This window comes from Carex rostrata, chromosome 14 (genome assembly GCF_964058835.1).
Source record: "Carex rostrata chromosome 14, lpCarRost1.2, whole genome shotgun sequence".
Lineage (NCBI taxonomy): Eukaryota > Viridiplantae > Streptophyta > Magnoliopsida > Poales > Cyperaceae > Carex > Carex rostrata.
The window spans coordinates 9,640,369-9,712,457 of record NC_135931.1 but is presented as its reverse complement, the minus strand read 5'-3'; the positions used below and the strand labels follow the sequence as shown (position 1 = coordinate 9,712,457).

The 72,089-nt window shown below is 33.1% G+C and overlaps 2 protein-coding genes and 1 non-coding gene across 4 annotated transcripts; 2 read left to right on the top strand and 1 right to left on the bottom strand.

Annotated features, from left to right (window-relative positions):
* The first annotated feature begins 41,231 nt into the window (after positions 1-41,231).
* Positions 41,232-45,257, top strand: LOC144565191 (putative xyloglucan glycosyltransferase 5). Its single transcript, XM_078314870.1, has 5 exons — positions 41,232-42,337; positions 42,876-43,184; positions 43,317-43,607; positions 43,883-43,996; positions 44,207-45,257. The coding sequence occupies exons 1-5, from the start codon at positions 41,573-41,575 to the stop codon at positions 44,900-44,902; spliced, it is 2,175 nt and encodes a 724-aa protein (XP_078170996.1). The 5' UTR covers positions 41,232-41,572; the 3' UTR covers positions 44,903-45,257.
* Positions 45,258-49,921: 4,664 nt separating this feature from the next.
* Positions 49,922-55,830, top strand: SCY1 (SECY homolog 1). 2 transcript variants are annotated; one of them, XM_078314704.1, is made up of 8 exons: positions 49,922-50,254; positions 50,340-50,506; positions 51,636-52,021; positions 52,807-53,106; positions 54,067-54,162; positions 54,275-54,398; positions 54,672-54,835; positions 55,425-55,830. In XM_078314704.1, the coding sequence occupies exons 1-8, from the start codon at positions 50,067-50,069 to the stop codon at positions 55,653-55,655; spliced, it is 1,656 nt and encodes a 551-aa protein (XP_078170830.1). In that variant the 5' UTR covers positions 49,922-50,066; the 3' UTR covers positions 55,656-55,830. The 2 variants fall into 2 exon arrangements, with proteins under 2 accessions (XP_078170830.1, XP_078170831.1); XM_078314705.1 differs by lacking the exon at positions 49,922-50,254 and having other exon boundaries at positions 50,378-50,519.
* Positions 55,831-57,000: 1,170 nt separating this feature from the next.
* LOC144565882 (U2 spliceosomal RNA) lies at positions 57,001-57,200 on the bottom strand. Its single transcript, XR_013515058.1, has one exon. It is a non-coding gene; the product is annotated as a U2 spliceosomal RNA (small nuclear RNA).
* Positions 57,201-72,089: the final 14,889 nt, after the last annotated feature.

The following is a 72,089-nucleotide window of genomic DNA, read 5'->3' as shown; positions in this document are numbered from 1 at the left end:
AAAGTGCTTCTGAAGTGGTGCAAATCAATAGGTGCGATTAGTGGATGCGATAGAAAGAGGAGGCTATCCGTTTGGTGCTAGAACATCAATTGACGCTAATTTGTCAATGTATATATTGTAAGAAGTGTTTTACAGGTCAAATAATATGAGCTGAATTAATATATTAAGTCTTATTGGGCTAGGCCCAAATTCTTGATCTGATCTCAGATCAGATCACGTTTTCTGAAGAGATGCAACCAGATGGTGCGAATGAATGGATGCATAAGTATTATAAATATACATGCAGCAGTTCGATTTTTGGTTGTTCCAGAAATTATGTTCCACAGATATCAGAAAACTGAAGAGAGAAAGAAAGTGAAAAAGACGGGGATTTCAGATCGATACTAGCATATCGACTGATTGTTGATTCTGGCTCTGTTCATGTGGATACTGATAGAGGCATGACTGCTGGGCTGTTACATGAATCTGACACGGAACGAAAGGAGAGGAAGGAAAGGAGAAGAAGGCTACCGCTAGACTAGACTTGAAGTTTCTGCTGCGCGTCTAGTGGTAAAATCTGTTTTAATCCTAGAATTAGTTTTATACTTGGATTCTGATTTTTCAGGTAATGAACAAATTTTGAACTGTTTCAAATTATTACACTATAATCTATCCGAAATCCCTACATATATATGGGTACTAGTAGAGACGTGACTGTTGTTGTTGTTGCGTACATCTAGTACGTTAAAGGAGAGAAGAAGGTGATTGCTACTATAACTAGACAAAAAACTCTGCTGCATGTCTAGTGGTACTGGTAAACTCTATATTTCTTGAAATTAATTCTATATATGAATTCTGATTTGGATAGTTATTAATTAACTGAATTGCAATTGAACTGTACATCTATGCCCTACCCGAATCCCAAATATGTTGCAATCAAGTAATCAGCTCATTAAAAAGTTAATTAAATCTTGTTATCGATCATTATTATCTTATAAAAGCAATGCAGCTTAATTTAAGAGGAGCAAAGCAGATTTTTAATCATTTTTGAAGCCACATAACTCTAAATTCTACCACCTTTTTCATCAATCAAAATCCTTTAAACCTGTCCAAAACCACCACAAACCCATATCTCATCTCGTGCTATTTAAGAATTATCCTTCCAAAATCTCAAAATACAATCAAATATTGTTCTGTTGTGCAGCATAGAGTCACTGAGTCATAAAAATTGTTATCAAAATAAATTTTCCAATTGTAAGACTATTTTGACTTAGTCAAATGCACAGCTCATTCTTTTGATCCAGTAAAAGAATCAATACAAATTGAATGTTAATATTATAGTAATCATTAAGCACAACATACTAAATTACAGTACGTGTACATAATTAGTCACCCTTTTCATGTCATTTGGACAATATATAAAAACTAACGATATGCATGAAAATTTCTTTCCCTCTCATATCTCCACAATTAAAGAAAACTACATTATTAATTTTCTATATTATACACGGGATATTGAAGAAGCTCTCCGCGCGTCATCTTTTCTCATAGATGTGCCCCGGCTTATAGATGAGCATATCTCGCTAATATCTTAGAATGATTCCACCTCCTTCGCACGTGAGGGAAATACACCTCATGAAATAGTTCACTTGTGACACTTATGAATTTAAGAAATATTTTTCAAAATAAGAATTACCTAGCTATAGTTGTCCGCTCAGAATAAATGAGGAATATATAAATGATTTAGTAGCTAGGGCTAAGGAGCTTCAAAATTTAATCTGTTTTTATGTTTCTATAATTGTAAAAAAAATGAATCTAGCTAAAAGCTTGTGAGAAATGGTCGATGTAGTGGCAAATACAATACCATCCGTGTGAGAGGTCGCAGATTCGAAACTTAAATGAAAAAAAAATCTCTTGTGAATATTAAATAATTGAATGATTTGATATCTCACATTTAAAAAAAAAAAACCTATTGTCAAAAGAGAAAAGGTTCTTGTCCACTCACATTTGTCCACCATTTGTCCACAGCCCCTTATCCAACTCCCGTTAACTGTCTTCCGGTCCTACTTCGTAACCGTCTCTCGTCTTCGTATTTAAAAAGGTCGGCGGGCGAGCGTATCCTTCCTTTTTTGAATTTCAATATTTCCAAAACCGATCAGATTAGCTCCGCATTTGGCGATTTCTTTCTTCTTTTTTTGCGACGCAATATTCAACCGTGAATTTCATTCAAACCATTGACGAGTTCTCATTCCTAGTTCGAAACTAATTTCAGGCGTGATTCTCATCCCTATTTCTCCGCGAGTTCAGTCAAGCAGGTCGTGATTTGATCGGTACGGACTTTTATTCAAACGAAATTGTAATTTATGCGTTTTTTGTTGTATTTTGCTTCTGTCTTTCGTTCGCAATGAGGAATTTTCTTTTTTTTAGCTTACTGGCTAGATATCGCGACGGAAGAGTGTATTTCGACCGGCTAGAAGACGATATTTTCAGATCTAGTAAGTTTCTCTGTTTGAATTTGTTATTTTCATTGTTATTTTCATTGATTTGTCATTTTGAGCGAATAATGCTATGATTTCGTTGATTTTGGATGTTTGAAATTGGGAAGTATGTTTTTCATAAGATTTGTTAATTAAGTTAAAGCATTGAATGATGAATTATATAGTATTGGTGTAGATTGAAATTTTTTCATATTGCACTGTTAATTTTGCGAATTTGTGCATTTTGCAATCTGTTATGAAAATTTCTGGGATTTGAAACTTTTTATGACGTTTTTTATAATATTTGTTATTTGAGTTACAGCATTGATTGATGACTTTTACAGGATTGGTGCAAGTCAAACGAAACTTTTTCTTTGTTTGTGAAGATTGTCGTTAGTTTTTTATGAGATTTTTTCACATAAGTTACAGTTTTAAATCAGACATTTTACATTATTGGCACAAGTCAGTGTTACTTGATATATGTTGTTATTTTTAGAATGTTATGTATATCATTTTATATTATATATGTGTTTTGGTTACGGTATAGGTGACAGCTTTTACAGTATATATGTAATGATCATATGCAGTTTGTATTTTTTTTATGAGATGTATATGTTACATTTTATATTAAGTAATGTGCAGTATATAAGTTATAATAATACAGTTTATGAATATATTTTGGTGTACATTATTATATATTTTTTTTGTTTGTGACTAACATTTTATATTTTTTTTTTTTACAGTTATGCCCTAATGGATTTTAATTTAAATGAAGATTTGGCAGAAATTAGGGTTGTAGAATTCGATTTAAATGCAGAACCTGATGTTGTGGGAGATGTAGGAATTCAGGAATCAGCAATAGATGAAGTTCTTGATTTTGTAGAATTCGATTTAAATGCAGAGTCAGAGATTGGTGTACTGGATTTGAATGCACCAATAGATGAAGTTCTTGATTTTGTAGATAATGTATCAGGAGTATCTGATTTGTCAGACAGTTCTGTAGTAAGCCCTCCTACACTTGGTGACGATTTTTATTCCATTGAAGAGGCACACACTTTTTTTAAACTGTACGGTTTCCAAAGTGGGTTCGGTGTGTGCAAGAAAACCACTTACAAAAATGGGGGTGGTGTTGTAGGGTGTCGATTTCAGTGTGTTAAATTCAGAGGAAAGCACGAAAAGGTTAAAGAGGGTGAACGTTTTCCAGAGAGGCGGAGACCTTCTGGGTATTCAAACTGCAAGGTTTTTATGACAGTGAAATATTCTGATCTCACTGGATCATGGCGAGTGATTAGCTTGCACTTGGAGCATAGCCATGAGCTCACTCCAGGGTCTGCTTTTTTAATACCAGCCTATCGTTACATTCCTAAGAGGTTCAAGGATATGCTAGAATTCAATTCAGACCAAGGGTTGCCTACAGCTGATAATATTGAACTTGTTTTAAAAATGGCTGGTGGTTATTATAAGGGTACCTTTACTCGGAAGGATGCTCGAAACCATATTGATAAGTATAAGAGGGGAAAACTGAGGGCTCTTGGTGGTGATGATGCGAAGCTACTAGCTGATTATTTCGAGAGGAAGCAACTATGTGATACAAATTTCTGGTATACATACAAGCATACGAATGATGCGCATTTGTGGAATATATTCTGGGCAGATGGTCGTGGGCGTGCAGCATACAAGTATTATCATGATGTCGTTGTCATGGATGCCACCTACCTTACAAATAGGTAATATTTAATTCAGATTTTTTTGTATGGTATGTATGTTATTTTATTGTTTTTGTCAGTTATTTTGCAGGATATATTTGATTATTTACAGTATAGAATTATCCATGCTGCTTGAACATGTGACATTTAATAGTTTGGATTATGTAGTTTGCATTATGTAGTCAATTTTTTACAGGATATAAAGTAGCATTTAACATTATATATGAGTTTACAAAAGTTTTTGTATTTTACATGATATGTTGAACCTTTTGCATCTCATAGCCATTATTTTACAGTATATAATGTACACATTTATAATATCTATTTCATTGTTTTTTTCCAGGTATGACATGGCACTTGTTTTATTTGTGGGTGTTAACCATCATTGGCAGACAACAATTTTCGCATGTGCCCTTCTTGGAAGGGAAACCGAGGAGGAGTACAAGTGGTGCATGGAGAAATTTCTTGCTTGCATGAATGGTGTCAAACCGGGTGGTATCTTGACAGATCAATGCCCCAGTATTGAGAAAGGTATCAGGTACGTATTGGGTGCTGATTGTGTGCATAGATATTGTGCTTGGCACATACTTCATAAGCTTCCAGCAAAGTTTGGGGGTCAAGACGATAAAGACGCCTTGACATATTTGGTGAAGGCAACTGTCTATGAAGCAAGAACTGAATCAGAGTTTGAACAAAGTTGGAGGGCCTTGATGGTTGAGATTGGTTATGAAGATTCTCCATGGTTTAAGAGCATTTTTAAACAGAGGCGGAAATGGGTGCCGGTTTACCTGAATGACAGATTTTGGGCCGGTATGAATACCACACAAAGAGTTGAGAGTATGAATGCTTTTTTTGACAACTATCTGAGATCTAAATCAACGCTTTGTGAGTTTGTAGTGAACTTTGAATCTGGACTTAGTAGAATTTGGCAGAGAGAACACTATTTGGATCATAAAGATAAGAGCACAACACCTGTTCTAATTTCTGATTTAGAGTTTGAAAAACAGTTTTGTCGTGTATACACGAATGAAATTTTTTATAAGTTTCAACATGAAATCAGACAGGCTTTGAATCTTACATGTGTTTTTCGGGTGCAACCAAATGACAACACCAAGGTTTATGAGGTCCAGGATATCTCTGGGAATAGTTTTGCTGTCCAGTACAAGGTTAATTTGAAAGAGGTTTTCTGTATTTGTAAGAAGTTTGAGGCATCTGGTATTTTGTGTTCCCACTCCATCATGGTTTTAAAACATGAGAAGCAACTGTATGTTAATGAGAAATACATACTTGACCGATGGAGAAAGGACAGGTTTCGGTTTGATTTGATTCCTGCCGGTTGTCCTGATGGGAGCACTGTTGAAATGAACAGGTAATGTATTAATTTATACTGTTTTGACTTATTAATTTTACAGTTTTTGGTGTTGATTTTGTTATTTTTAAAATGTGAATTTTTCTTTTTTGTAGGAGGTATGATCTGACAAGGAAGATGAACCCAATAATTGAAGATTTTCTTAATTTTGGATGTGTTAGTGATGAGAAGGAGAATGAAGTTCTTAATGGTTTAGAACATCTTCTAAACATGTTAAAAGGTTAATTTATAAATAATTTGTTTATTATTTTTTGTTTTTATTGTAATTGGGGAATAGGTTCCTTATTTCAAAAAAAAAAATTTCATTTAGGGGATGTTGTTTCTGGATCTGTAGTTGAACATGGTTTAGATGGTACTCATACAAATGAAAATGTTGGTTCTGGAGGAAGTGCTTCTAGAGGTAGGGGAAGTGGTTTGTCAAGAGGACAAGTACACACTGGTTCTGCAGCCCCCAGAAAACGAGCCAGAGGTATTGTTTAACACTTTAATGTATTGGATTGAACTCATTATAGTATTAGTAGAACAAATTTACAGTATTAAAGTCGGTCTAAATGTAGTTGTCAGGTTAGAGAGTGATATATTTATTACACTTTAATGTATTGGATTGAACTCATTATAGTATTAGTAGAACAAATTTACAGTATTAAAAATGTTGGTTTAGATGGTACTCATTACAGTATTCAAAAAAAAAATTTCATTTAGGGGATGTTGTTTCTGGATCTGTAGTTGAACATGGTTTAGATGGTACTCATACAAATGAAAATGTTGGTTCTGGAGGAAGTGCTTCTAGAGGTAGGGGAAGTGGTTTGTCAAGAGGACAAGTACACACTGGTTCTGCAGCCCCCAGAAAACGAGCCAGAGGTATTGTGTAACACTTTAATAGTATTGGATTGAACTCATTATGGTATTAGTAGAAGTAATTTACAGTATTAAAGTCGGTTTAAATGTACTTGTCAGGTTAGAGAGTGATATATTTATTACACTATGTTCTTGTAATTTTTATATTTTTTGTATATTAATTATACAGTATTGAAACAGTTATATATTTGTGAACAGGCCAACCAGTGACTGTCCAAAACAATGCTGATGTAAATGTAATTTCAAGTGGCACAACTGAAGGAAGAGGTAATGCTGTAATTGTTATTATTTTTTTTGATAGTATTAAATGTAAGATTTTATTGGATTTGTCATATATTTTTACAGGATTCAAACATCTTACATTTTATTGGATTTGTGACATTTTTAATGAATTGCAATTTTTTTTACAGGGCAAACTTTGACTGGGCAAAGAAATGGTGATGTAAATTATACTTCAAGTTCCACAGATAGAGTAGGAGGTAATAATAATATATTTTTTTTGTGTTTCATGTCTTTTATTATAAATGTTTACTTTATATATTTAAGTAATTCACAGCATTGATAACCATTCAGTTGTTGAAATTCTTTTAATTATAAATAATTGTTTCTTTCTTGTTTTTAAAGGTCAGTCATTGACTTGTCAAATAAATGGTGTACAAAATTTGACTTCAGGTGCCCCAACTAGAGGAAGAGGTGATAATTATTGTTTCAAAGTAATTTACACTTTTATGAAGCATTTTTATATTTTCTAATCTTTGATAATAAATCCCTTTTTATAGTTGGGTATCCAGTTCCTCAGGATTGGCATGGACTCATTGGATATCTTGAATCTATTGCCAGGGGTAATATGGATTCAATATCTGCTGCTCTCGTTGGAGGTAATACGGACTCAATCTCCTTTATTTTTTTTCTATGTATTTCATACATTTGAATTTATAAGTTGGTTTGTGAAATAATTTATGTTATTCAACCTTGAATTTTACTTTTTACAGGTGATGAAAATTTGGCAAGACATCAAGAAGAATTGAATAGTACTACGAATGAAGTTTTAAATGCTGCACCTTCTATTAATATATTACCTCCGCAAAATTCAAAAAGGAAGGGACGACCACGTAAGCATGCTTATAAGAACCCGATGGATGTTAATGTGAAGAAGAATCGCACACACTAGTTAGATGATAATTTTTTTTTTGTTAAAAATATAGAAAAAGTATTATAGTTTTTTTTTTTTTGTTTGCTTAAAGTTTCAAGCCTCTGATTGAATTGTTTGTTTGAATAGAGTATATTGTTTGTAAGTACATTTCATTTGATTAATATAAAATTTTGTTCATTTTTCATAATAGTTGTTTACTTTATTTTTTATTAAGACAAGAAATTTAATTGTTGATAAAAATAATAATTACGATTTGTTTTTGAAGATTTATATACATTATTTGGAAGAATATACTATACAAAATTAATTAGATTATATAATTTGTTTATTAATAGTTTTGTTTGTATAAAATTACATTATTGTAGTTCAATATTTAGCCCTTACATATTATTTATTGTACAACTTTATTATTAGTAATATTGTTTTATATACTTTATAAAGATTTAAATTACAGTATACAAAATTATTTTTGTACTGTTATACAAAATCCAGTGGACAGAAACGTTTTTTCTTTTACAATTAAGTTAGTACAGTTGTCTCAAGTAGATTTTGAACTGGAGATGATGTTTCAGTTTAGTGGTCCCCAAATTACAAAATTGAAAAATTAACGGTTGATAGACTATACTTTGCGCCATTTTGTTGGCACTATATCATATGGTCTAACTATATAACTTTGGAATATTATACATACATAACCATCCGAAGCGTCGTTTCATTCTTTCCGACTCGATTCAAATCGGACCCGACAAACTCCGACGGTATTTACTCGACTACCCTCGTCACACTCTCACTCCATCACTCTCTCAGTAGAACACTCCGTATCGTTTCGTCTTCTCCAAAAACCTTGTTCGCGAGCAAAAACAGTGATTGCGAGCAGAAATTCGCTTAAAACTTTGCACGGGAGCACAAATACTCTCCAATTCTGTTAAGCTACTTCGATTTTACCTTATTATCCCCGTCGTTAGAAGATTCAATCGATTTTTCTTGCATATTTGGACAGAATGAAGAAAAGTACGCAAGGTTAAATTATTTTCTCTATTTCTATCAGATTTGTTGTTTTTTGCTGTTTTTGATTAGTTTTTTTGCTTCATTCAGTAAATATTTTTACCTATTGAAGAAGAAATTGAAATTTTTTTTAATTTGAAGGTTCGATTTGGTATGTTGAAACATTTATCATTCCGATTTACAGTATTTTTGTTAATAGATTACATTTTCTTTGTAATAATGTTAGGGTTTACTTTTCTCTTTAGTATAATCAAATCTGTCATATTTTACTTGTAATATCTGAACATGTCAGTAATGTAATTGAAGTTTTTTTTTAATTTTAAGTTTCCAGTTGTTATTTTTCAACATTAATGGCTCCGATTTACACTATTGTTCTTAATAAGTTGCATTTTGTGTTTAATAATATTAGGATTTGTTATTTTGAAGCATTTGATCTGTTATGTTTCAATAGATCTGTCTGATTTTTCTTTAGTATAATGAAATCTGTCATATTTTACTTGTAATATCTGAACATGTCAGTACAGCAATTGAAGTTTTTTTTAATTTTAAGTTTCCAGTTGTTATTTTCCAACATTAATGGCTCCGATTTACACTATTGTTCTTAATAAGTTGCATTTTGTGTTTAATAATATTAGGATTTGTTATTTTGAAGCATTTGATCTGTTATGTTTCAAAAGATCTGTCTGATTTTTCTTATTATAATTGTTAATTAAATGTCTTAACATATTTTATTCTTTATATATTTTTTTTGCAGAACAAGTGAATAGAAGGACTAAAGGGAAAGCTAAAGTTGAAGGAAATCTAAGTCAGGATTCTGAAGATGGAAAAGGTTTTCTTTATTCTAAATTATTTGATAGGATTAGTTTACTGTATTGAATAATAATTAGTTTGTATTCTATATTATTGGATATTATTGTAAATTTATATCTTGTATTGTATAGTATTCCATATTTATAGCTTGTGTGTTATATTTTTACAGTTGACATGTACTAATGTTGAAGTATTGTAAAATTATACTTTTTATACCTTTTATTTTATTGTTTTTATCTGCTAATATTATATTATTGCAAATTTATACCTTGTATGGTATATTTTTACAGTTTACATGTACTAGTGTTTAAGTATTGTAAATTTATACTTTTTGTAACTTTTATTTTACTCTTCTTATCTGCTAATTTTGTATTATTGCAAATTTATATCTTGTATGTTATATTTTTACAGTTTACATGTACTAGTGTTGAAGTATTGTAGATTAATACTTTTTGTACCTTTTATTTTTACCTTTTATTTTGTACTTTTTATACCTTTTATTTTGTAATTTTTATACCTTTTATTTTTATTGTTTTTATCTGCTAATATTATATTATTGGAAATTTATACCTTGTATGTTATATTTTTACAGTTTACATGTACTAGTGTTGAAGTATTGTACATTAATACTTTTTGTACCTTTTATTTTACTCTTTTTATCTGTTAATTTTATATTATTGCAAATTTATATCTTGTATGTTATATTTTTACAGTTTACATGTACTAGTATTCAAGTATTTTGTACTTTTATACCTTTTATACGTTTTACATGTACTTTTTATCTACTAAATTTATATTATTGCAAATTTATATCTTGTATGTAATTTTTTTACAGTTTACATGTACTAGTGTTCAAGTATTGTACATTAATATTTTTTGTACCTTTTATTTTTATTGTTTTTATCTGCTAATATTATATCATTGGAAATTTATAGCTTGTATGTTATATTTTTACAGTTTACATGTACTAGTGTTCAAGTATTGTACATTAATATTTTTTGTACCTTTTATTTTACTGTTTTTTCTGCTAATTTTATATTATTGCAAATTTATATCTTGTATGTTATTTTTTTACAGTTTTAAGGCGATAATTTTGAAGTATTTCGAAGTATTTGAATTATTTCTCATCAGTACTTTCATTTTTTTAGGAGGCTATGATAAATTTGGGCTTGTGACGAGCAAATGTGTGATCGATCGTGCAATGACGTTCATTCACACACATGTCTTTCACCTTTTGAATGTCGAGCATAGGAAGCTTTTATTTTTAACCCCTTTCCTCCATCTCTTTGTCTTTCCCAAGAAAATGCAAGTATCGAATGGGATATTGCATACTATTTTGTCTCTGTACGACAATAGGAAAGGGTGTTTCAATATACTGGGGAAGGAAATATATTTCACGTCTGATTGTGTGGCCAACTTCTTATGCTTTCAATGTTTTGGAAGTTATTATTGATGAAGCAATAAAAGAATATGATGAAGAACAATTACAGAAGGGGAAAGATGCTGAGATAGGAACCACTTCGAAAGAAGTTGATGCAGGTACTCAAACCACTAGAGAAGCAATTGTAGAAAGTAGAGTTTCGAGAAGGGGTAGAAAACCAGGGGCAGTAAGAAAGGCGTGTAAACCACCTCCAAAGAAGAAGATTAAAGTTGAAAAGGGGAAAAAGATTGGTACAGGCTCACCAAGGGTGATTCTACCCAAGAAAAAATCTGAAGATGAAATTAGAGCAGAGTATCATGATGTTGTTCTGGATGCTTCATATAAACCCTACCTTGAAGCAGGTCAAGATTGGGCAGAGTGGCTAACCTTAATGCCCCATATATTCGAAAAGCACATGCCTCCTAAACCCATCGAATTTAAGGAAGATGTTAACGAATGGAATTTTCAGAGTAGTTTGTTCTATGATGGGGGTGACCAAGAAGTTGAGAAGCCTCCTATTGTTAAGAGATTTGGGTACAAACATCGAGAAAAATTGTCTAGTGATGCAATCCAAATTCTCGATCAGTGGTGGAGCAATGTGAAGAACAAAAAATTGATCAACGTTGAGACAGCTTTCCTTCACACGCATGGAGGCTTCTGGTGCAGGTTGATGGTGTTGAAAGACCTGATGAATCCTGAGGAACCTGTAAGCAGTGAGGTATGATTATACTTTTACATTATGTACTTTATATTTTTATTGTACATTAGTTAGTATAATTAAGTTATTTGCATGGTTTTGATATGTTATTTCTAATAAATGAAAATTCCATGTTCAGAGATCACATTAAATAACATTACTAGATATATGAAGTCATTTTACAGTATATGATAAGATTTTTTTTTTTTAATTTTGCAGTTGGTTGAAACAGTTTTGAGTGTCATGCAATTTGAGACGCCTGTCACGGATAAATGGTTCTTCATTAATCCTTATTTGTCTGTAAGTTTTTTTTTTCTTTTTTATGCAAACATTTAATATTTTTTTTTCTGTTGAAATAATTGAGTACTCTTTTAATGCGTTTTATTGGTATGCATACAGGTTTGTATGCATGATTACACTGCGTATGCCGCATTTGAGTCCCTCCCTCAGTTGTTTGGAGCTCAGTTTGATACAATAAGATGGCTTTTTGTTCCTATTTGCAAGAAAAATCACTGGGTTCTTTATGCAGTGGATGTTCCTGCCATGGAAATCCACTATTACACTTCTGCTGGTGAGGATGGGGCTTATATGGAATTTCATTGGCATACGATCAGTTGGCTCAAGACTTTTCTTGCATGGAGAACTTGTGAGTGTTTTTTATTTTATTATACTTTATTCTTCTTAAATTTTACAGTATTGCTGTATTAGTTTTCCTTTATTGTGATATACTTTATTCTTCTTAAATTTTACAGTATTGCTGTACTAGTTTTCCTTTATTGTGACAATTAACTGCAGTTTTAATAATTGAACTTTTTATTAATTGCTGATATTAATTTATCTTTCAGCCAAACCTGACTGGGTAGATGTTCGTGTGGATTGTAAGGAGTGCCCTAAACAGGGAGAAAATTCAAAGGATTGTGCTATCTTCGTGTTGCGTTTTGTGTACAACATTATCACAAACACTCCTATGTTTTTTACCCAGGTAAATAACTTGTAATATTACTTTCTAATTCTTAGTTGATGACAAATGCAATTTCTTTTTGTTTAATTGTTTATTTTATTTTATTGTTATGCAGGATGATATATCAAAAGAGCGTGTGGTTCTTGTGATGAGGCTTCTTACTCATCCCAACAATGCACACCGAAAGTTTTTAGTTTGAATGTTGGATCATATATTTTTGTATTTTGTGGTGAATATTGGGGTTTGTGTTGGATGATTTTGAGGTTGATATTATTGTTTGTTTCGAACAGTTCTCATGTGTGGTGATTGTTGAACAAATGAGATGATGAATGGATGTATAATTTTAGACGTTTTACAACATATATGGTATTATCTTATGGCTTAGAAGTAGAAAGTTTACAGTATTCAGCATTCACAAAAGGTTGTTTAAGCTGAATTGTTGCAGTATTTTGTTTACATTTTTGTTTTATCATTTTTTGTAGTATACAATATGCAATTTTACAGTTGAAGTAATTAAATTTTACAGTATACAAGTTTTAGTGTTAAATTTTACTGGTTAGAAGATAAAATTTTACAGTATACAATATTCATTTTTACATTACACAAAGATACAATTGAATATTAGTTGATAGATACAAGTTTCAATTGAAAATTTTACTGTATACAAAATGCAATTTTACAGTATACAAGATTCAATTTTACAGTATACAAAATTCAATTTTTACAGTATACAAGATTCAATTTTGCAGTATACAAGGTTCAATTTTACAGTATACAAGATTCAACTCAGTGAGTTAACTGATAATAACCGCTAATAACTAACTCTAACTGCTCATAACTACCTATAACTGTAATTTCCGAAAGTACAATTTGAAAGTACATTTAATTTGTCATGTTGTGCAAGTTGCAATCTTTTTCTAACTATCATGGGACCACTTCAAATAGTTGTTGGATGTTTTGTGATTAACATATATATTTTATGTGATATATTGTATAATTATACTGCATGTAGAACTAATTTTACAGTATTCGCGCAAGTCAAAGCTGTGGACAAATGGTGGACAAAAGGCTGTGGACAATTAGACGCTTCCTTGTCAAAACTACCATGGATATATAGTCACCGCACACGTCATCAACTTAACGATCCATTTTTAGAGAAGAAAAAAAATGAGATCTAGTCGGTCTGAGTCAATAACAATCATCAACCATTTTTTTAAACGAATCTAGCACTGTAAAAAGACAGGAATAGCACACAAGACAAAAATTTCCTTATAGCAAGAGCGGAAAGATACAGGTTCTGGAGAGGTAACTAGTGATGATTAAAAATTTAAAATATATACCTTGTCATAGAGTCATAGACTCATATTACTTTTCATTTTTTTATAATTCATTTCGCATCATATTGAGAATCATAATATAGGCATTCTATTAGTGAAAAAGTACGGTAACACAAAATTAAAGGAAATTAATGTCTATACATAAGATGATCATTACACACTAGTACTGTTGGTTTATTGAAAAATGGGAAGCCTCACAGTCACAGATAGTTTGGCACTGGCAGTACTTCATTAATCCTAGTCAAACAAGGGAAGATGCGCATTTTCGTTATTCACATGCAAATATTTATGCTTCTCCTTTACGTTGGGGAATCCAATATGCCGATGCATATATTAATTAATTCGGTGGTCAATTTGCATCTTAATTAATCTCTATCGAACATGAAACCATGTAGCCTTACCGTTTGTAAGGATCCCTAGGAGATAGAACACGGTACCAATTTCGACAATTAATAAATTATATGTTTCACTTTTTGAGTTTCGAATGATGTTTATTCCGTAAAATACAAACTTACTGTTTTTACTATTTTAAGTTACTGTTCTTACTAAGTGGTTTTAAGAAGCAGAGTTTGGGAAACCACAATCTTAATTTGTTTATGTATAATCCTTTTTTGCACTCGTAGATAATGTCTGTGCTTTTACGAATTAATACTAGTACTGTTGTGTTGCATTTGAAAATGCAAATAATTATTTTGGATTCTGTTCTGGTACTTGTTATTTTTCATACAATCAAATAAACAAAATCTGCTTTTCTTCTAATTAGATTTAATACTAGTTCTTTGGACAATTTTACTGCAACGAATGCATGGAATTTAAACTTTAAAATTGTGAAAAATTAATTAATTAAAGTTCGGTATTTGTACTGTACTCAACAAGCAACCTTCTTCGATCTTATAGTCGTTATAATTAAACATGTTAATTCACTTTTTATCTTAAAGAACCACAATTTGCAATTTGGCTTGAACCTTATTCCTTACTAAAAAAATTAAAAAAGAAGAAGAAGAAAAACAAAGATGTTTACTATTTACTATCAGAAACCCTCTCCGGTTTGACCGCAGAATGGAAGGTAATTCCCTAAGCAATGCATGTTAGCTGGAGTTATTTTAATAGTTTGATTAATTGACTATTAAGAAGGGTTTAATTGACAGACAAAAGCCAACTGTAATTCAGTGGCTATGGAGAAACTCACTTGGGTAAATTTAGTAGAGAGGTTGCTTATGGTTGACAAAAACCCTAGTCAACAGTCAACACGCATGTATACTACCGTCAATACCCTTATTGTATTATTTTAAAGATTTTCAATTCACCCCTTACATTCTCAGCAATTTTCTTAACAAGTTTGTAGTGGTCCAGTGGCGGAATCAGTCAAGCTTTAGTATATATATATAGGGTTAATTAATTTTACTGAATTTTCACAAATTCTTATATTATATGAAATTCTAAAATAGTATTATTAATCAAAATTCTTGTCTCCACAACGGTCTAATTTAATAGCTAGGATCATTACATACGTACTGCGTCAATTCAACTGTGACAGTCTGGTGGTGCTTTTTTTTTTTTTTACACCAAAATAATTTTTTTTATGCTCCTTGCATCAGTAAAATTAATAAAGTTACGTAGTAGTTAGTTCTTACAACTTCGCTAGTTTCTCAACATATATATAAAGGACAGTGATAACTATCCCCGTAGGTTTATCTCCGTATTTAACCCTGCAGATACTGCCAAAAAAAACATGGGGGGACCACTAAATCATTAATGAGCGTTTAAAAAACTGCGGGTATTTAACTTGAAGCATTAAAGTATTTACCTTGAATTTGTCAAGTATTAAACCCTATGCAATGATCTCTATTTATGAAAGAATAAATCAATCCATTAATTGTCCCTGCACAAAATTTCCTTTTGTTTTGAATCGTCCCCGCACAACTGGGGACCATTAAACATGGGGGACCGCTCAATCATTAATGAACGTTTAAAAAACTGTTAGTATTTAACTTGAAGCATCAAAGTATTTAACTTGAATTTATCAGGTATTAAACCCTATGCAGTGATCTCTATTTATGAAAGAATAAATCAATCCATTAATTGTTTCCGCACAAAATTTCTTTTTTTTTTGAATCGTCCCCGCACAACTGGAGACCATTAAATAAACAATCCTCTCACCCAATGATAAATACTCTGAGACATAATGATAAATACTTTATGTTACATGGGTAAATACTTGACATTATATGGATAAATACTTTATGTTACACGGATAAATATTTCTCAGACATACTTGCAACTTTCAGTAAAACATCAATGATAAATACTCTCATGCATAATGATAAATACTTTATGTTACATGGATAAATACTTTGTATTGCATAGATAAATACTCCTCAGACATAATTGCAACTTACAGTAAAACATCAATGATAAATACTTTCAGACATAATGATAAATACTCTATGTTACATGGATAAATACTCTATGTTACAAGGGTAAATATTTCTCAGAAATAATGATAAATACTTTTTTGAACATCAATTAACAGATAAGCATTTATTAACAGTGATTGTTATTAGATAACAGTATAATTAATGCGCAGATTGTTTTTAAAGCAATAATTAACGCGGGAATTGTTATTAGAGGAATGCATAATTAATGCGGGGATGAGAGTGGGGGGTTCTTATAATTAGTGGGGGGATAAAAGGAAACTTTTAGAGAAATTAGTGGGGGGATAAAAGGAAACTTTTAGGGAAATTAGTGGGGGATATATGGCAGTTAAGAAAAAGAGAGAGTGCGGGGAAAATGGGGGGATGGGAGTGGGGGGTTTGTTATAATTATTCATATATAAATCCACTCTTTACAAGTAACTTTCACGCAAACTTAGAATTTAGACATATCTGGTAGAGGAAATTCAATATCAATTTGTTGAAGCTGTTTCAGAGTGTATTCTCCAATTAATTTTGCTAGTTTCTACCTCTTAATTATTATATTACAAAAAGAATCATACATTAAATTTATAATTTTTGACAACCGCATCGTTTGGGTACTTAAAGAGTAAGATACTAAGATTAGCAGTTTAAACTTCAGATATTTTGTCTCCTGAAATTCAAATTTTTAACAGAAAATTAGCCTCCTAAACCTGAGGTGGCCAAACTGCATGCAGAGGTAATTGTTACAAATCATAGATTTTCCCCATGGTGCAACTAATAATGAACTGCGGAATATTCCTATTTCATATGGTTCACATTGTTTACTAATTAATATCATGAACACGTATTGCCTGAAAATTTTAAGATGTACATGATTCCAAAATTAGAAAGCAATTCTACGGTATGAATAACTAAAAAAAAAAAAATTAGGGAAAGAACCTTGTTTTAAGGCTGATCAGAGATCCATGTGGTAATTAATAAGGCTGTCTTAATTTTTTCTTTTTTCAATTCTAAGCTATATATCTTAGTTGTCACTGTTAACATATAGCTAGGTTTGCCACCGTCGGTGTCAAAAGTCTTTTAACCTTCAATATTAGTTTCTCATTACTTAAACATTGTTCTCACATTGGAGAACTACAAAGATTCTCATGTCTATCATAAATATAGCTTTAAAAGTTTGAATAATAAACTTATTTATATAGTTTTTAGCGGACAGCCTAATGGGAACGATGTGGTTGACTGTGATTAATTAAGAAATTTATTCATGTCCTTCGCTCTATTCCCTGTTGTCAGGAAAAATAATTTAAATATCAAAGCTATCTCGGACCCTTGATCAATTTTTTTGTTTTATCTGGCTGAACCATATAACTGATTCAGTATACTTCTCCTACACATAAGCATCTTCTTAATTATTCAACTGAGTTTGCACAGTTTTTTTTTTTTGACAGCTTGCTAGTGGCTAGCAGAATTTGCACAGTTTTAGAAGTGATTCTTCAAAAAGCTAACATCAGTTACATTGGAAAATGATATCAGTGTCATACAACATGAACAAGCATAAAAACATAAATTGCAAATTGATGTACTGCTCCATGAAAAAATAAATATGTATACGTTATTTTTTTTGTAAATTCTGATATTGGCCCCAATTATTGCACTTGGTTTTTCGAAGTATTTTTTTTAATATCTTTCTTTAGTCCAATAATAATGTGCATACTGATTGATGCCTGACATAAAATAAGAAGAAGAAGAAAGAAAAATAAGATACCTTTCGAAGCGCAGATCTCTGAATCTCTGAACGGTGTTCGGTTCAGTGGGCACCCTGATGAAATTTTCACATGTTCACATATTCTCGAGTCAGCAAAATTCGTTAATTATAATACTTATTCAATGGAAGAATTTAATTATAAAAATGCTGAGTATATTCGAGTTAGCAAGCTGTAACTTACGGTTTGCATCTTTCAATTAGCAAACACTAAACCAATCAAGGGCTTAAATTTACCAATATCAGTTTGATTCCCCTAAGCAAAAAAGATTCAGTATTCTTACGTGGCTAAACATAGATTTGTGGGGGGGGGTGGGGGGTGGTGGTTTGGATCCCAATGTGATGTGCTTCTAAAAAATTTGTCCCCTGGTCAGTGGCAGAGCTACATGAGACTAGGGAGAGGCACTTGGTCATCTTAATTTGAACAAATTTTGTTTTTCTCTAAAAAAATACATCTTTTGTCATTTTTTTTTTTTAAATTACAAATATATGCTTGATTTTAAAACAATTATCCAATTATGTCCTACTCTGAAAGTTTTGTCCCACACTAATTTATATTCTGATTTTGCCCTTGTTTGCAGTCTTGTGGTAATTTTGCTTTCCTCCCGCACAACAATGTCATTATCACCTCGTTGCAGATAGGTCTTTAAATTAATTAACCATAAAATTGAGCAAAACAAGGTTGTCATAATTTTTTTTTTATATATTTATGTAAAGTTATGTGTATCTCAGGTAGTTTTTGAATCACTCTCTTTCTCCTTGCCATGCATATTTAAATTGAGATGCTTTTGTCGATCGAGGTAAACGCAAGAGGGCTATTTTTTTTTTTTTTTTTTTTCAAGTAGCGAAAACCAATATAATTCCTAGATGATTCTGTAGTTCTTTTCTGCTGGTAATAATGCATGATGAATATATATTTTGTATCAGTAAATACTTGTTACTGACAGATATACTTATTACCGTGGTTAATAGATACGTATCCTAGCTCCTTGAGAAAATGGAATGAAGCACTGTATATGTACCCTAATAAATTTGTACATAATTTATACCTTTGACATGACATATTATATGCAAGTTTTGCATATTTTTGCGTTAACCCTGTATAAATCTTAATATGGAACCTAATAAATTTGAAGTTGATTATACATTTTAACACAGCACATACTTAAAACAATATATTTTATCAATATAAACAACATTTACAATTACATTGCATAAATTGTTAATTAACTAAAAAAATAAAAATACAACATAAAAGATTCTAGATATGAGATTTTATACATTTATATGAACAATGGCTAAGAAAAAGTATGATAAATGAGTACAAAATAAAAAATTGTAAAGGAAAAACTCCATCGGAAAATTCAATTCAAGTTTTGAGGCTTTTCCCTTTGTTTTTTGGCCTTGAAAAATGCAGTTATGCCTCTAAGGATAATTACAATTGTAGATCTGCTCGCAAGATTTCCGAACTGGGGTTGGTTGCTGAAATCAAACACCCGAGCGAAAAGTAGCGTCCATTTGAAGTTTCTTCGTCTCTGATCACCTTCTCAAAAAAAAAAATCGTCTCTCTTGCCTTACCCCTTGTCCTAGCCTCATTTGTTTAGAAGAGATACCTTAGATGAATACATGTACATGGACGAGATGCTTTAGAATGATAAAAATGTCTTAGAAAAGATAGATAAAGATACATATTGATTACGTACAAAATTTTGTGTTTTTTTTCATCACACATGGATCATACAATAAAACTATATATGATTTCAAGCATGCTTTTTTTTTTCGAAAAATTTCTGCGGAGCATCCATACACGTGTATAATTGTTGGAGCACATTCATACATGGTTAATTAAAATAGAATAGTGTACTATTATTACCAACATACATGTTTTTTAGTGATAACCATGTATACCTTGTTCTATTTTAATTAATCATGTATGAATATTGGAGTTCATTGTCAGAAGCACGCTTTTTTGTTTTACACAGATTTAATTGAGATTTCTTTCATCGTGTATAATGTATCGTGTACATTGGCAAATCCACATTCAATGAATAGGAGTCAATTGACTCTCATTTTTTTTCATTTTTTTTTGTATTTATACCCTATTTTTAATATAGTTTAAACTAAAATATCATGAATAATGTGAAATTGATCTCATTCATAGTAGAAATTTTTTATATGCTTGATCCTCATTTACATTTGATCCTATAGTCTGAAAGTCTTAATTACTCCGCTTCTGATCGTGTATGATTAGTGTTTTTGTAGTAGTGCCAGAAAATAAGTGTATTATACGTTGGATATTTATTGCTTATTCTGCTAGGTGAATTTGGAAGTTTTTCTGGCTTATTTTTATTATTATGGTGTATGAATAGTTCATTCAGGATCTCATCTATTTATAAATACATTGGTAGTATACGTATCGTAGTGGACAATTCAGGCGCTAAAATATATAGCATACTCGTGTAGACGTGTAGTATATGATCTTTGTTAGAAATACTGAAAACTTTAATATTAATCCAGAATCCGTAAATTCAAAATAAAATAGCGAACGTATTTAAAACTTACAATTCTGAATTGATGACATTTTGCGGAAGCGTTAATACTGAGATCTTCAATGATTTTCCTGATAACTGATGATGGACACAGCGTTTTCTCTTAATGGCGTTTTTCAGAAATTCTCTCAAAATTCAGTAGAGAGAGACAGAGAGACCTTTTTCTAAGTCGTTTTTCTGTAACTTATCAGGCAATCAATTGGGACCAGTATATATTAATAGCAACAGATTTTTCCATCAAAAATGTTGAAGCCCTTTCGTTCATTTCTTTGAATGAACCCGGTGCATATTAATAACATAGGCCATAACATAATAAAATAAAACTAACAATCTTGTATTATGTTACAATATATACACTAGGAAGACTCAAGAGTCCATTTCTTTTGATTCTCTTTTTTTAAAGCCTCCATAATTAATTAATGGTATAATACATATTTTGAGTTATTGACTAGTAATATATATTAATCTGCTTTTAAGATATATTGTGTATATTCAAATGTATCAGATCTATATATAAATTACACATGAAAACCGTTCCAAGTTAATTCTTCGTAAACGCAAGTATATTTTTTATTTTATTAAATGACTCAAATATAAATTAATCGAATAATCACACGTCATGCATTATGGTAACTTTAAAACAATTAAAGGGTTTATGCCTTGACCGTGTACTGTGCATGCGATTAATTTTGTTAGCCAATGCTCTACCTAACTAATTGATGGTTTGATCTAGGAGGATTGTCCATATGATAATTTTTTTTAAAAGCTTGAATAGAGACCCAAAAAAAATGTCGCTATGTTATAACCAAGCTTTAGCAGAAGAAACACAAGAAGATATATATATATAGTATCACATTTGTATTATTAATCAAAATGATAACTTCATTTTAGATTACAAGACATTGTAGTCCTGTAAATCACCTTCATATTAATGTCTTTGTCTTCGTGGAAGTACATAACTAATTAAAATGTTTTCTATTCCGGTTGACGGGAATAACTCCTCTAACATAATTTTGGGCACATAGAAGGAACTTAATTTGACTGTCTTTCATTATCGAAAGTCCAGAAGTTTGGTGACAAAGATTTAAAATTCAGATAAAAGAATCCTGGATATTAAATAGTCAAATAGTTTGATTTTCAACTTTTATTTAAACAAGTTGAAAGTTAATTTGACATTTTCTGAGAATTGGATCCCCTAAAATAACTCAAAAAAAAAAAAATTGAGTTCGAATATAGATCGTTCGATCAAAATCCAGACCAATTTAGCTCAAGTTGAAAATCCATGAGCTCCCTTTAATATTCATGCGAATTTTTTATCAGACAGTCCGGATTAAAAAGTCAATATTTCAGTTACTTGAGGGGAACCGAACTCATTTTCTAATTGGAACAATGTTCTTATTCTGAATCACCAATAATTCTATGTTCCTAATTTTTTTTTTTAACTATTTTGTTGTAAAAATAACGGTATTCACGCCTCCATTAACGGAAAAGACGCTTAGTGTTCATATACACCTCAACTATTCATTATTTGAATAATCTCATATCTCTCCTCCTTATTAATAAGGAGCTTAATGTCTAGATCCTGCAAGAGTCCTGATTTATTATTATTTTTTTAAAATGATGCTCAGCCGTTGAATTTTCAGATCGCACATAGACAAATTTTCCAAATTATGCGCTTCAACACTTAAGCATGCACTGGTGGCGCCGCATATGATCCCATCGCCCGTAGACCGCTCGCCGCACCCGTGGACCACGTCTCTGAACCACGCACGGCGCCTGCGGACCGAGCCTGTGCACCGCACACCCTTTTTTTTCTGCTGAAGGCGGGATTCGAACCCAGTTGGGTTCTATTGGTGCCAAAATTTTTACCACTACACTAGAGTTCACATGTGTTATTTTTTAGATAAATATAGTATTTAACTATTTTTCTCTACAAATTTGGTTTAAATTATAATTATATAAATATCATATATAAAATAATATATATATATATATATATATATATATAGAGGAGGGATCAAGTTACAACACTTGAAAGTTACAACAAAGTTACAACATCATTTTTTTTCATTTTCAAAGTCCAAATCGTCGATCCAAACCGTTAGATATTCAATCTATATTAAAATGTGCTTGCAGACCAAATTTTATATTTTTTGAAATTTTTTTGCTATTTATTAAGATGGGTACAAAATCGCTGTTTTTATTAAAATTCTGCACCATTAAAAACAGCGATTTTGTACCCATCTTAATAAATAGCAAAAAAATTTCAAAAAATGTAAAATTTGGTCTGCAAGCACATTTTAATATAGATTGAATATCTAACGGTTTGGATCGACGATTTGGACTTTGAAAATGAAAAAAAATGATGTTGTAACTTTGTTGTAACTTTCAAGTGTTGTAACTTGATCCCTCCTCATATATATATAGAGGAGGGTTCAAATGCACCCAAATGCACCCTATCTTTTTTCTCTGTTTTCAAAGTCTAAATAGTCAATCCGAACTGTTAGATGCGATCTATATATTAAGATGTGCTTGGAGACCAAATTTTACATTTTTTGGAATTTTTTTACTATTTATTAAGCCACTTTGCAAATTGCTGATCCAATGGTCCAGAAAATGTAAAATCAGCGATTTTCAAAATAGCTTAATAAATAGTAAAAAAATTCCAAAAAATATAAAATTTGGTCTCCAAGCACATCTTAATATATAGATCGCATCTAACGGTTCGGATTGACTATTCGGTCTTTGAAAATGGAGAATTTTTTTTTGAAAGATAGGGTGCATTTTGGTGCACAAAAATTTGGGTGCATTTGAACCCTCCTCATATATATATTAATAGCCGTATCGTATCTTTCATTTTTGAAAATTGCTGTATCGCTGTATCCGTATCGTATCAGTATTATTATTGCTTTGAGATTTGTGCAGCACGTATTTGAATGGTTGATTTTCAAAAAGGTCACGCAAATAATGAAATAATGAAACGCTTGATCTTCTTCATTTTATAATATTTTATAATGAAATAATTTGTTTCCGTTGCAACGCACGGGTACGATGCTAGTATAAGCTTGCATAGCCAAGCATCCTGTACAGAGGCGGATTTACATTGATGACATAGAGGCTAATTGACTCTCAATTTTTTTTTATATATGATTTTTTTATATATTTAGAGTAAAATATCATGATACTGTAAAGTTGACCTTCATTTTCCGAAGAAAATTTTGATATGTTTGATTCTCTATATGTGTCTGACCCTTATAGTTTGAAAGTCTAACTTTGCTCCTTACACCTTTTTTAGATGGAGAGTAGAGAAAGGGAAGAAATAGAAATAAAAGAAAATTTTCCATAACATCGTGTTTGGTTGATAAAATTATGTCGTAGGTGAAGAGTACAGGAGGTGACAAGTTTAACAAGAAAAGTTGATAAAATATATTTGCAACAAAATTTCTTTTCATAAGTTACACCTCAAATTGAGAGGAAAGCCGATTTTATTAATTATAATGATAAAATCATTTTTATCTTGCATTACTAATAAGAAAAGTTTTGAAAGCTGTGTTTTTACATATTTAACAAAGAAGTTAATTTGAACTTCGTTAAAATTAACATTAAGAAAAAATAATAAATACTTCATATTTTAAGTATAAATACTTGAGTTCAAATATATATAACTTGTATATTAAGTATAAACACTTTTAGTAGATAATGGATGTAGAATATGAGATGCAAAGTAATTTTTATATAATTAATGCCATAAAAATTCTGAATTATATTATAATTATAAATTTTAGACTTAATTCTTGGAACTTGTTACTAGTACCGCAATACAGTAGTACACTGACTACAGATATAAGATGTAGGTCGTACAGAGCTGTGAATAGTCACACCTAGGCTCACACCGCAAGCGTCACAGATATCTCATATTTTGCGTTGACTTTTTGGAAAATCTCAATTGTTCAAATACGTTTTGAACGAAATTTAAAGCTCAAATAATACTGGCCCCTGCGCTATTTCCGAGTAAGCACTGGACACGTAGCTCACGTAAAATATGAGATATCTCAGACGATACACACTCAATTTTATGTATGCTTCTAAAAAATTTCAAAACTATATCCCCTCTAATTAATTCATAATATCATAATTACCTCTCTAAATTCTAAAAAGTAAAAAGATAATGCCTAATTTAATGTTTTTTTCTATTAAAACTCATTTAATTTATAAAGTATCCATTTTACTATTTATGAAAGGTACTACATATATATATATTTTTTTTAATAAATGGCAAATGTTAACTTTATAAATATAAAATGACTTTTAATAGAAAGATAATAAATTAGGTAAGTTTGTATTTTTTTTTTTAAAGTTAGAGGGGTAATATAATATTATGAATTTTAGAGGATGAAAATAGATAATTTCAAGATATTTGAGGGTATACCTGATCAGAAATAAATCTGTTGTTATTCCTTTGGATTAATTTCTATTTTAACTATTAATCTTTATTGATAATCGTACATAAAAAGTTCAATTTGGTTAAATATGTGGCAATTTAAATGGTTAAGATCGAAATAATTTATTTCCTATGTGATCCCATTTTGTGAAATTATTTTTATGATTTATGGGGTTTCCATTGTGCTCGGAGCAAAGCTGTCACTTAGCTGGAAATTTGCACAGATGGTCAAACAGCACGCACTCGATCGCGATGCACGCCAACCAACAACGTAATCTGATCCGTTGGTTTTCGGCTCACAGAATTTGATGTCAAACTTTGGACTGAAAAACAGAACTAACATACAAGTTGCCGAAAGTTAGAAGTTGGAAGAGTTGTTAATCTGTTATTTGTCATTCCGCATTTTATAAATAATAATACCACTCATTATTATAATAAAAGATCGAAATTATATCTGAAATCTGAGCATATATATTCGTTCAGTTAAGAAAAATCTATAATCATAAAAATGAATGAGAATTCAAACTTTTGGATGCTCGATTTGCATAATTGCATCTAAGAACAGATCATACTATCAATTGGGCAACCCAGATTTATCTTTTTTTTGCATCTGTAATATCAACAATAAAACTAGCAGGATTCCATTCAGTAGATAGCAAATAGAATGTTTTTGGTAACATATCCCACGTATCAGAGGTGTATCAGTGTGTATCAGGACGTATTAATCAATCTAATGTATTAAAATAATCAGATATATCAGGTGACATATCTAATACCTATTAGGAGTGTGTCGGTATTTGATACAGGTACAAAATCATATATATAAAGTATCATAGTAATATATCACAGTAACATAGTAAATAATAAAGAATTTGTAGTATTATTTGCAATAGATCTAGGTACCACTATTATAACATCACATAACCGACGCTTATTCTATAACGGTATTAAACGTTTTCTTTTTTGTAAAAAAAAATTAGTATATATCCTTAATTTGTGTCTATTGATAATTAAGTCAAACTAATTTCTAATGGTTCCAGCCGAGCTCAGTAACGTGAGCTTGTAACTTTAGCGGGGGCATTGAATGATTTGAACGATCGGTTCTACTTTTGAGACCGGATCTTGATTCGTTATTAGTTGGCTCGCTCGTTCCAAGTTTGACGTTGATCTAAGCGTGTCGGGCAAAGGTCTGACTCGAGTGGATCCTAAAGAGGATGGGAATACGTGAGGCTGGCTTCACAGATCAGTAGAGAATACCTCCCGCTCTCAACGGTGGAAGGATAACGAGCTTGTGCGGTTCATATCCACTAAGGTTTTAGGAGTGGACCGTCATCCTTTATAAATTAGTTTCCAAATTTTTTTTCTAACGGTTCCAGAAAAAAAGTTCTTAGTAGAGCTTCGACTAATTAAATACAATAATGATTCAAATAACATAACTGTTATAAAAGATTGGACATGTTATTTACTATTTAACCGTTATTATATTTAGTTGAAGTTCTACTAAATGACATTTTTTTTCGCAAGAACAACTATAAAGATATTTGAACCGTATTTTCTAAAATTTAGACGCTTACACTTTGTAATTGTTCTAGGTACAAAACCGTATTTGTATTGCTATATAAGCATTTCTTTCACACTTAGCGGAAATAAAAAAACAAATAAATTTATACTTCTAGTTTACTTACAGTAAAATCACAATTCACAAGTGTATAATCTTATTGTGTCGTATTGATCGGGTTGTTGATCAGTAGGAATAATTTTATATATTAGTTCTAATCTTTAACTAATGTAAGCATGCAAATCCTTTCGAGTTGAAGTTTTTGTGAATTTAAAATAGAAAGTTGACAAACAAATGTGATTCAAAGTCTAAGACTCTAGGATTTAGAGTCACCGTCATATTCTAATCCATTTAATTAACTAATCCTTTTGTTATTTGAATTCAATTGCAAATTTGAGAATTTCTAATTCAAAATAGTATTATCCACTTTCGTCCGATATATACAATATCTTATCTAAGAATCGGCGGTTGGATAAAGATAATTTGGGATTAAAAAATCACTTCTTCCAACTTTTTTATTTATTAAAGATTTATTTCACATTTCGTAACTACCTCATAATTAATTTTTCTTTCTACTACTAATGTACTATATATAATACTTTCAGTACCACAAACTTAGGTCTGGGCCTTGACTGGAGAGGGATATAAATTGAGAGTTTCGATGCTTCTTAATTGAAGTCAAATATATATATATATTCAATGGTAAAATAATTCTTTCTATTGATCATCATCGAAAGAATTAAGAGTTATGATTTATGAAACAAACTGCATTAATTGAGGTGCAAAACAATACATTTTTGGTTTTTAAGAGAGCGAAAAAAGAATTTCAAACCCTACTGGGTACCTTCGGAAAATTTGCATAAAGTAGTAGGTTGATGATAACTTAATGATGCTTATGCTCCCGTGTAAACATTCAAACTAATTGATAAATTAAAACAAAGGAAATAAATCTGCTGCGATCCAACGGGATTGCAGGGATCCTGTTATTCCAAATCCAACCTTTTATTTATGTTAAGATTTGTGCACAAAAACAACTTTATTGAGATTCGTGTATTTCAAAATATGAAAGCCTAGATTTGGAATAACAGGTCCCTGCAATCCCGTTGGATATTTTCCAAAACAAAACCTTTAAATCCACAAAAATTAGATGGGAGTCGTTTTTTTTTTTTTTTTTTTTTTTGAAGATTGGCTGTAATTGCAGCTAACGGATATATTAATTAAAAATATATATATATTTACAAGTAGATGAGAGTTGTTGCAGCAGGTAGATTTGTAACTTCTTTTATATATTATTATTCTTTACCTCACGAGAAGAAATTAAGGATTAACCCAAAGCGAATGAACAATTATTTTCAGTGCGGAAACAAACTGATTTAACTCAAAGCAAATACTCTGTTTCAGCTCTAAACAAAACATTAACAGTTGCCAAATACTTTGATCCAAGTCGAAACACGTTTTAATAATTATCAGAAGTTGTCTTGATTTTTTTTTAATTTATCATGCAAACATTTTAAGAATGTAGATTTCTTGCAACTAGAAACAATACCTCGTTCAGTTCAATTTAATCTTGATTTCAACAAAATTAACACATACTTATTCATTTCTTTTAACATATTGGACGGCATTTCTGTAGAGTATATTAATAGGATGATGGTGCTAGAATAATTAGTACTTTAATTTTTTATTTTTTATTTTTACTATGCTAGCTAGATCATATATGGAATTGCTTTTCTCCCCTCTCTGTCCTTTATGTATTATTTTCTGGCGTAAATTTGTGTTTTATGTTGACATACTACATGGTCAATTGGGTTATTTCTCGTTATATATGTCTTTAGTATTTAAAAATATTATTTATGTCCAAAACTTTTATAATGTAAATTTTTTTTTTTTAATTTTTTTTTCATGACTAACTTTTTTTTGGCATATTTTATTTTTGGCTCCGAAAATAATCCTAATAACTTTTTTTTTTTATAAGGTCAGTGAGCATTGGCTCAACTGACAATTTCATTGATAAGAAAAAGTTATTTACAAAAGTAATAGGTCAAAAATATTTACAGAATTTAAAACTACTCTCTTTTATATCTACCCTATAAGAGTCTTTGCCATTTATTAATCTCCACTGCCGTTGAACCCACCAGTTCAGTGATGTTTTTAGATTTCGCCGTGAATAGACGCCTGTTGCTCTCTCTCCACAGAGCTCAACATCCCGATACCCACACGGTGTCCCACAATCTAGTTACCGGCTGCATCATGGAACTCCTTGAATCCCACCAAAGTTGCACTATCCCCCCATGTCGCCCCATTGCAATCCGGAGATTAAACCTAAAGATTAGCATTCTCCAAAATCCCTGTGCATATATGCACCCAAACAACATGTGTTGAGCAGTCTCCATGCTCGCATCATGGCAAAGATGGCACCCGTAAGGTACCACACATCCCCTGATTGTTAGCACCTCCTGAGTTAATAGGTTATCCCTGCATAGAATCCAGATAAATATCTTGACTTTGTACGGTACTTTAAGTTTCCAAATGACTTCATTTTGCGGGCATCGTTCTCCTCTATCGTGCATCATGACATAAGCCGACGAAGTTGTGAAGTTTCCATGTGTCGTCCATTTCCAATGCACTATAGGTAGGGTATTATCTGGCATGACCGAGATTCGATAGAAAGGTAGCAATGTGCATAAGGATCTGACAAAACCTGAGAGGTTGGGGTTCACTTGTAATTGGGATGTTGCCATAATATCATAAAGTGTGTCTAGTGTCTGTGCCCAAAGCCCGCCTGAGTCCCTATCGATTTTCCATAACCACTTGGTTAGGAGTGCATCATTTTGCACTTTTAAATCCAGGAATCCCATCCCGCCATTTTTCTTCAAGGCACACACCGTAGGCCAGTTGACTAAACTATTGATCCCTTTGCAAGTCTCATTGCCTTTCCACAAGAAGGATCTGCGTACTTGGTCAATTTGGTTGATTACTCCCTTAGGAAGCTTCAAGGCCTGCATGTAATGAAGTGGTAGCGCCGTCAAAACGGCTTTGACCAGAGTGACATGGCCTCCATATGATAGCATGCCCAATGACCAGCTACGCATCCGAGATCGTACCGAGTTAACCATCTGTTGAAAATCAGCTATGTTCAACCGTTTACATGTTAGCGGTATTCCCAAGTATGTTATCGGCAGCCGCGCGGGGGGGCATCCTATTATGCTCTGTATTGTACCTGTAAGATGTACTGGTACCGCGATAGGCACGAAACTACTCTTCCTTCTGTTTATTTGTAGTCCGGCCAAGTTCTCATACATACACAATATTCTAGCAATGACTCTAAGTGTTAGTGGATGTGCCTCTGTCACTATAACTGTGTCATCCGCATATTGAATCGGTCTCGGTGCAATCAACATGGGTGAATGCATCGATGGAATGGCATTTCGGATAAACCAATTCAGCGAGTCCGTGACCAATATGAAAAGTAAGGTGACCCCTCTTATGCGTAAAGAATGCTGTAGTCGAACCATTAATCTTAACCGTCGAGGCTGAGGTGGTCAAGACATTGAGAGTAGCTGCTAGCCATCTCGGCGGGAACCCTCTTTCTACGAGCAGATTCGTCAGGAAGCACCAACTCACTATATCAAAAGCTTTGGCAAAATCAACCTTGAAAAGGATTGATGGGATCTTTTTCTTCTGGTAGTAGTTGAGGTATTCCCTTGCCACGAGGAAAGATTCCATAATTGATCTTCCTTTAATAAATGTCGTTTGCGTATTACTCACCAAAATTTGTAGCAAAGGTTGAAGTCGATTCGCCAAAATTTTAGTAATAATCTTTGCTGATGTGTTGATCACGCTGATCGGTCGGAAGTCTGTGATATGAACCGCACCTTCCTTTTTGGGGATTAAGGTTATTGCTGCCCTGTTGACTGGTGTTAACTTCCCACCATAAAAAAAAGCCCTGACTAGGGCTCTGACATCACATCCTACTATATCCCAGAAATGCTGAAAGAATTCTATCGGTAGCCCATCGGGTCCGCTCGCCTTACCCCTAGGCATTGAAAAAACCGCAACCTTTATCTCTTCATCCGAGATATCGTCATCAAGGTGAGAGATGTGTGAAGTTAGTCGGGGGCCTATCTTTCCAGTGAGATCAAAAGCTGTGTTTTGTGCTGGAGGTGAGCCGAGAAGATTTTGGTAATGACTCAATAGAGCTTGCTTGATCTGTTGTTGTTCTCGTAAAGTTGTGTTTCCAACACGAATTTGTGAGATAAAGTTCTGGTTCTTCCTACCATTCGCCACAGCATGAAAGTATCTAGTGTTATTATCTCCAAGTTTAATCCATGTTGCACCAGATCTTTGTTTCCATTTTTCTTCTTTTTCTTTTGAAAGTTTGAAGATATTTTCTCTTAATCTAATTCTCAACATAAATTCCACTGAATTTAGACATCTTGACTCCTCAACTCCGTCTAATTTTTGAACCACCCACATTGATCTTTTTAGAAAAGTATCCCTATTTTTGTAGTTCAATTGAGCCCACCTGTTGAGAACTCTCCTTGTGTGCACAATTTTTTGACCAATTTTTTTAATTGGGTTAGAAGGTGAATGGATTGTTGCCCTCTCCCACGCATTCTTGACAATCTCCATTATATTAGGATGCTTCAACCAATAATTTTCGAATTTAAATGATCTTCTCGAATTATTGAGATGAGGCCTTACCGTGAGAATAAGAGGTGTATGGTCCGACGCGGTTGTTGGTGCGTCTTGCAAAGTATACGAGGCTCCAAGCACATTCCATTGCGGTGAAATGAATATCCTATCAAGCCTTGAGAAAGTTGGAGTTGGTCTTTTACTAGACCAAGTGAAATTTTTCCCCACCAATGGTATATCAAAGAGTTCTAATTCATGGATAGTGTTATTGAATTCGAACACTATACCCAAATTAATTGGACCCCCTGTTGTGTCCTGTTGAGAGCGATGAATATTAAAGTCCCCCATTAAGATCCAAGGAAAGTCATTAAGAGCATTGAGTTCCCTCAATTCTTCCATGAATCTAAATTTCTCACCATCAGCTTGAGGTCCATATGTGCCCGTTAGCATAAATATAAAATCACCTCTTTTTAAAATTACAGATACGCTATAATTCCTAATGTAAGAGCTGATGAGCTTAAAGGATGTACTCCACGCGAGTAAAATCCCGCCCCTCGAGCCCACCGCATCTAATGTGACATGTTGCAATGATTAATATGACGTGATTAAAATAATGAAATGTAGTTATGTCACGTGTGATCACGATAAAAAATAGTTATATCATATGTGATCATACATGATGTGACTGGTAATGTTTTTCTTTTCAATTTTAAGTTATTTCATTGGAAAAAAGAATATTATAAATTAAATAAAAAAATGTAGGCCTCACATATGTGATGGGTGAAATTTAATTATTTTTTTTTACTGATTGAAAGTTATTTCATAGAGAAAAATAAAAAAAATATTATTAACTATTACAAGATTAATTAATGTTGAAATTTTTTGTCGATATAGTATATCACGTGATAGTAGAGCCAATTCGCAAGACGTGATGTCATATATCATTTTGAGTGAGTCTATGGTACTATGCATATCACGGGTTGTTACTGTGCTACGGCTCTATATTCGAGTTTTCAAATTCTAACGGTCGATCCGAACCGTTCATCTTGTTCTCCATATTAATATGTGTTTGGAGACCAAATTTTTCATTTTTTTACTATTTTTTTAGATATTTAGAAAATCACTTGATCTGAAAATTTTGGACCATCCAAAAACAGTGATTTTCAATAAATCTAAAACAATAGTAACAAAATTTCAAAAAATGTAAAATTTGATATCCAAACACATATTAATATGGAGAACAAGATGAACGGTTCGAATCTACCGTTAGGATTTGAAAACTCGAATATAGAGCCGTAACACGGCGCCAAATCGTAATATGCATAGTACCATAGACTCACTCTATCATTTTTTATATCAAAGAGAGACATATCATACGACACGTGACTAACACATGATGTAATGTGCTATGACGAAATTAGTGACAACATGACTAATTTCCTTAGTCTATACGACATGATCTATATTTAATTTGTTTATATGTTTTTTTTTAGGAGAATTTGTTTATTGTTTTATTAGATAATAACTTGATCAGAGAATTAGATTCCTCAAGTTGATACTTTATTTATCCATTTTCATGTTTCTCTTTTTTTTGGTTAATCGATGCTTTGTTTATTAGTAGACGAAGGTAGGCTCTTATATTAAAATTTGGGGAAATTATTATGTTCTCTCTTTTTCTTTTTTCCATAAAATCTTTCAACTTTCTTTTGATTTTCTTAACTTTTCTCTTTTATCAAATTCAATTTTTATTTTTTTCGTCACACACTTTTTTTTTCCGTACACACTTATTATACATATTAATATTTACACGCATAAATACTAACACATACATCATAAAGAGGAAATTTATTAATTTCTATTTTTCTCATCATCCACTCATCTTTTACACATTATTTTAGAGGAGATTTTTTTTCCCTCCATTCAATCTCACTCATATTTTCGACAATATGTGAGAAAATTTGCAAATTTGAAACTACGAACGTCTTGTACTCGATTTATCTTTTAAATGAGATCCATATTAAAGTATTTTCAGGTCTATTCGCTCTGCTATTCTCTTTCTTCTTGATATGTAGCGTATGAAGACTTAATATGCTAGATATAAATACTTAAGTATTTAAACTTAAAAACTTAAATATAAGATTTTAAAGTATATATGTATAAATACTTGATATGCTAGGTATAAACACTTGATACGTTATGGATAAATACTTGATATTTCTCTGAACATGATGAAAAGTTTAAACTCAAGAATTGTTTTAATATTTTACACTAGCTATCCTACTTTTGATACAAAGCATTTATGGAAGATTCTAATTCAAATTAAAACTCAACTAACGTCAACTGTACAATTTTCATAAAGAGTTGATATGTTCAGAATTTAGAAAGACTTAGTATATATGTTATGTTTAAATACTAGAAGATTTATCTTTCAAATGAGATCCATATTAAAGTACTTTCAGGTTCTATTCGCTCTGCTATTCTTTTTTTTGTTTTCTTGATATGTAATGTAAGAAGACTTAATATGCTAGGTATAAATACTTGAAAGCTTAAGTATCAAGTATTTACACTTAAAAGCTTAAGTACGTTTAAAGGTATATATAAATGCTTGACATATGCTAGATATAAATATTTGATAAGTTATGTATAAATATTTGATAGTTATGTGAACATGGTGAAAAGTTTAAAATTATTTTGTTAATATTTTATACTAACTAGTTCTAATTTTGATATAAAATATTTATGGAAGATTTCAATTCAAATTAAAACTTAACTAGCGTCAACTGTGCAATCTTTATAAAGAGTTTACTAGTATCGTGCCCGTGCGTTGCAACGGAAACATATTATAAGATTGAATAGAATATGAAGACACTTTTTTATTTGACATTAACACAATTAAAAAAGTAAAAATAAAAGACAAATTGAAAAAAAACGGAAATCCAATTAATAAATAACAATAAAAGAAACAACAACAAATGAAAAAAAGATCAAATATAACATGATTTTTTGTTTAAAATATCATTGCGATTCAATATCTAATTTTCTCTACAAGCGAGATAGGTCATTAAACAATTTAGAGGAGATGATATGTAAAGAAACAAATTTGAAAAACATATAATTAAATGATTCAAATAAGGATTTTCTCTACATATATATTCTTCATGAAAATTATTTTAACAGTAGAAATTTATGTACATATCATTTATGTACACGAAAGTTCTATATATTATTTATTTTCTCTTCATATCAGAAAGATTTATTACTTTTGTCAGCATAAGATCTGATATTCATCTATTCACAAAAATACAATAGCCATAAACAAAATACGAAAAAAGTATGATTGTTTCCATTTTCATTGTTGAAACTATAGAGGAAGATAAGAAATGAAGGAATCAAATCCTCTGCCCACTGGTGGGAAAAATTTTCCTGCCATCTATGAAAACTAACCAATCCTGGTCTGCCACATTTCAGACCTCTCAATGATGGTTTTTACAATAATTAAATATTTGGTCCGTCATTAATATTTCTAAACATAGAAAAATTGACTCAGTAAAAAAAATAGAAAAAAAATCCAGTTTGTCTTTATGAAATCTCCATTCTTATATTATGATACCACAAGTAAAATAAATTTATAACAAATTACCAGAAGATTTTTTTCTACGAAAAAAAATGTAAGCTATATAGAAGAGAGTTCCAATATAATAAATTTTATGTCAATTTGAGTTATAAATTTTCAAATATAAATGAAAAAGTAAACTTTGAACATTTTATAGCACACAAATTTTGCTAGAGAATTTTGAATTTTAAAATTATTATTAAATAATATAGGAAAATTGATTGAATACGTTAGATTTTCAAAGATCTAGAAGGCTCTGAGTTAGTGGTTTGAATTAAAACTTTTGAATCAAGTTAGTAGTTCAGATTCAAACTTTGAAGCCGAATTAGTGGTTCCGACATAAACTTTGGACCCAAACTACCAACTCAATTCCAAAATTTAAATCCAAGTTACCCACTCAGCGCCTGCTATGCCATAAAAAAAATTCACGTACTGAATCTATATTCTTATATTATTTAATAATAATTTCTAAAAATAAAAAATTCTCTATAATTCTACGACATTTTGTAGCAAATTTTTTTTTATATTTGAAATTTTTTAACCCAAATTGCACATTAAATTTGTTATATTGAAACTCTCCTCTGAATAACTTCACATAAAGAATATCTTGTGATATTCTTATTATTAATTTTTTATATTCATTTATATTCATTGTAATGATTATTCTCTAGATAAATTGTGGTATTATTTATTATTTCATAAAAGACATTGGATTGTATTTTTCTATCTTTGTTCATTATGTGAGTTAATTTTTCTGCATTTAAAAAACTTTTTATATAAGTTAGTCTACACATATTAATGACAATTGATTATTGTAAAAACTTTCATTGAGAATTAACAAAATGAGGCATACACAGATTCATTAGTTTTTATAGATGGCAGGGAAATGAAACGGAGAAAATGGAAAAATAAGGAAATAATTTAATTGGTAGAATAGAAGATTGCTGTAAGGAGAAATAATGAAACGAATTGCTAATGATTTATTCAAATTTAATATGATAAACCATGTAGCAGTCTATGTGGCAAACATGTTTTTAACTAAATTTAAATTTGTACACATAAAATAGATATATATATAATAAAAAAAAGACAGATTATGTGATTGGAGAGTTGATATTCAATTAGAAAAATCATCTTTCAATTTCGGCCGTTGAAGGATCAGAACAACTACGTGCATAATATAAGAATGGAGATATGACCAGACTTTAAAAAGACTTAGTATGTTAGATTTAAATAAATAATATGTTATATATCAACACTTGTACGCACTAGTTGTAAATTCACTGAGAACTTTCTAAAATATGGCCCCGGTCAAAATTAATTAGAGTTGGCAGATGGGACTGGAGATTTTTTTTCTAGGAATCTGTTACACGTCCTTAAATTTTGATAGGTACTAATTTTCGAGAAAGAAGACATCACAAAGAATTGAAAATACGATCGCACAAATTATAATGTGTTTAAAAAAAAAAAACACGGCACATTAACATTATTTTTAAAATTTATAATAACCTAAAAAAGTTATTAAAAATAGAGTAAAGATGTTGTCCCCGCATATTAGTCCCCTAACTATCCCCCTAACTGTCTAATTAATAACTAACAAAATTAGTTAGTAATAATTTTATCCCCCTGATTCTTTCCAATTCGATCCCCTTCAGAAAAAAATAAGAACAACCTCTCCGCCACCCAGTCGTGGATTCTCTCCGCCTCCTCTCACCTCGAACTCCTGCTAAAACTTCATCGGCCTCTGGCTTGACCTCTGCATCGGCGTCGAAGGCTTCCTTTTCTCTCCTTCGCGGCTTCCTTTTCCGCGCTTTTCTCTTCCTGCACCGTCGAGATCAGACGAGGAGAACGTGATGCACCGTCGAGATTCGACGAGATCAGGCGAGGAGAGTGCGGTGCACCATTGAGATCCGGGCGGGAGAGCGTGGTGCACCATTGGAGGGGTCCATGCTAGCCCAGCGAAGATTGTCAAAGTGGAACATATGAATACTTTATTAGTTAGATATGAATACTTCATTTGTTAGATATGCATATTTCATGTTAGATATGAATACTTCTTGGAAGAGGTGGGGTGAGAGAGATGAATTTAACAATGAATTTTGAATTGTATAAATTATTTCTAACATGTATGAATACTTTGTAATCGTCAGTATGAATACTTCTTGGAAGAGGTGGGGTGAGAGAGATGAATCTGACTTTGAATTTTGAATTGTATAAATTATTCTGAACATGTATGAATACTTCATAATCGTCAGTATGAATACTTCTTGGAAGAGGTGGGGTGAGAGAGATGAATCTGACTTTGAATTTTGAATTGTATAAATTATTTCAAACATGTATGAATACTTCGTAATCGTCAGTATGAATACTTCTTGGAAGAGGTGGGGTGAGAGAGATGAATATGACTTTGAGTTTTGAATTGTATAAATTATTTCAAACATGTATGAATACTTCGTAATCGCCAGTATGAATACTTCATTTGTTTAGATATGAATACTTCTTTATTTAGATATGAATAATATATAGATTCGCTGTAGTGGTCTCCAATCTTGGCAAATGTCGCTTTCAGGCGGTTGCGGTTCCCAATCTAGACTGTCACAAGACGTCAGCGGTCCCCCTGGTCGTTACTGGTTCTCTCCAACTTGTGTTTACATATGACGAATGGTTCTGATAATAAGTATGAATACTATAAATCCGTAGGTATGAATACTATACGTTTTGACTATTAATAAAGAGTTAGGCTAATATGACATTGGTGTTATTTCAAACTAAATAACACCACATCTTAAACCGTTAGATCTGCTTTAATATTCGTACAATTTGCTTTTACTGTTCAAGCACTTTATTTTGTACGAATATTAAAGCAGATCTAACGGTTTAAGATGTGGTGTTATTTAGTTTGAAATAACACCAATGTCATATTAGCCTAACTCATTAATAAAATAGCATTAATCTTGCTCTTTGGTGGTAGTTAGCACGTTTTAACTATTTTTTTTGTCTTTTAGTGCGGGGGACAGATAGGGGACTGAACTAGGAGGACTGTTAGTCGATCCCTTAAAAATATTCAGTGTACCTTTTGATTTCGTACACAAATTCTAAAGATTCATACATCAAAATATTCAGTGCACCAAAAAGGATGAACTTTGTATAACTTGATTAGAGTATATTTAATTATTTATACTTCTTTCTGTACTTTAGCGGTTAACCCCTCTACTTCTTCTTAATTATAGAAATTTCTAGATATGGGAGGGTTTTAACATTCAACATATCTATACTGTGTACATTTTGAATTGCGTAAAATTTTCTATGACCATACTCATTTTGTCCTTTGAGCATAATCAATTTAAATAGAATAAATTTTACAGTAATTTGGTAAGTCTTTTCGTTACTTTTCTGAATTGAACCCGTAAATTGTCCTGGATAATATTTCATAATGTTATATATAAACATAAAAATATCATTCTTCTATTGTATTTGATCTTATTTCATGGGAGATTTCTCGCTTATCATTTTTCCTTCATTTGGAGGTTTTAAAATGCATGGCTTCAATTTTGTTGAGGACTCTATATATACGACTGATTGTTATAGAGTGTAAATTTTGTCCGCGTCATATTCTGTTTTAATAATATTTTGTAAATATTTTCAAGAGGTTTTACTTTAATTTAAAATTGTTGGTTGGTCAAACCTACAACTATTAAAGAAATTAGACCGAGCAGACTTTTGTATCAAGCATGCATTAATTTCATGGAATTTTTGAGACGTAGATTAATTGCAACGGTGCAGATTTGTCTGAAGCCCTTTCATGGGGCTTGAATCTTGATTGGTGTGATTATTACTGATAATTGGTGCATGTAACTTATTATAACATCACATGTTGACTATAGTGATGCGAGCTAGACCTTAAAAATATCAAGAGCACTGTCAGGGGCGGAACCAGGACTTGAACTTGGGGGGGCGAGCTGCCGAAAGACGAAAGAACAACTAGCATGGGGAGTGCCAATCGGTATGCATCTGTAAAAAACCACATAAAAATAACCACCCAGTAAGCACTTCCGCCTCAGTTGGGGGGTGCCTGGCCCCCCCTTGCACCCCCCTGGTTCCGCCCCTGAGCACTGCCTTCCAATTTAATGAGTGGTGGAAACAAACTAATGAAGGTTACATCTAATGGCTATGACTTTAACACTTCTTTTTTAAAGATATATAATGGCTATGACTTTGACACTTCATGAGGCTGGCTAATATCAAAACGTTTGTTTCTAGCTAAATCGTTGAACAAACGCTTTGATTTTTACATTTTCAAAGTTCAAACAGTCGATCCAAATAATTCAACATAATCTATAATAAAATGTGCTTGGAGACCAAATTTATATTTTTTAAAACTTTTACTATTTATTAAGTTAATTTTAAAATCATTGTGTTCAATGATTCATAATTTATTCACTCTTTATTAAAATTAATGATTTAAAACTGACTTAATAAATAGTAAAATAAATTTTAAAAAATTTAAAATTTGGTCCCCAACCACAGTTTAATATAGATATCACATCTAACGGTTTGGATTGACCGTTTGAACTTTGAAAATTGAAAAATCAATTGGTTACACCACGGCTTATGAATTAGCGTTTTGATATTAGCTAGCCAACTTCTATACGTGTGTGTCGGAAACTTGCAGTGCGTATAAAGTCTAATTAAAACTACGAAAAAACTATCATTACTCCGGAATGATGATAATTTTTTTGTAGTTTTAATTAGACTTTATACGCACTGCAAGTTTTCGATCCCTAATTAACTCCACATCAAAGCATATAAATTTGATACTTGCATATATATATAACACCCTTTTACTACCATAAATTTTCTTTTCTTCGGTTCTCCCTTCTTTATATTATTCTCTATTTCAATTTATTTATTTATTTTTCTTATGAAAAAAGTGTAATTAAGGAACAATTTTTAATTTCATCAAGCTTACAAATGAGTATTAATTCTATCCTCCCACCACAATCTACATTATTTGTTGAGTGTGATGTATAAAATACCAAGTATGAACAGGGGTATAATACACCGCATTTTGTGATTGAATTAAAGAAAAATAGCTTATGTTTTAATGAACAGAGGTATAATACACCGCATTTTAGCTTATGTTTTCATGACCCAATTAATTACCAAATGAAATTTCTTTGATTATAATTATTATAGCGTGAAGTCCTATCCTCAAGTATAGCTTGTGTCGTACAACTTAATTACTCTTGCACATATATTTTAGTATACAAAACGGGAAAAAATAAAATACTGCAGCGATCCTCTCCATTGCAACCACAAATTGCAGTTTCCATTCCAAGATAATAATCCCGAGAAGCGAGCATCCTCTAGATTGTATCTGTAATTGAGTAATTCTGTATTAACTTGAGGCAGAGAGAGAAAGAGAACCATTGGATAGCCATACATACATATAAGTACCTTATCATTATATGTCAATGTACAATTTGATTTAATTTCTTAAAATTGCAAAAATTCTGCTCATTAAAATCGAATGAGATCGTTTGCACTCTTGACTCCTGATTATCTAATGATAATTTAGGGGAATTAGTTGCATATTCTCCTTGAAAAAAAAAAAAAACCAGAAATCATCATCAGTACCTACAAATTGACGAAACTCTGATATGAAATATTCCAAACTCTGATAATAAAGGTGCTTTCAGATGCAGTAGACACTCCAATTAGATTCATGTTAATTTCCTTACCATAAAAAATGGAGAGGATTCTTCGCGATCTGAGGGAAGATGCTGCTCTTAATTAAGCATTTGAGATCGAACCCATTACCTTATTTTGACCCGAGAATAAATTACAACAAATTCATTTTTCGGGGAAAAAGAAATTGGAAAGCATTTCGTAGGAACGCAACAAATTACTTTTCAATATCAGAGATGTAATAAAAATGAAACATTATAAAATTAATTCCTGATGTAACGCGTCATTTCAGTCCTAAACTCGGTTTAACTATTCTCTCTCTCTCTCTCACTATGTCTCTGCAATTTATATATAATGCTCCGTGCTTGGCATCAGCTACTGAGCTTCAAAGCCACTTGAGTACCTCTCTTCTCTTTCTCTCTTCTCTCCTCGGATCTGAAGCAACCAAATAATCGCTGCCTACTTGCCAAATTTTTCCTGTAAGCTCTCTCTCTCTTCTCCCTCTGATACTACTACTGCTGCTGCTATTGGACCACATTAATTCCTTAGATGTATGCGAATATGTTTTGAATGCATTTCAACTTCTCAACATTTTTTTTAAAGCATTTTAAGAAGTTTCTTCCTTCTAAAACCCACAGTGCAACATAATGATAGCTTACTGACTATTTTCAAACATTGTGACACCTGTGACAATAACGGTGACTAGTAATTTTCTATTTTCTGTTTGCTTTTGCTTTTCTTTTATCTTTTGAATTGCTTTGTGTTCTATCGCGTTAAGTCGGTTTTCTTTTGACAGGAGAAAGAAATAAAGGAGAAAAACTCATATCAAACCTTTGTAAGATTAGAAGGAAGGGGAAAGAGGGAGAGAGAGAAGAGTTGGATCCATTTTCGTGCCCAGGCCTTGTTTGACCAGAGGCGCACTTGGTCTAAAGATTTACAGTTCTAGTTGCCTTTTTGCCAACTTAAACCTTAATCCATGAATACAAGTACATGACCCAAATGTTATAGTTCCAAAAATTCAAAATTCATTCCTTGTAGAAATATTTGATTTTGATGCCAGATACTGAAAATTCTACCCATTTCGCAAGCTAGCTAGGTCTTTGTGAAAATTTATCTGACTCTGATTCTCTTTGAAACATGTCACCTCCAAACTTGTTTTTCTCGGACTGGTCTGGGAGGGATAACCAAAAGGGCACTCCGGTTGTGGTTAAAATGGAAAACCAAAATTATTCTCTGGTAGAAATTGACGGTCCTGAGGTTGCAGTAACCGTTAAATCCATGGAGAAGGGGCAAAAAGGCAAAAACGCTAAACAATTCACTTGGGTCCTGTTACTTCGGGCCCACCGTGCAGTTGGTTGTGTGGCCTGGCTTGCATCCGGTTTCTGGGGTATGCTTGGTGCAATAAAAAAGCGGGTCGCTCACAGTAAAGCTTGCGATGAATCGGAGAAACCTGGCAAAAGGAGTCTTCTCTACAAGTTCATCAAAGCCTTTCTCGCACTTTCTTTAATCTTTCTCGCTCTTGAAATGTTTGCACACTGGAAAGGGTGGCAGTTGCAGCGACCCGAGTTGCTCTTGCCTGAAAACATGGCGCATTTCCATTTACCGGAAACAGAGGAGATAAAGGGATGGTTAGAGAAGGCTTATATTTTCTGGCTCTCTTTTCGGGTGGATTATGTTGCTTACCCGATCCAATTACTGTCCAACTTTTGCATTATTTTGTTTCTCATTCAGTCGATTGATCGTGTCGTCCTTTGTCTTGGCTGCTTCTGGATTAAGGTGAGAAATATCAAGCCGAGAATTAAAGGGGATGTAAAGGGGTCAGGTGGAGATTTGGAGTCACCAGGTTCCGTGTCCGATCATCCAATGGTGCTGGTCCAGATACCAATGTGCAACGAAAGGGAGGTGCGTGGTTTTCTCATATCCAGTGGGATTTAATTTGTTAAATTACCCTGTTCTAATTAGTGCAGAGTTAGAAGCAAAGTAATTATAGGTTGTGAACTCTAGATTTATGTATTTTTTTAAAAGTAGTATTGGTGGAAGTTGTTGATGGAGCATGCTTTAATTATTATTATTTTTTTTAAAGATATGGTATTAACGAATGGGCTACAGTACCGGATTTCCTCTACAGAAGTGGTTATTTGGAGAATGATCTGAAGCAAAAATATTGAGAAAAAACATTATTAAAATGTTATGATGATCACTAGAAAGCTGACAGTTGGTAACAGTGCTGTAATAATATTTACTGTAGTGGTACCAGTCACGAGCTAGCTCAAACACAGTTACTGCTACTCTAATATACTTGTTATACACTTCATAGCTTCTCTTTCCATATTATTTGTTGGTATCAGGTCAAGAAAGAAGTGTGGAGTACACTATTTTTTGTGCTGATAAGCTCAATTAGTCTTCAATTTTTAAATTATCTTTTGTTTTGTAATTGTAGGTGTATGAACAATCAATTTCAACAGTCTGTCAGCTTGATTGGCCTAAGGACCGTCTTCTCATACAAGTATTAGATGACTCGGATGACGAGATCATACAAAACTTAATCAGGGCCGAGGTCACCAAGCATAAGGAAAAGGGAGTCAATATCATTTACCGTCACCGATTGGTACGTACAGGGTACAAGGCCGGTAACCTCAATTCTGCCATGGCTTGTGAATATGTGAAGGATTACGAGTTCGTTGCCATATTTGATGCTGATTTCCAGCCGAACCCTGATTTTCTCAAGCAAACCATTCCTCATTTCAAGGTTCTCATTCTTTCTCTGGTGTTCCTCAACTCCTATGACTTCCCCCATTAATATATTATAAACATCAACATAAATGTTTGTATAATGAAGAATGCATGACTAACTAAAGGTACCATTTGTGTTGGTATGTAGGATGACCCAGAGGTGGGGCTGGTACAAGCCCGATGGGTCTTTGTCAACAAAGAAGAGAACCTCTTGACACGGCTCCAAAACATAAATTTGTGCTTCCACTTTGAGGTTGAGCAACAGGTGAACGGGGTTTTCTTGAACTTCTTCGGATTCAATGGGACAGCCGGCGTCTGGCGCATCAAGGCTTTGGAGGATTCCGGAGGTTGGCTTGAGAGGACCACTGTTGAGGACATGGATATCGCTGTCCGGGCCCACCTCCAGGGGTGGAAGTTCATTTACCTCGATGATGTCAGGGTATATATCTTTATATTACTTGAACTTGATTATTGATGTGCTAGTGGTGATCGATGCATGTCCAACAATGGACTATTTAGTATTTACCAATTAATCATTGAGATGTTTTTCACAATATAATACTATATCTGCCATTATAAGTGAGGCCCTTAATATTTTGGGAACACAAAGTACCTTAACATTTGGGGGAGACTCGGATTGTCATGAACATCACAATGGTTCAGTCACATTTGAAATGATTTTCTATTAATTTGATTTTGATTGAAAATGGATAGGCACTTTGCGAGTTGCCGGAGTCGTTTGAAACATACAAGAAACAACAACATCGGTGGCATTCTGGACCCATGCAGCTATTTCGTGTCTGCCTTCCTGCCATTGTGCAATCCAAGGTTTTTATTTTCTGTTAAACAATACTTGTCCCTCAGTACTTAACAAAATCTATCCAATAGGATCGAAACAATGAAAAAAGAGCAGCAGCACATTGTACATTGCTATATAATTTTCTAGTCTTCTTTCAGACCAATTAAAGATGGAAACCTGATGACAGTTCTTTGGCTTTTCCAAATCTAATCATACTAACATGTCCTTTATTTTTGTAGATTTCTATATGGAAGAAGGCGAATTTGGTGCTGCTGTTTTTTCTCCTGAGGAAGCTCGTCCTCCCGTTCTACTCATTCACACTATTTTGCGTGATTTTACCACTGACCATGTTCATACCAGAAGCAGAACTTCCTACATGGGTCATTTGCTATGTACCAGTTACCATGTCTATCCTAAACATTCTTCCATCCCCAAAATCCTTCCCCTTTGTGATACCGTATCTCCTTTTTGAAAATACCATGTCTGTTACAAAATTCAATGCGATGGTTTCGGGTCTATTCCAGCTTGGCAGCTCTTATGAGTGGGTCGTCACCAAAAAGGCCGGGAGATCTTCGTCTGAACCTGATCTCCTTTCTATTGGAGACCACCCGAAAGCAGAACTGAGCCGAAGGGTCTCAGATGGTGGTTTGCTTGATCTTGGTAATAAGTGGAAGGAGCAACCGGAGTTGACTAGACGGGTCTCAGATGGTGGGTTTCTGGATTTAGATAAACTGAAGGAAGAGAAGGCTAAGGCATCCAAGAAGAAAAAGGGAAATAAGATTTACAAGAAGGAGTTGGCGCTCGCACTTTTACTTCTCACGGCCGCTGTTCGAAGTCTCTTATCAGCCCAAGGGATCCACTTTTACTTTTTACTATTTCAGGGAGTCACTTTTCTGGTGGTCGGTTTGGATTTGATCGGAGAGCAAGTTAGTTGATAAGATATGCTAGAAGTAAATTACAATGGCACAAGATTACGGATTCTGATAGAAATAAGAAGGTCATTTAGGCATCTAGAAAAGTTCTAGCTATAGAATCTGTTCTTGTTCTTCTCTTTTTTTCTTTTTTCTTTTTTCAAACCTACTGCGCTATTTATTATTTTTTTTTACACAAACATTACTTGGTTTTAGTTGATGTCTTTCTGAGAAAGAGAAGGAAGGAAAGATGTGTTGTAATTTCCAGAAAAGATATGAAGGAAAGATGTGTTGTAATTTCCAGAAAAGATATATGGTTATGGTTTTTCTCCTATTTGATGTAAAACTCATATAATGTATGTCAAATCCAATTTATGAATCTCTTTTGTCTGATAACCTCATTAGATAAATTTCAAAATTGAAAGATATGCGAAATCCTTATTTTATTGATCTCTTGGTTCAAGATTCCTTGTTTTTCTCAGATTAGACGTGTAACCGAAACAAATCAAAATTAAAAAGCGTGAAAATCATAATTAAAAAATAGGGGGCAATTTGAACTACTTTTTGTTTCAGTGGTGAATAAAAAGTTAGTCGTATCTGTGTGGGTTATTGCATTTACATGCTGGGAAGAAAAAACAAGAACTTCTAAATCTCACATTGTATGTAATATCTGCATTGGGGATAATTACTCCAATATTTGATATTATTGGTCTCCTAAGCAAATGCATGGCTTCATTAATTTAAAAAAATGTGCAATTTGAACTGTTTGATTCAACAGGTTTGTTAACCCCAGTCCATGATTTCCATTATTAGCTTGTTCATGCTCTTTTTAATTTTTAGGCAACTATTTTTCAAATATTACTGTATTATTCTGTCTGTCATAGAAAATTTAATACATTAAGCAGCGTTTTTCACATGACTCTTAAGTGGAAAAAAAAGTTTGCAAAATTTGCTAGATTGAAGTAAATATATGGTTGATATAGTTTACAAGCGTTGTTTATATGCTGATACCTAATTAGCTCTAAGATTTCTAGTGGTGACAAATTTGAAATAGCCATTTCTTTTGAAAGACATGGCTGAGAGGGTTGTTTTTGCACATAGAGCAAAATCAAGTTATTTATTTTTCTTTGATTATCGAAAACATAAATTATCAAATGTTTACTGTATCAATTCTGAATAAGAAATTGATTATTCCGCGTCCGTTGTTAGTGGTACCTTGTGCATGTGCATTGCTTCATTCAGTGAAGCATTTATCTGCCAGAAAATGCATATTTAATGCTAGCTCTTAACAAAAGGTTTTGGAGAGATCTCGTCTAAATTAATTAATCAGAATTACTATTTGTCGACTTTCTCCCTAGATCCAATTTGACTTTGAGTTTAATTACACGCCTAAATCTCTGTGCAGCTTGTTTTGACTTGCGTGCAACTCATGTGCAGCCCCGTGGATTCGGAAACTGATATGCTGTCAGAGAGAGAAAGAGAGAGAGTCAGAGAAGAAGTATCTACGCTGAGAAATTCTATTTTGGACTGGTGTGTGTCTGTGTGATCAGGATCCGTGCTAGCGTGTGCGCACATGAAATAGAATGTGATGCAGATCTCTTTTTGTACTAGTCTAATTAATAATTATACTATTTCCTTGCTGTTGCCCTTTGTTAGTAACAAACAAAATTAAATGCACTATTCCCTTGATTTTGGCCTCCCTAATAGTACTAATCAATTCGAAGAAATCTCAGAAAAATCCATACCGAAGAAATCTCAGAAAGATCAATGTTGTTAGGATCCTATCAGATGATACCGATTACCATTATTTTTTTCTTAAAAGGGTAAATAAAAATTCTAGCAGCATTTGGTTGAAGACAATTTGTTTAAGCTATGATTCACATGCTACTTAATTACACTGTCAGGAGGTGCATAGATCTTAGGTTTGATGATGAAAGCGGCATCTTCGTCCGAGGAATATATTTTATTTATTTTACGTGATGAAATGAAAAATGCTAATACATTCTAATTATTTTGAGAAATTCACGTATAACCTTAAAAAGAATCTCGGAATTGCGTATTTTCCCTTTAAAATTCTTAATATTATATTTATCTTTCTAAATTTCAAAAATCACAAACTTACCCAATTTATTGCATTCTATATTTATATACATTTACATTTATACAATTTTTTGTCACATGTAAACAAATGAACCATTTGCCATGGCAACTGGTCAATTAGAAAATTGAACATTTTTATTAAACATACTATATATTTTTATTTTATAATAAGGGGTAAATTGAGTACTTTATAAATTTAAATTTGTTCTAATAGAAAAGATAATAAATTGAGTAAATTTGTGAGTTTTGAAATTTGGATGGATACATATGATATCATGAATTTTAGCAGGAGAAATAATTTTGAATTTTTGAAGGGTATACATTCGAAAAGGTTTTGATTTGAGCAGATCATTTTAAAAAAAAAAAAAAAATTCTTAGGCAGTTGCATTTCCTTAAAAACAAGTCATTACAAGCCGGATCCAAAGTAGGCAGAGAAAGCCTAAGCATTGAGCTACTTGTGTATGTTCTATTTGCTAAAGAAAATAGAATAATGAAAACATAAAACCAACGAGAAATGGGAGGTAGCGCAATTGGCTAGGAAAAAGTCATAGAGTTGTTGTACCCAAAGATCGAGAGATCGATTTCCCCTCACGACTTCGTAGCTTCTACGAAGGCTTTCAAAAAAAAGAAAACGTAAAACCAACAGTTGCGAATTGTTATTTTCAAAAGAATTGTAAGATGAGTAGAACTAGGGTTGTTTTTAAGTTCACCAAGTTCCTTGGTGAACTTAAGTCTAAAACCCATCGAATCGTCTTTAAATGACGAATTCAAACCGTTGAAACCCGCCTACCTTATGAGTAATGTGTCTACGTGTGAAAATTTTAAACATTCAAATTAATTTAGTATAAAGTCAAGCGGTCAAAATTAGAAGGTTAATAAATTAATTTTAATGCATTTATTTTTTGAACCTTTTTGACTACTTGACTCTATGCAAGATTAATTTCAAAATTAATTTTTTTACATGTTGACACATCACTAGTAAAGTAAGTGGATTTTAACAATTCAGATTTATCGTTTGAAATTAATTTGATGAATTTTAGACTTGAATTTATCAAAAGATTTGGTGAACTTAAGAACACCCTAGTTCTACTCTTGTAACTTGTAAGATTATCGGAACGAATCATTATGGAGTTAGGCTAATATGACACTAGTGTTATATCAAACTAAATAACACCACATCTTAAACCCTTAGATCTGCTTTAAGATTCGTACTATCTGCTTTTACTGTTCAAGCACTTTATTTTGTACGAATCTTAAAGCAGATCTAAGGATTTAAGATGTGGTGTTATTTAGTTTGATATAACACTAGTGTCATATTAGCCTAACTCATCATTATGACACGGAAATGTTATGATGAAACAGCCCCTGTAAATTCTTATTTCAAAGGACAAATGCATTCGATGATTTGCACAACAACTGGAGGCAAAACATATTTAGGCATTTATTCATAATGAGAGCCCAGTCTTGTTGAATAAATTTAAAATTAGCTGATACGGCCTCAGGTTAACACACAAGGAAGAGTGGAAAACCAAACTAAAACTAAAACGAAAAAAAAAATAAAAAAAAAGGAAATAAGAAACTAAGAAAATCAAGCTGTCGTAGTCTTGTCCAGTATGAACTTGTGGCGATGGGCCGTACCTGTCTTTCTCACCTCTTAAAATAAAATGGGCCTTGTAAAAGTAAATAGAAGATAAAAATAGGCTGATTTCAAAAGTAACTGTTTATATAAGAAGCCTTTTTTCAATTAATCAGGCTCGCTCTTAGATCTTTTAAACTACTGCGACTCGGCTATATATATGGACCTATACAAATACAAGCCCATTAAAGTGCAAATAGATCGGATATTATTCAACCGTATTCGGATCCGTATTAAAAAATTAAATATAAATATCCCATATTCAAATATCTACAGTAGAGCCGGCAAAAAAATTCGTAGTTTGTGATTTGATTCGGGTTTGATTCGAGTTTAATTCGATTCGAAATGGGTTCGAATTGAAACGAACCAAACCAGGTTCGGTTCGAAATTAATTCAAACCAAACTCAAACCTAGCCTAATTTGATCAAAATGGGTTCGCAAACTTTTATGGTTCGAATCTCATAATAACATCAGCCGTTCATTTACCTGATGAAATTAAAACCCAAAATAGAGAGTCATGATTTAACTTAGCCGACGCTCTATCGCTCTCAAATCTTAATAACCTAGTTCTCTCTCCGCCTCTCCCTAACTCACTCTCCCTCTCGCTCTAAAACCTAGCTGACGCTCTTGGCGACTGGCTGTCTCTCCGGCCGTCACTCCTCTCTCCAACCTAGACGGTTGTCTCTCCTCTCTCTTCAGCCGTCTCTCCTTCGCCTTCTCTACCTTTCGAATTCTCACTTCATTAGATGGTCTGATCGAGGGTTTAATCGAGTGAGCACTGGAGGTACGATTACTTGTTTTATTGTATATTTCAGTTCTTGTACTTAATCCTCATTTTATAATTATTTGTTGTGATGTATTTTTTTCATGAACAATTTTTCAACTCAAAACACTTATTTCATACCGGTAAAAGAAAGCCATGTGAATTTTGTCCCGCGAGAAAAAATTAATGTATAAACTACCGGTATAACTAGGGCTGCTAAAAGTATATTTAGTTCGTAATTTGATTCCGGTTCGATTCGAAAAATGTGTAGTTCGCAATTAATTTGATTCGAAATGGGTTCAATTTGAAACGAATCAAATCAGGTTCGGTTCGAATCTTACTCAAACCTAGAGTAAGTTCAATTCGGTTCAATTCGTTGCCACCCCTAATCTACACAGATATGAATATATATATAATTTTGAATTTTAATTATCCTTATCATATAGTTTAATATATATTATCAAAATATTTAAGCACATATCGAATCCGTACGTATATATGGTTTTACCACTGTCCGATCCGTTTGCACTCTACAGCACGGTCCAGTTTTAATTTAACTGGAGACGTCTCCTGCCAATATCCTCTTCCCGTCTTCCACAGGAGCATAGGCATAGCTTCTCCGACTGAAGTGGAAACGATACATCCACTGTTTCCCACCTTTGTCGGGGAGAAAAGGAGAGCCGGAGAACATGACTTTATCAGTGGGCGAAGCTGTCTCCATTGCTTCCCTTCCCTCCTGCTCCCATGGCGTACTTCACCGCCTCTCTCCTCCTTCCATCTCTCTCTCTCGTGCCACCTCTTTCACTTCCTTTCGGCCCTGGCGCCAGCCTCGCCGTATATCCGCCGCTGCCACTTCCTCCACCTCATCCTTCCCAAGGTATTTTCTTTCATATTTTCAATTTTGTTACCTCGTGGTGATTTTTTGCTACTCAATTATTTTCTGATAAGGATACTGTTTTCAGAATCGCTAGTGAGACGGTTGCCTCAGAGTTCGACCCACTGGGCTTAAACAAAGAGACTTCATATGGTTTTGTCTCGGCAATGGAAAGCATCATGGATCTCTTTTTTCCCACATTAGAAAGCACAACCCCCCGAAAGGAGAAATCTTCTCTCAATCGAGGTGCTGCAGGTAAAGATGCCAGGTCAATTCTTAGCCCATGGGGCTTGATTAGTTAATTGGATCACACCCGTTCTGGCATCATGTTTAATGAACTTATGTATAGAAGGATTTTAAATCATTGGGAGGGAGCTGATCATGTGTTTCTAATTTCCATTAGTGGTTATTCACTTATTGTTATAGAAGTTAAATATAATACATGAGCAATCCTACTATATCATTGTCACAATGATTTTCTTGACATGATTACTAAATAATTTTTTACTTCCAAAATTGAACACATAAACTTAGTAAACAAACAAAACGTCTTAACTACAAGCTGGAAAATTTGTTTCCAAATTTTATAATAAAGAAGTTCTACTAATGTTTTATAAAATTCTTAAAAAAAACGTACAATTAGAAAACGTTGTTGTTTGGACCATGGAAATTAGAAAAAAAGAACTACAATTAGAAAAACCTTGTTGTTTGGAACTCTATATTAGGGATGATATTTTTGAAGGTTTGCACTTACAAAAATATTGTGAAGGGGAATAAAATTTTAAATTTTAATCTTAAATTGTATTATTTGACTTAATTAGAAAGTGATAAATAAATCATTACTTTTTTTTTACACTCCAGCTTTGCATAACCACTGACTTTGAATATTATTAGGGCTTTAATATAATTCTGTTTTTACTTGTTGAAGGAAAGGTAGTCCCATTATAAAGGATCATTATATTGTAGTTAACTAGTTTCATTGCATGTATAATGAATTTCTTTACAATCATGCGGTGGGCCTGGTCACAGATTGGCCCACCCGTCTGTCTTTGTATACAAAGTCCATGTAACATATATCAATGTGTCCATATTTTTCGTCATTTATAAAGGGTAAAGTAACTTCTACCTATTCAATGGACCTCTAATAGAGGGTTGATATTGTTCTTACCAGACAAATAAAAAGGGAATGACAATTCAACCTGTGAGAATCCCAGATAGGTCAGATTGAGGTAAAACCCCTTACTGAACCGTACCAGTTGGCATATCCTAAGCTGCAGGCTCATCTATTCTTCCTAAGCATCAAAATTGAAGTCCTAGCTTTCTTTAATATTGTAATTATTTTAGTAACATCAAAATCTAAATTGTATGAAATTTACAACCTCAGCTGCCATCGAAGACAGCTCAATTGACATTGGTGACTTCTTCAAAGGCCCCTTACCTGGCAAATTTCTCAAACTTCTTGGCTATTTAGCATTATCCCGAGTTGGCATCTACATCCCCTTGGGAGGTGTCAACCGGGATGCATTCACCGGCAACTTGGACCAGAATAGCCTTCTTAGCACACTGGACTCTTTCTCTGGTGGTGGCATTGGCCGCCTTGGGATTTGTTCCCTTGGAATTGTTCCGTTTATCAATGCGCAAATTGTTTTTCAGCTCCTGACACAGATTTTCCCGAAATTGCAAGAGTTACAAAAAAGGGAAGGGGAGGCCGGGAGAAAAAAGATTTTAGAATATACCAGATATGCCTCAGTTGGATTTGCAATTGTTCAGGTGCTGATTTGCAAATTTAATTTATGCTTTGCATCCTTTTTATCTGTGGATTATTTAAGAACCCCTGACAGGGTACTCTTTGCTAAAATAAATTAACAGATAATAAAAATATAGGACTGAAGTAGGATATCCTAAATAAAAACAAATTCCATTGCAAGACAAACGAATTTTTTCATAGAAGATAAGTAAAAGAAGGTACATTTCATTAAACGCTAGAAAACAAAGGGATGATGGATATTTTGCAGAGTTTCGCCATGTTATGGTAACACTTAATTTCATTTGAACTATAAATTTGTAATTTATTTCATTTTGGAGTTTTAGTTGCTCTTGCAAAACCGGACTAACATCGTGGAGTGTATACCTTAAAACATGGGAAATACCAAATATATTGTCCTTGGGAACTGTGGGCTATGGCACCTGCGTCTCTCCCTTCCTCATTTTCCTTGAAAAGATAAACCGGAATGATAGTTTGCACTGTTTGTAAAAATTCTGAGAAGAGCAGTGTGTCAGTGGGTGCTATGAGGAGGAATAATTGAGTGCTGTTTTGGGGTGCTTATAGTACCAGTAAAAATTAAATGTATGAATCCTGCACCAGCAGAAATATCTTGCGCTGTACAAAATATATGGGATCTCACTAGGCCATAAGAAGTGAAAAAAGACTCCAACCAGTTAGCTCATTCTGGTAGAGTCTGGCCTCTGCATAAGTTTCTGGGCTTTATTTCTTGAATTATTCTTGGTGTACAACTGAAAACATTTTTTTCTTTATTAATTCAATTTTTATATAGGCAATTGGCCAAGTTCTTTACCTCCGGCCTTATGTGACTGACTTCAGCACTGAGTGGGTTTTAATTACAGTTACTCTTTTAACCCTCGGCTCAGTTTTTACTACTTTTGTTGGAGAGAGAATCTCTGACCTGAAGCTTGGCAACGGCACATCTCTTCTCATTTTCACCAGCATTATCTCTTACTTACCAGCCGCATTCGGCCGAACAGTTGTCCAGGCGTTTCAGGATGGTAATTATGCTGGATTAGCCACAATTGTTGCCTCATTTTTAACATTGGTCCTTGGAATTGTTTATGTTCAAGTAAGTACTTGCAGTTTATTTTGTTTAGAGTTTTCTAGTGTTAGCCGTGTTCTTTCTATACCACTTAAGGTGTTGATAGTGAATTGTTCTTTTTCGTGCATTTCATTTTTTAAAATTTATTCAACATTTGCTCCAGTGTTTTGTGTAAGTAGCCTTCAATTCAAATGTAATGAAACTATTTGCAGGGACCACTGATTTTTAGATTAGGCTTACAACCTTTTCTGTTCTTCTAAGAGCGCTGCATCCCAATTGCAAACCAAATAGAAATGCTGATGTGACAATTGAAAAATTTATTGCAAGCATGTTAACTTATTGCTTATTTGGCAAGCTTGCTTATTTAGCAATCTTGCTGAAATTGTCTGGGTCAGCAATTGCAATTGTTTGTATAGCATCTCCATCTCTGAAATTGTCTATGTCAGCAATTGCAATTAACTTGCAATTGGGGTAGAGATGCTCTTATAGGGATGTAAACATAGGATAAATTAAAATATTTCATGGTCTAACAAATTGAAATTTGGGATGAAGATGGTTTGAAATTATTTGAGGGATAATTGCTTAAATTAATATTGTGGTAGAAAGGTCATTTTTTGCAATTGCAGGGATGCACTTGCTCTAAGGCTTCTATATCTAACTCAATTAAAACTAAATTCCAAACCAATATGTGTTAAGCATCATGTCTGAAGTTTGCATGATGTGCCTTTCTTTTGTCAACTTAAAACAGGGAAAACAGGGAAAACTCAAACTGAATGTGCCTTTCTTTTGTCAACTTCACCTTAAATTTAAAGCTTGAGCACTTGTTTGTACTTGTAATAACCTAAAAAGTGTTGTGGTGTTACTAATTAAAAATAATAATTTTGGTTGTTAACAAAATTTGGAAAAGTATATACTTTTCCCAGACTGTATTTAGATTGCGGTAATTGTGAATTAGCTAATGAGCATTTTGTGAAGGATACTTAACAGGAAGCAGAGCGAAAAATACCACTAAACTATGCTTCAAGGTATAGCAGTAGTAGCAGAGGCATGGGGCTACAAAGATCAGCATACCTTCCTTTCAAGGTCTATCTTTCTGTTATATCTGGAAGGAAAATTGAATTGTTAACTATGCTTCAAGGTCTTGCAAGGTATAGCAGTAGTAGCAGTAGTATGTAAATTTTTAATTCATATGCAGGTGAATAGTTCAGGTGTGATGCCAATAATATTCTCGACCTCTTCATTGTCTCTACCTGGCACATTGGCACGTTTCACTGGCTTAGCTGCTTTAAAGAAGGCTGCTATTGCTTTAAACCCTGGAGGTAAAGCCTTTTTCTTTCTCCATTTTACCAAAAAATGACAAACTGTTTGGTGTCAGTATACATTCTTTGGTATAATAAAATAAATATTTGGTTTACTATGGATAAACAACTTCAAAACATATTGCTAAAATCCACACTGTGCAGGCAACATTTTGTTGAAGATGGATACCAGTTCGCACCCATCAACATTTTGGCTTATAGCTGATATGAAACATTTGCATTTATTTAGGATGGATAATCTATGTAAATTAATGTTTTTTTTTGTTCTTTTAGGTGCCTTTTATCTCCCAACAAATATCCTTCTTATTGCATTTTTCAATTACTACTATACCTTTCTTCAACTTGACCCTGATGATCTCAGCGAGCAGTTAAAGAGGCAAGGTGCTTCCATCCCCCTTGTCAGACCAGGAAAGAGCACGGCTGCTTATATCAAAACAGTAAGTATCTCTCTATACACAGGTGTGTGTGAAATTAGGCAAATGAATATTTTTAAAATTGAACTAAACACAGCCGCTTATCACAATCTCTCTCTCTCTCTCTCTCTCTCTCTCTCCCTCCCCTCCCCCTCTCCCTCCCGCTCCCGCTCCCTCTCCCTCTCCCTCTCCCTCTCCCTCTCCCTCTCCCTTTCTCTTTCAAAGGGAAATTACCCAAAGGGAATATTTCAAAAATAAATGACAAACAGTAATCTATATAAAAGCAATGTCATCTGTGACTGAATTTATCCTATTCAAGAGTTTTCCTTGGCAATTATTTTTGAGGGATGAATGCCTGCTATTATGTCATCATCTTTTGTTGCTTTATTTTATTTAGACGTCTCTTTTATTAGAGGAAATGGAAGAGGCTCGAAGTTCCCAGCCACATCCAGAACTGTACCTTTCAAGCCCATGATACATTTTAGCATCTTATTTGAATTAATGATCCTTTTAACACCAAATAAATAGTGCAATTGGCATTTCTTTTGAAAGTTAATATCAATTAAAAGAGCAACAGTAGCCCTGAGACTGAGGTTCTTTAATATTTTTGAAGGTACTTAGCCGAATTTCAGTTCTTGGCTCTGGATTTCTGGCAATACTGGCTGCAGGGCCTGCAGTGGTTGAACAAATAACGCATCTAACTGCATTTCGAGGATTTGCAGGCACGTCAATTCTTATCCTAGTTGGTTGTGCAACTGATACGGCTAGAAAGGTGCAAGCAGAGATAATTTCACAGAAGTACAAGAATATTGAATTCTATGATGTCAATCGCTATGACTTGTAAAATCTTTCTTTTTCCTTCTAAAATCAATCTGCGTTCTTTTCTGACTAATTTGGAGGAAGGAAAAAAAGAAAAAAGAAGAAGAGAGAGCTGTTGATTGATGTTGGTTCCTAGTAGAAAGATTTTGTTGATTGTGTACAACCATGGCATCAGTTAAGAAAGGGCATGCTTTAATTAATTTTTTGTGGTAATAGTTATTTGTTCTAAGAAAAATACGGTTCTATCCCAAGTCATAAAATTATAAAATCAGAGGGCGAAATTATATAACCTCGTTTAATTTATTTAATGATATGGTTGTGCGTTTGCAATGCATCATATACTCACTCACGTGGTGCAAAATACTATTTGGTTATTAAAATGAAATATCTGTTGAGTAAGGCTTGGGTGCTATGGATAGCATAAGGTTGTCCGTGTTATGGCCTCAAAAACCTATTGTATAAACTTCAAACTTCAATTTAAGTAGCTTAATAAATTGATTATATAATAAACTTGTAGAATACTATTTTTTCTTATTTTCTTATTTTTTTACTATTTTTTATGATTTATAAAAGATGGTCGAAAAAGGTTTAAAAATAAAAAAAAATATCAATATTTTAGACTATTTTGGTCATCTTTCATAAATCATAAAAAAAAAAAAAATCTGCTCATATGACTAATCTGATATATGATACTTCCGATTCAACTTTTTCAGGAATTAAAATTAAAAATTTGATATTATATCTTTATCATATTCTGGTGTGGCAATAAGAGGTATCTTATTTAGCTATAGCTAATTAGTATGTTGCCATGTGGATCTACATATCATAAACAGATATGAGTAAGACTTGGGTGCTATGGATAACATAGGATCATTCGTGCTACGGCTTCAAAAACCTATATGTTTTATGATATGTAGATCCACATGGCAACATACTAATTAGCTATAGCTAAATAAGATACCTCTTATTGCCAAACCAGAATATGATAAAGACATAATATCAAATTTTTAATTTTAGTTCCTGAAAAAGTTGAATTGGAAGTATCATATATCATATTAGTCATATGAGCAGATTTTTTTTTTGTTATTAATAAAATATAGCACAGAAGAACCGAGGTTGTTAAGGTCGTAATTAAAAAGTTAGTGTAAAATAGCAGCATTAACCTGGTTAAGTTTTACCAAGCTATAGCACAGCTAAAATATATTATTTAACACAAAAACTTGATGCAGGTAGATTAATTTAGCTTGTGTGGCATAAATTAGCAACTAATAACATTTTTCAACCAGTTGAGGTGATTTTAGGCTAATTCTCAAATTGTATAGCTTCAAATTCTACACGATCATAGAAAAAACTTTCAAAGTTTGAATTGGTAGGTTTGCACCCGGCCCTTGCAATAGTGCAGCACAAGAGCAACGTTTGAGGGGCCAAGTAGCAAGCTACTATGGTGGTCCCTCCTCTGCAAAATATAAATTTAATATAGTTGTGAACACATGGCTCACATATCAGATATTAAACTGATAAAAACATATAATGCTTAGAATTGGAGCCCTCAATCCCTTATTATAGTTAAGTCGGCATTTGTTTGATTGTATCAAAGTCCGTATGCAACTTTATTTCACCAAAGAAATAACTCCATGTTACAATTGATTTAATATATTTCAAAAAACAACTTATTTAATAATTTGGACTAGGGAACATACATCTAACTCATCTTAGCCTAAAACATTAGTCTAAAGATAGGATAAGCGTGACCCTCACAGCTCCAACCTTGAACCCTTCCGTGTTTTGCAAGATTGTCAGCCAATTTTTTTTGGCAGCGCTGAATCTTGCACACTTGAATAGTGGGTATTCCTTGAACTTCCTCCAGAGCTGCATCAATTCCGCAAATGCTCACCAGTCACAGTTCATTGGAGGTTGTAATCTTGAGCACATATTTGATAGAGTGGGGTGTTCTAGAGCAAATATTTTGTTTGTAATTCTTGTTCATATGATTGGTTGACAATAGTCAATTTGTTGTCTTAAGTTGCATTACTTGTGATCTATGTTGCATGGATACGGGTACGGGTATCGTGTCGGATACGACACGGGTACGGCGATACGGCAATTTTCAAAAATTAAGGACACGACACGTCTATTATATTATATAATTAAATTTCAAAAGTCCTGGATATACATTAAATATAAACACTAGTAGATTATAACATCAAAGGCAAAGTAATGCAGTGGTTAATGGCTTTGGCGGTGTCAGCAGCAACCCCAGTTCGATTCTCCCTTGGCGCAAGAAAAAGCCAATTTTTGGTGCGGTTCACAACAAGCTTGGTGCACCAGGAGCAGCAATGGACCACAGCAGGCACGGTGCAGGGAGCAGCTATAGACCAAGCCGTGTCAGATTAGTGTCCAGGCCGTATCCAGACGAGTCAAAGCGTGTCGGAGACCGTATCAAAGGACTAAGGATACGCCACGTAAGGCGACGCGCCAGCTGGCGTGTCTGATACGTATCGTGGCCGTGTCAGAGGCGTGTCGGTGTCGGATACGTGTCGGACACGGGTACGATGGGTTTCTAAGAGTGTCAGGGTAACATAGCTTGTGATTCATCTAATTGTTAGATTGTGTAGCAACCAAATAATAAAAGTAATGAACTTTAAAGTATTCCTGGTTAAGGTAATTAGCAAGGAACACTAATTACACCTGAGACTAGTGTGATAATTAAATGCTTGATCGAGCTATCATAGATCAAAGCGGTACAGTACCGGTTTGATATTACATATGCATATAATAGTTATATGTCATCAGATATGACCATACATTAACATTATAAGGATTATGTGTTATGTCATTAATATTTCATGTGGTGTTGTTGTCTTATGTCTAAGGTATTTGGTTTTCTTGCTTAAGATATGCATATCAGTGGTTGGTGTTAATCGCTCACCGAAACATGGAACTATAAAGATATCTTCTCTATGGTAGAACTTATTTGCATCCTGGTGAATGCTGAGTAAGTTATGATATCTCTCGGCCCCTTGATAGAGTTATATTATATGTGCACACCATGATTGAATAGTTTAATCATGGATTATAATAAAATACTCACGGATCAAGAAACATAATCAATGATACAACGGGATTGACAATATCATGTCTCGCGTTCATCATTGGATATCATGAGGTATTGGAAACAACACGGGTAGTGCGATCAGGCATTGTCTACATTGGATCAACGATACTGTCAGATTACATATAACTGTATAATTGGGCAATCAAGACTTGTTGTTAGACGTTAATCTTGATCAATTGGAAACAAGTTTTTTCAATTGCCAACATAATACAGATCCAAGAAGGTCGCATGATGGGTGTAAGCATGATAGGTGCTTTTAAATTTATAACCCGGTTGTACTTGATCAGATTACAAGCTCATAATCCTATTGAATAGTATAAATGAGTATCAATCCACAGGGAATAAGATTTAAGGTCTTGAGTAATTAAATCACAATATTTCAAAAGACTAAACAAAATCTGAAATCAAAGAGTTGTTGTTGGATCAGAGATCAAATTATATTTGGCGAAAATTAAAAGTAAATAAAATAAATAAATTTGAGATGTAAATTCCTAGGGTTTTAACACACCGTTGTTACTTCAATCCGCTTTGGCTCTTACTTTATTTGATGTTGGTTTTTAGTTGTTGTATGAGAGTTTTTAATCCAATTTAGTGACTGCCACTTTCGTCTAACAATCACCCTATCAATCAAGACTTCCCGTTAAGGCTTGACTCGATTGGTGCAAGGAGATCTATGACTAGCCCAAAAGAATTTAGATTTCACTTACTGGGTACGTCACCCTACTATCTTTGGTTATATTGGCCATGGTAAGGCATGACAATACGATATTCGTCTGCGAATGTCAAGACTCCCATGTATACTCTTGTTGATCCAATTAATGGTATCTACGGCTAAGGTCTCCACCACTAATATGGTATTTTTATTCTCCCTTATTCTGACCCGATTATCATAATAGTGATTAACTTTCATGTGTGACATTCACAGTGGCAGTCTAGACTAATAAACAAAATCAAGCAAGATCGAACATAAAGTGCAAAAGCAATCGAACAACAAAAGACTAAACAATGATCAAATAAAGTATATATCAAAACATCATGAGTAACAAGGTTTACTGCCAACCTTAAGAACTATGCTTAGCCGCTAAACGACATGTTTACAAGAGATAAGAGGAAAGATACAACCATACACAAAGTACCCTCCTACTTAGTCTCTACACACTCCTCTCTACTAATCTATCTATACAAGTGAAAATATAAAATGATCTAAGATTAGTTCTCTTCAGTCCAGATGTCTTTTATAGAAGTGAGGGAGGGGGGCTGGAGATAAGTTGTCACACCCCCGATCCGGAGGTGCGACAGTTCCTACCGCATCTATTTACCATTCAATATATGTAACACAAGGCACAGATCTTTTTATGCATTGCCAATAGCATCAATTATTTTTACCACATCTCAATTTATTTACAATAATTATCTGACATTTATAGTGGATACTGCTAGAGAAATATTCTCTGCGTCCTGTCAGATAAAATAATCCCAAATCCCAATCTTTAGGTGGCCCTGCTGTCAATAATAACCCGGAAGCGTTTCTCTGACTTCGCATAATGAACCTGTAACCCACAAGGGGAAACGAGTGAGAAATAATAAATTATTTCTCAGTGCTGATTGCCACTCAGATTATTGGATTTGAAGGAAATCCATATTCAGAATGAAATCACCGCACGAGAAATAAACAGTTCATTTCATAATGACGAATGCAAATGCTCAATAATAGAATCCAATATAATAACAAAAATTACAGAAATAAATCAGATTTCTAAGAATCTTATCAGAATTAATGGTTTGGGTCAAAATATTTTAAACCATAAAGTTAGGTAATATTTGGAACCTAATCTTTACAACCACTGAGTCTGGTAACGTTTGGTTTCTTAACTTTACAATTTCTAATCTGGTAACACTCATAGATACAATAACATTCTGTCGTGTCAGGGCTTATACCATTCTAACTATTTGTTAATAGAAACAATACGAAATCAATATAACAATACTGTCATTAAAGAAAATCAATGATAAGACAGTAACCACAGTTCATTAGTCTCACAATCACAATTCACAATTTATTCAATATCCCCTATCCAACCGGTACTGGATTCAGTTGGGGCCATTCACCATATGCGCATAAGGGTTCTGGAGTAAAGTCTAGTAGCTAGCTAGACTTTACGTATAATAATCCTTTTTCTCCACTATATGGAGGTTCAAGAATTTCAGTATTCAATATTCATTCAATTCAATCACTGTGGTCTCAATCAATCATTTACAATAAGAATCAAGCAATCGACAAACAATATCAACATGACAGTCAACGGATTTACCTGTAATTCAGTTTCAGTTGTATTGGGCTATGCATATGATGCAACAGTTCAATCAATGCAGTCAATCAAATATTCAAAATGCACAGCGAGTTACGATTTAATTCATAGTTATGAATCTCAGACTAATCCAATAACCTCGCACCTGATATTGTAGGGCAATTATAGCGATCAATCCTTGTACATTGATTGTTTCGGACAATCCCGTCAAGTTTCATTCCACAGTATCAATACCTATAGCATAATAATATTTCTTGATTATGACTTACATTATTATTATTACTAAACAATTTACATACATACATATATATATACTAGTAATCAATCCACGTGTATATGTTATTTACTTTTAATTAATAGCATTATTTACTAATCAATTCTTTATTTTGTAATATAACCTTATGATAGGAAATATTTCTTAAGCATAGAAACTTTATAGATTTTATCCTTATTTATTCTTTTCTTGCAATTAGAACTGGCAACTCAAAGTTTATTTAATCATTTAGTTTCGTCTATCTGTTTATATCTTCTATAAACGTTGAAATCATACTATGCTCTGTGATATCAATTAAACTCTCCTATATATAATGAAGCACATTTATAACCATCCCCAATTATTGCTTAATTAATAAAGGTATCCATTTGATTAACAACATCACTTATCACTTATTCTTTCACGGACTCATACAACAGTTAACCTTCCAATCAATCACTCTAATTAAGTCCAATCAAATTTAGTTTTATATTTTTTTTTAACTTATTTAATCAATTTCTAACTTTAAAGCAAGACTTTCTAATTAAAGTCACAGTAAAAATAGAAAATGACACTTACGTGCTCAATTTCTGAAAGATTATCAAAATCCTTGATCTGATAAGAAATAATTAAATCAAGTTAAAGAGGAATACCAATACTTGCGCAAGATGCATTTGTTAGGAAAAAGATAGCATGTCCATCCATCATCCAAATCACAAGATAAACCAACAGGAAAACTCCTCTCTTTTCCTTCGTTATTTCTCTTTTCTTTTGACTTTTCATTTTCATTTTTTTTTAACTTTCCTGAATTGGGGGGTGATTTTAAGGGGATTTACGGCGGTCACAAAAATTCCATGCATGGGTACACGTGTCAAGGGTGCCACGTTGGCATACTCCCTTTATTTTTAATTAATGTCTACCTTTTCATATTCAAACCTTGAAATTTCCTTATATCACATTTAAGTCCAAACTAATTTCAAGAAAATAAATATGAAATATACCGGGTGTTATATAAGTGGAGTCCAAGTAATATGATATGAATACAATTGAAGTAGTTATTCTCCAAAGGGCGCCTCGGATACAGACCGTAGAGGCTCATACGGCCCATACCCATACAGTGTCGCTGCTAGATTTGTCTATCTTTGATCAGTATGGGGTCATACAGTCCATAACAGAGCCCTAAAATCAATGTTGTGTTTTTTCGATCGACCCAATTCTTGCTCCATATGATGTAAAATAGCCCCAAAACTTGGTTCCTGCACTAAAACATAAACTTGGACAATAGTAACCTATTTCACTTAATAATTAAACATAAATGTGAGAAAACAAGATAAAACCTAAGCCAAAATCTTACGTAATTTACTAACAAAATTAGCTTGATCATCACACCTACAAGGTTCTTGGTCGAGATTGTTAATATTGGTGTCCTAGACCCAGATCATATGTATAATATGTTTAGTTTATTAGCGAATGATTTTATTATTTTGTACCTTGAGTATTTATATTAGTGGATCATTTTAGTTGATGACTTAAATTGTAGAACTTCACAATGAATAAATTTGTTTACTCTTAAATATCCCTTATCTTGGCAATCAGCAAGGTACACTGGTTGACCATATAAGATAAGTGTAGTGATTAGATGATGGCCATGTTCTACAGGTTATACGATAAGGAGTTATCGATCTAATCACACATGTGCATACATGAAGATGTATGGCACTGGACAAACCCAAGAATGAAATATCATATGGATTGTTTTCTGTATCATTGATATTTCATTGTGTCTAGAATTCTTTGATTGAGATATTTATTTTTCTTATATAAGGGATGTGTATTGTTGGTACTGTCCAAGCTCTCTTTAACCAGGAGTTATATAGGCAGTTACTGCAGTGCATGTAACTTATGTGAAAGAACGATACGTATCAAGAAACCATTGTCCCTTATATGTTAATATAAGCGATGATATCTTTGGGCCCCTTGATAAAGTTTATATTATGTGTATTCAATATGATCGTATGATAATCATATCATAATTAAACTTCAGGAAATCAAGAAAGAATAATTGGTAAGGATGACACATTCCTACCTTGCGTTTATTTGGATATCATGTGACAAGGAATTGACACAACACCATTTTTAATGTTATAGGGATCGTGATTTTGCATTTTGCTTTTTCATCCACATCATTTGCATTTTGCTTTTTCATCCACATCATTTGGGTAATCAATATACCATGGCTAATTGTATCATTGATTTATGGAATTAAAATGTTTAATTCCATTGCCATAATGATGGGATCCCATAGGGTGACACCATATGAAATATTAAAAGAAAATATATTAATAAAGCATATGTGGTATGTATATAATATGTGCTATGTTAATTATAAGAAGTTATAATTAATTTGTACAAATTATATGTTATTAATACATGAATAATTTTATAAAATGGAGATGTTATAAAATAATCCTAGTAATATTTAAAGTATGCGTGACATATTTTAAATGGTTTTTGACACATGAGAGATGCATATAAATTAATATGGAATATTAATTTATATGTTGGCATTTTAATGTATGAGATTGTGGACTTAATTAAATATTAATATGATTAGTATGATTAAGCCCAAAGCCCAAATATATTCTAGAGAGAATTGATTAGTGATGGCACGATTTAAGGGATAATTAAATATGTCATTAAATCTAATCAATCTCATTAAAGAGGAAAGAAATTTCTGGACAGATTTTTTAGGTAACTTTGAACTGGAATTTGAAAGGGCAAATATTAACCATTTTGGACGTATGAACTATGTAATATGTAGCCCTTAGAGTCTATAATCCAATGGTGAAGGTTTCACGTCGTTTGGAGTTACCTAGAAAAAGATATAAGAGTTTTAGTACCAAAAGGTCAGAAAATTCTATGAATTATCTCTTGGCCGAAATTTGCTCTTTTCTCCTCTCTCCCATTTTTTCTCTCATATGTTGAGATCTAGAAATCCTCTAAGAAGTTTTTAGAAATTAACAAGAGGGTTAAACTAGGATTAAGGTTCTACTTATTAATCTCTTACTAGCCTTAGAGATACAAGTATTTCTTTAATCTTTCGGTGGATATCTAAGAAGGCTCGTCATTTGAAGGGTTAAAGCACAACCACCGTTGAAAGAGAAAGGGAATAAAAAGTTGCTAAGCAAGACAACCCTTCTTGATTTGATTTGGAGATCAAATCCAAGGTATTATGTTATTCCCTTCTTGATTAGGCTAATTAAGATTGTTTCTTGCACTTACAATAACTAGATCGCTTGTTTTGAGTCGAATAAATTTTTTGTTTTATTCCTTGCTATCTAAGCATCAAAACTTTCAGAGATGTCATACGAGTTTATGACACCGTGCTAAGATGTTAGAAATAGTATGCACAACGAATTAAATAATGTAAGACATTATATTGATCAACATTATAAGCGACATGAGGACTAGTCAAATCAATTTGGTACCTGATTGTAGAAAGGATGATTTGATTATGTGAGGGTATATGTTTAATTAGATTAAACATATATAATGTTTACTAAATCTACTATTTTGGTTAATTAGATTATACCAAATGATAAAGAATTAGTAGACGAGTGCGTGAATATGTGGTATGCGCAATTTGAACTTACGATTCAAGAGTTATGGCCATTTGAATAGAGGTATGACCATGGTCAAACGTGGTCAAACGTTGGTCAAATATTTTGACCAAATGGATTTAGAAACCTCATGCGATTCCGATTGGAGTTAGAGACCATAATTGACAGGTTAAGCACTCGCATGTAGTTGGTGACAGCACCGCATACAATTGCTTTTGCAACCAGAAACTAGATTAAACAAATAAGAATGATAGATAGCATTATCTCTAGAAGTCCATCTTCTATACACAAAATATTTACTTTACTGTTTTAATTGTTCCTACAACGAAACAATCCAAACAACCAAAATCTGGACTTGATTATTGTTAGATCTCTTAATTAATACACTATCCTTGGGAATCGACTCCCTGATCTTGTGCTTGTGAATCGATTGTAAAGTAGACAATTAGGGTTATAAATATTATTAGCTCTGATTTTGTCTCATCATTTTCTACTAGTTGTTCTTCATTTTATTATAGTTGTCTTTCATCTTTTACTGATTGTCTTTCATGTTCTATAGTTGTCTTTTATCTACTACTAGTTGTATTTCATTTTTTTCTAGTTTTCTTTCATCATGTACTGGTTGTTTTTCTTTTTCTTGTAGTTGCCTCTCATCTTCTACTAGTAGTTTTTCATATTTTTCTAGTTGTCTTTCTTCTTATACTAGTTTTTCATGTTTTACTTGTTGTCTTTCAGCTTTTTCTAGTTGCATTTCATCTTCTTCTAGTTCTTTTTCATAAATAATGGTTGTCATTCATATTCTACTGGTTGTCTTTTATGTACTACTAGTTGTATTTCATATTCTTCTAGTTGTCTTTCATCTTGTACTGGTTGTCATTCATGTTCCACTGGTTGTCATTCATCTACTAATGATTGTCTTTCATGTTCTATAGGTTGTCTTTAAACTAATACTAGTTGAATTTTACCTTTTCTAGTTCTCTTTCATCTCGTATTGGTTGTCTTTCATGTTCTACTGGTGGGTTTCCATGTTGTATTGGTTGTCTTTTATCTAAAATTGGTTGTATTTCATCTTCTTCCAGTTTTCTTTCATCTTGTACTGGTTGTCTTTCATGTTCTACCAATGTTCTAAATAGCGCACTATAGCGATGCAATAGCGGCGTTATAGCATTTTTGGATCTTAAATGCTAAGCTATGTGATAAAAGTGCGATATTTCAACTATGACCGCTATAGCAATAATAGCAGTTCGCTATTTGCACTACACTATGCTAGACTTTTATTTAAAGGTCCAAACTAAATTTTTTTTAATGATTATTTTTTTTAAAGTCCAAATTGCTTTTGCTTTTAAATAGAAAAAGATGGATAGTTTGTGCCATGATGCTTAGATTTTTTTAATAGAAAAAAGATATATAATTTATGCCATGATACCTATGTTATTTTGAATGAAAAAAGATAGATAGCTTATCATATTATTAGAGATATTTGAATAACAATTGGACTTTGTACAAGTTCAATATGAATATTCTAATTCCTTAATCAATTTTCTATTACTTAGCGCACTATGAGACTTTAGATAATGTTGATAATTAGTATAAATATAAAACATTATTTTTTAAACAAAAACGCTATGTATGATAGCTTTTTCGTGAAACACTATTCGTGATAGTTTTTTTTTTAGCATTTTCGCGATGAAGCGATAATCACTATTTAGAATCTTATGTTCTACTGGTTGTCTTTCATGATCTATTGGTTGTCTTTCATATACTATTCGTTGTATTCCATATTCTTCTAATTGTCTTTCATCATTTTTCTAGTTGTCTTTTGTCTTCTATTAGTTGTTTTTCATCTTCTTCTAGTTGTATTTTATCTTGTACTGATTGTCTTTTATCTTGTACTAATTGTCTTTCATGTTATAGTAGTTTTTCTTTTATTTTCTAATAGTTGTCTTTCAATTACTACTGGTTGTATTTCATCTTCTTCTAGATATCTTTCATCTTGTATTGGTTGTCATTTCATGTTTCACTAATTGTTTTGCATGTTCTACTAGTTGTCTTTCATCTAAAACTTGTTGTATTTTATCTTCTTCTAGTTATCTTTCATTTTTCTAATAGTTGTTTTTCATCTTCTTCTAGTTGTCTTTCATATTGTACTCATTATTTTTAATGTTCTATTGTTGTCTTTCATCATGTACTGGTTGTTTTTCTCATTCTTCCAGTTGTCTATCATTTTCTAATAGTAGTTTTTTATCTTTTTCTAGTCGTCTTTCATCTCGTATTGATTGTTTTTCATGTTCTACTGGTTGTCTTTCATATTCTATTAGTTGTCTTTCATCTATAACTTTATTTCATCTTCTTCTAGTTGTCTTTCGTCTTGTACTGGTTGTCTTCATCTGCTATTTGTTATCTTTGATGTTCTACTGATTGCCTTTCAATTACTACTTGTTATATTTCATCTTCTTCTAGTATTGGCTGTTTTTAATCTCGTACTGGTTGTCTTCATGTTCTACTGATTGTTTTTCATCTTGTACTAGTTGTCTTTAATTTCCTACTGGTTATCTTTAATGTTGGTTATCTTTCATCTACTAGTGATTGGATTTCATTTTCTTCTAGTTGTCATTCATCTATTTCTAGTTAATTTTCGTCATCTACTAGAAGTTTTTCATCTTTTTTCTAGTTATCTTTCATGTTGTACTGATTGTTTTTCATGTTCTATTAGTTGTCTTTCATCTACTATTGGTTATATTTCATATTCTTCTAGGTCTTTGCATCACACTAGTAGTGTCTCCAAATGACAATAGAAGAGAGTAGTTGTAACCCTAATACAACACTCCAATTGAAAGTTTTTGCAGCACACTAGTAGTGTCTCCAGATGGTAACAAAAAAGGGTAGTTGCAACCCAAATACAACACTCCAATTGAAGGTATTTGCAGCACACTAGTAATGTATTCCCAGATGACAAGAAAAGAGAGTTGTTGCCAAATACAACACTCTAATTGAATGTGTTTGTAGTACACTAGTAGAGTCTTTATATGACAAGAGAATATGGTAGTTGCAACCCTAATACAACACACCAATTAAAGGTCTTTGCAGCACACTAGTATTATCTCTAGATGGCAAGAGAAGAAGGTGCTTGCAACCCTAATACAACACTACAATTGAAGGTGTTGGCAGCACACTAGCAGTCTCTCCATACGGAAAGAGAATATGGTAGTTACAACTCTAATACAACACTCTAATTAAAGGTGTTAGCAGCACACTAGTAGTGTCTCCATATGGCAAGAGAATAAGGTAGTTGCAACCCTAATACAACACTCCAATTAAAGGTTTTTGTAACACACTAGTAGTGTTTCCATATGGCAAGAGAAAAGGGTAATTACAACCCTAATATAACACTTTATTTGAAGGTCATTGCAGCACTCTAGTAGTGTCCCCAGATGGCAACATAAGAGGGTGGTTTTCATCCTAATACAACACTCCAATTGAAGGTCTAATAAAACACTAATAAAACACTCAAATTAAAGGTCTTTGTGGAACATTAGTAGTGTCCACAGATGGCAAGAGAAGAGGGTGGTTGCAACCCTAATACAATACTCCAATTGAAGGTGTTTGCAGCACACTAGTAGTGTATTCCCAGATGACAAGAAAAGAAAGTGGTTGTCACCATAATACAACACCCCAATTGAAGGTCTTTGCAGCACTCTGGTAGTGTCTCCGTATGACAAGATAATAGGGTAGTTGAAACCCTCATACAACACTCCAATTGAAGGTGTTTGTAGCATACTAGTAGTGTGTTCCCAGATGGCAAGAGAAGACAGTGGTTGTCACCCTAATACAAAACTCCAATTGAAGGTGTTTGCAGCACACTAGTAGTGTCTCTATATGGCAAGAGAATACTGTAGTTACAAACCTAATACAACACTCCAATTGAAGGTCTTTGCACCATACTAGTAGTGTCTCCATAGGGCAAGAGAAGAGGATAATTGCAACATTAATACAACAATTGAAGTGAAGGTCTTTGCAGCACTCTAGTAGTGTCTCCATATGACAAAAGAATAGGGTAGTTGCAGCCCTAATACAACACTCCAATTGAAGGTTCTTTCAAGCATACCAGTAGTGTTTCCATATGAAAAGAGAATATGGTAGTTTTAATCCTAGTACAACACTCCAATTGAAGGTCTTTGTAGCACATAGTGTCTCCATATGGCAAGAGAAGAGGGTAATTGCAATCCTAATACAACACTCCAAGTGAAGGCCTTTGTAGCACTCTAATAATGTCTCCATATGGCAAGAGAAAAGCATAGTAGCAACCCTAATACATCTCTCCATTGAAGGTCTTTGCAGCACTCTAATAGTGTCCCCAGATGACAACATAAGAGGTTAGTTGTCACCCTAATACAACACTCAAATTGAAGGTCTTTGCAATACATTAGTAGTGTCTCCGGATGACAAGAGAAGAGGGTGGTTGCAACCATAATACAACATTCGAATTGAACGTATTTGCAGCACATCAGTAGTGTCTCCATATGACAAGAGAATACGGTACCTGCAGCCCTAATATAACACTCTTTGTAGTACACTAATAGGGTCTCCAGAAGGTAAGAGAAGAAGGTGGTTGCAACCTTAATATAACACTACAATAGTAACTCCACATGGCAAGAGAATAGGGTAATTGCAACCCTAATACAACACTTCAATTGAATGTCTTTGCAGCACACTAGTAGTGTCTCCATATGGCAAGAGAATACGGTAGTTGAAACTCTAATAAAACACTCCAATTGAAGGTCTTTGCATCAATCTAGTAGTGTCTCCAGATGACAATATAAGAGGGTAGTTGTAACTGTAATACAACACTCTAATTGAAGGTCTTTGCAACACATTATTAATGTTTCCATATGGCAAAAAAAAAAAAAGGATAGTTCCCACCAAAATAAAACACTCCATTTGAAGGTCTTTCCATCACTCTAATAGTGTCTCCATATGGCAAGTGAATATGGTAGTTTCAACCCTAATACAACACTTATGTTGAAGGTCTTTGTAGCGCACTATTAGTGTCTCCATATGGCAAGAGAAGAGGATAATTGCTACCCTAATACAATACTCCAAGTGAATTTCTTTGTAGCACTCTAGTAGTGTCCCCATATGGCAATAGAATAGGGTACTAGCAATCCTAAAACAACACTCTAATTGTAGGTCTTTGTAACACTCTCGTAGTGTCCTTAGATGACAACAGAAGAGTATAGTTATAACCCTAATACAACACTCCAATTAAAGGTCTTTGCATCACACTAGTAGTGTCTCCAGATATCAACAGAAGAGGGTAGTTGTAACCCTAATACAACACTCCAATAGAAGTTCTTTACAGCACACTAGTAGTTTCTCCATATGGCATGAGAATACAGTAGTTCCAACCCTAATACAACTATCCAATTGATGGTCTTTGCAGCATACTAGTAGTGTGTTCCCAGATGACAAGAGAAGAGAGTGGTTGCCACTCTAATACAACACTGCAATTGAAGGTGTTTGCAGCACACTTGTAGTGTCTCTCCATATGGCAAGAGAATACGTTAGTTGCAACCCTAATATAACACTCTAATTGAAGGTATTTGCAGCACACTAGTAGTGTCGCCATATGACAAGAAAAGATGATAATTGCAATCCTAATACAACAATCCAAGTGAAGGTCTTTCTAGCACTCTAGTAGTGTCTCTATATGACAAGAGAACATGGTACTTGCAGCCTTAATACAACACTCCAAATGGAGGTCTTTGCAGCACACTAATAGTGTCTCTATATGACAAGAGAACATGGTAGTTGCAGCCTTAATACAACACTCCAAATGAATGTCTTTGTAGAACACCAGTAGTGTCTCCATATGGTAATAGAATAGGGTAGTTTCAACCCTAATAAAACACTCCAATTGAAGGTCTTTATCTCACACTAGTAGTGTCTCCATATGGCAAGAGAAGAGGGTAATTGCAACCCTAATACAACACTCCATGTGAAGGCTTTTGTAGAATTCTAATAATGTCTCCATATGGCAAGAGAAGAGCGTAGTAGCAATCCTAATACATCTCTCCAATTGAAGGTCTTTGCAACACTCTAATAGTGTCCCAAGATGACAACATAAGAGGTTAGTTCTCACCCTAGTACAACACTCCAATTGAAGGACTTTGCAGTACACTAATAGTGTCTTTAAATGGCAAGAGAAGATGATGGTTGCAACCATAATACAACACTCGAATTGAACATGTTTGCAGCACACTAGTAGTGCCTCTATATGGCAGGAGAGTACGATACTTGCAGCCCTAAACAACACTCCAATTGAAGGTGTTTGCACCACACTAGTAATCTGGTACACTAATGGTGTCTCCAGAAGGCAAAAGAAGAAGGTGGTTGCAACCCTAATATAACACTACAATTGAAGTTGTTTGCAACACATTAGTAGTGTCTCCATATGACAAGAAAATAGGAAAGTGGCAACCCTAATACAATACTCCAATTGAAGGTGTTTGCAGCATACTAGTAGTCTTCATATGACAAGAGAATATGGTAGTTTTAACCCTAATACAACACTCCAATTAAAGGTATTTCTAGCACAGTAGTAATGTCTCTATACGGCAAGAGAAGAGGGTAATTGCAACCCTAATACAACACTCCAAGTGAAGGCCTTTGTAGCACTCTAATAATGTATCCATATGGCAAGAGAAAAGCATAGTAGCAACCCTAATACATCTCTCCATTGAAGGTTTTGCAGCACTCTAATAGTGTCCCCAGATGACAGCATAAGAGGTTAGTTGTCACCCTAATACAACACTCAAATTGAAAGTCTTTGCAATACACTAGTAGTGTCTCCGGATGGCAAGAGAAGAGGGTGGTTGCAACCATAATACAACACTCCAATTGAACAAATTTGCAGCACACCAGTAGTGTCCCCATACAACAAGAGAATACGGTACTTGCAACTTTAATACAACACTCCAATAGATGGTGTTTCCAGTACACTAGCAATGTCTCCATATGACAAGAGAAGAGGGTTATTGCAACCCAAATACAATACTCCAATTGAACTTCTTTGTAGCACTCTAGTAATATCTCCATATGACAAGAGAAGAGGGTAGTTGTAAGTCTTATACAACACTCCAATTGAAGGTCTTTGCAGCACACT

What these genes read in the sequence shown, in the direction of transcription:
- SCY1 (XM_078314704.1), top strand. Translation starts at nt 50,067, where the DNA reads ATGACTTTATCAGTGGGCGAAGCTGTCTCCATTGCTTCCCTTCCCTCC. An exon ending in TCCACCTCATCCTTCCCAAG is followed by an intron (nt 50,255 to 50,339) that starts GTATTTTCTTTC and finishes TACTGTTTTCAG; the next exon opens with AATCGCTAGTGAGACGGTTG. An exon ending in TTGGATTTGCAATTGTTCAG is followed by an intron (nt 52,022 to 52,806) that starts GTGCTGATTTGC and finishes ATTTTTATATAG; the next exon opens with GCAATTGGCCAAGTTCTTTA.
- LOC144565191 (XM_078314870.1), top strand. Translation starts at nt 41,573, where the DNA reads ATGTCACCTCCAAACTTGTTTTTCTCGGACTGGTCTGGGAGGGATAAC. An exon ending in CAATGTGCAACGAAAGGGAG is followed by an intron (nt 42,338 to 42,875) that starts GTGCGTGGTTTT and finishes TTGTAATTGTAG; the next exon opens with GTGTATGAACAATCAATTTC. An exon ending in CTGCCATTGTGCAATCCAAG is followed by an intron (nt 43,997 to 44,206) that starts GTTTTTATTTTC and finishes TTATTTTTGTAG; the next exon opens with ATTTCTATATGGAAGAAGGC.